The following is a 72,089-nucleotide window of genomic DNA, read 5'->3' as shown; positions in this document are numbered from 1 at the left end:
TGACAGGGTATTTTCTTGAAATTATTAGATAGCAAAAGTACAACTGTTTTTTATCTTAGGAATTATTCCATTTCTTGCATTTTTATTGGACTCCTATAGTATTATTTGACTTTTTGTGTATGTGTCTTTTTAAATTTTTATCTTTTTTAATCACCTAGGTTTTCTCAATTTCTCTCTCTTGTCTGGTCTTAGACAGTCATTCCTTATAACAAAGCATAAAAAAGAGGGAAAAAACCAATCTAGCAAAATAACCAATGCATTTAAAAAGTCTAGCATTACATGATATGTTGTATACCAATAGTCCACTTCTGCAAAGAAGAGGAGAGGCATCTTCATATCTATTCTTTGGGATTAGTCATTATAATTTCATATCATTAAGGTTTGATTCTTTTACTGTTCTCTCCATTTATATTACTGTAGTCATTTTATATATTGCTTTTCTGGGTCTGATTACTTCATTTTGCATCAGTATATATGTCTTCCCATGCTTTTTTTGGTAGTCATCATATTCTTCATTTCTTGTAATGTAATTATATCCCACTACATTATTCATTCAATTTTAAGCTTCCTGAGAACAAAGACACGACTTTACTGTCATGTATCTCCCAAGGTTCCTAACATGATATCTTGGACATAGGTGGCACTTGATATATATATTTGTTGAATAAACAAATGAATGAATGATTATCCAAAAAGCATAATGAACTTCTTAACATAGATGCCATCTTAATTATAAAGCCAATGAATGATCCTATAGCAAAGAACTTGTGCCAATGATCTTTAACTGTTGACTCCCTACTTGCACCCTTCAATTTTAGAGTAGCCCTGTGCTCTTACAGGTGGCTTTGGAGTACAGGTTCAGCTAGAGACTGAGGAGGACCTAATCCAATCTTTAGCTAAAACAAGGAGTCGTCTCTGAGCCTGTGCTAGCCTCGAAGGTCCACCAGGCCCCCAATTAAAAAGATTAGTCTAGGGATCCCTCTAGATGTTCTGACCTGTCAATTAAAAAGATTAGTCTAGGGATCCCTCTAGATGTTCTGACCTATCAGTGAAGAATTTTGGGAGCCCAGATGGAATTGGAATCCCTAAGGATGTTACCAGAACACAGAAGGATGATGTAAGGAGAAGCAATAGAACTTCCCATTTATCCATGGAGTCCCTGGACTGGGAGAGTGTTATTCAGAGTGCCCCCACAATTATCCCAAGGTACCTACAGGACTTTCAAATACAACCTGATCCAAATTCCCAAACCCAGTTGGTTTCTGAGGCTCCAAAACCAACCTAAGATCTAAAGATATAGGGTCAATATACTCCCTGCAGTCTGATGGCATCAAAACAATGCCTAATTTAGCTATAGAGTCTCCAGGGTCAGTCACCATTTCCCTGGGAACACACTGTAATGATAAAGCCTCATATATCATGGAAGCGCAAACATATTGAAAGCTTCATTCAATCAGCACTAGGGATCATTATGTAAGCTTGTCCTTAAAAGACCTCCTATGATGCCCTCCCTCTCCATTATGCTTTGTTGTTAATTCATCCTTTGGAATATGATTGGTTTTCCTGCTCTAATTCTGGATCTTCAAAATATCAGTCCCTTTTTATTTCCTACTCACAAACTCCTCTCCCCTCCCCTAATCCCTTACTCTTTTCTCTTCCCCCCATCATAATAAATAAATAAACATCGATCAGTCATTTCAGGGATGTCTGACTCTTCTTGACCCCATTTGGGATTCCCTTGGCAAAGATACTAGAGTGGTTTACCATTTCCTTCTCCAGCTCATTTTACAGATGAGGAAACTGAGGCAAACAGGGTTAAGTGACTTGTCCAGGGTCCCATAGCTAGTAAGTGTCTGAGGCAAGATTTGAACTCAGGAAGATGCTGCATCTCTCTTTTTCTCTGTATGTATCTCATGTATCTCTCCTGATGTCTCTGTCTCTGTCTATATGCATGTGTATATATGTATATATATGTGTGTGTGTGTGTGTGTGTGTGTGTATACATATACACACACACACACAGAGACATGCATAAACACATATATACAGGTTGTTGTTGTTTGTCCTTCATTCTCAAAGAGGACCATGGCATTAGGAAGGTGATGCCATGACTTGAAAATGAAGGGAAGGCTGTGCAAAGTCACCAGACTCTCTTTCTCCTCTGGAGCCATCTGGGTCCAGTGGCAAAATATAAATCAGGATGACTGGAGGTGGCCCTGGACACACACACACACACACACACACACACACACACACACACACACACTAGGTGGATTTCAGAAAAACCTGGAAAGACTTACATAAACTGATACAAAGTGAAGTGTGCAGAACCAGGAGAAAATTGTAATAGCAACATTGTGCAATGATCAACTATGATTGACTTAGTTCTTCTCAGTAATACAATGATCCAAGACAGTTCCAAAAGACTCATGATGGAAAATGGTATCCACATCCAAAGAAAGAACTGATGGAGTCTGAATGGAATTGAAGCATACTATTTTCACTTTATTTTTTCCACATTTTTTTCTTTTGTTTTGTTTCTTCTTTCACATGACTAATATGGAAATATTGTACATATATAACCTATATCAAATTGCTTACAGTCTTAAGGAGGGAAGAGGGGAGGGAGGGAGGGAAAAATCTGAAATTCAAAATTTTATAAAAAAGCGAATGTTAAAAATTGTCTGTACATGTAATTGGGAAAAACAAAATACTATCATAGATGACAATCATGGGGTTGGTAGTTCTTGAAACTGACTGTCTTTGAGAACAAATATTCCATCTTTGATCTTGGGCATTGAGCTGCTGGTACATGAGGCAAACACAAGAGACACCTCAAGGACATGGAGAAGCACAGCTTGAGATGATGAAATACTGATGTTCCCAATAAAGTGATGACCACAGTGGCAGGCAGTACCAGTGGAAAACAGCCCTGAGGAAAGAGTGCCTTCATTTAAGACAGATTATAGCCCTGCTTTCCCAGGAAATAAGATATAGGGGCCACAAACAGGTAGGAGAACTCGTATAGACCTTCTGGGGTGTTTCTCTAGCTGGAGTAGTTATCAAAAACATATCTGTGAGACCAGCATGATAGCAGCAAGCATTGGGAATCGTGCCATTAACATGATTACTACTCCTCTGGTGTGCTGAAAGAACACTAGACTAGAAAGAAGTCGAGAGACGTAGGATTGAATTCTAATTCTGACCCTTACTAACTGTGTGGCACCTACATGTCATAGTGGATAGGGAGCTGGGCCTGGAATCAGCAAGAACTGAGTTCAAATCCCACCTTTAACACTCTCTATGTGACCCTGGGAAAGTCACTTAATTTCTGTTTACCTCAGTTTCCTCAGCTATAAAATGGAGATAATAACAGCACCCATCTTGAACAGTTGTTTTAAGGATCAACATGAGATAACACTTGTAAAGTGCTGAGCACATTGCCTCCTACCTATGTTGCTTAATAAAGGCTTATTCCCTCTCTCCTTGTGTGTCCTTAGGCAAGCTGCTTAACCTCTTTAAGTCTCAGTGTCCGCCTCTTGTAAAATAGTAGTGATTGATATTTAGATAGCACAGAGCATTATGTATCATAGGATCCCAGATCTAAAGCTGGAACAGACCTCAGAGACTATTGTGTCCAACCCCTTCATTTTGCAGACAACGAAATTGAGGCCAGGGAGGTTGAGTAACTTTCTCAGGGTCACACAGATAGGAACCATCAGGGGTGGGATTTTAACCCAGGTCTCCCGACTTTGGGCAGCTAGGAGGTACAGTGGATAGAGCGTCAGGCCTGGAGTCAGAAACACCCCTCTTCTTGAGTTCAAATCTAGCCTCAGATACTTACTAGCTGTGTGACCCTGGGTAAGTCACTTAACCCTGTATGCCTCAATTTCCTCATCTGTGAAATGAGCTGGAGAAGGAAATGGCAAATCACTCCAGTATCTCTACCAAGAAAACCTCAAATGGGGTCAAAAAGAGTCAGACACAAGGGAAAACAAATGAATAGTAACAACTTCACAGAAGAGTCACAAGAAAGTATTTGATAGTAAAGGAGATTGACTCAGCACAGGAAACACTTATAAATGACCAGATGTGAAATAGTCTTTATTCCTATGATATTTTAAATATTACAAAGTTCTAGAGCAGTGGTGTCAAACTTAAATAGAAACTGGTCCCTCTGGTCAGCATATTGATGCTGAAAACCACAAGTTAACATTATCTGTATTGTATTGTATTTTTGCTCATTTTGTTAAACATTTCATTCAATATTTTCTTTTCTTTTCTTTTCTTTTTTTTTGGCTAGGCAATGGGGTTAAGTGACTTGCCCAGGGTCACACAGCTAGTGTTATGTGTCTGAGGCTGGATTTGAACTCAGGTCCTCTTGAAACCAGGGTCGGTGCTCTATCCACTGTGCCACCTAGCTGGCCCTTCATTCAATATTTTCATCTGGTTCAGGCCTCATTCCAGAGTTTTGAGGCTGCATGCCGGCTATCTATTGGCCTTGAGGTTGACACCTCTGTAGGGGTCCCTATAACAGTATCTACCAGGTGTACAATCTGGCTGTACATCTACCTATTTGAAGATTTTCTTATACTTAGGTTCAATATGGAAGAACATTTTTTTTTGCCTTTTCTCCCACTTGATAGTATTTTATTTTTTCCAATTACAGGTAAAGATAGTTTTCAACATTCACTTTTATAAGATTTTGAGTTTCGAATTTTTTTCTTTCTCCCTCCCCTTCCCCCTTCTCAAGACAGCAAGCAATCTGATATAGGCTATGCATGTACAATCATATTAAACAAATTTCCATATTAGTCATTTTGTGAAAGGAGAATCAGAACAAAAGGGAAAAACCTTGAGAAAGAAAACAAAAGAGAAAATAGTGTGCTTTGATCTGCATTCAGACTCCATAGTTCTTTCTCTGGATGCGGATAGTATTTTCCATCATGAGTCTTTTGGAATTGTGTTGAATCATTGTATTGTTGAGAAGAGCTAAGTCAATCATAGCTGATAATCATACAATGTTACTATTACTGCATACAATGTTCTCCTGGTTCTGCTCACTTCACTCAGCATCAGTTCATACAAGTCTTTCCAGGTTTTTCTGAAGTTGGCCTGCTCATCATTTTTTATAGCACAATAGTATTCCATTACATTCCTATACCACAACTGTTCAACCATTCCCCAACCAATGCCCCCAAGATGGGCATCCACTCAATTTCAAATCCTTTGCCACCACAAAAAGAGCTGCTATAAATATTTTTGTATATGTGGGTCCTTTTCTTTTTTTTAAATGATCTCTTTGGGATACAATTATGGTAGTAGTATTGCTGGATCAAAGGGAATGCACAGTTTTATAGCCCTTTGGGCATAGTGTGGAAGAACATTCTTAGCCATACAGAGTCTGGTCAAAACCCTACTGCTGTCCAGCAGGAATTGACAGAGTAACAGCCAGTAAGCCACAGAATTGTAGTGGAGAAAGAGATCTTTCAGGAGTTTATGGGAGTCTTGCTCTTAACAGGAGGTTTCAATGATCAAAGAGAGAAGAAGAAAATCCAGAGCTGGGGAATAGACAGAAAGTTGAAACTAAAATGATAGCCAAGCTGAGATAAGATGGTCTCTCAAGAAAGGCACCTTCTAATAATAATAACAATGTTAACAATAATAATTAGCATTTAAATAGTGATTTAAGGTTTGCAAAGCACCTTACAAATATTTCATTTAGTCCCAACAACCCTGGAAAGAATGTATTATTTCTCTCATTTTACAGATGCAGAAGCTGAGGCAGACAGAGGTTAAGCAACTTGTCTGGGGTCACACAGCTATTAAGTGACTGAGGCAGAATTTAAATTCAAATCTTCTTGACTCCAGGTCCAATCCTCTATCCACTGTGCTGCCTAACTCAGACAAAACAGTTGACAGAAGGGATGGAAAACCAGGAGTTGGGAGCTAGGAGACAGACAGGAGCAGGTGAAATTCGATGTCATAATGCATACCAGTTGTCTTGTGAAAAAGAATCCCAGTCTTATGAAGTGAACTGGAGGTGGTTGGTGATTGATGAGTCTTAAAGGAGACACTTCTCTGAGCTGCAAAAACGTTTTAAAAAGACAACTTATGTTTGTAGATTTATGAAGTACTTTTCTCATACAGTCCCCAAAGCCAGGTAGCACAAGTATCACCATTTTGTAGTGACTCCCTATTATCTCTAAAATAAAATGTAAACTCCTCTCTTTGGCATTTAAAACCCTCACAACCTGTCTCCAGCAAATGCTCTGTGGGGTTCAATCTCTTCCATATGAAGATTACACGCATACAGATTAGAGACAGAATCCAATTGTACACATCTTTCTCCATCTACCTTACAAAGGTTCCCTGATTGGGAATTAGTTCAATTTAATGCTTGGTGCAAAGCATTATAATGGGTGCTAGGGATAAAAAGACAAATTTTAAAAAGTGACAACAAATAATCTTTACCCTCATTGAGCTTACATTTTTAGATAGCCTAGTAGATAGAGAACTGTGCCTGGAGTCAAGAAGATCTGATTGTGAATATAGTCTCAGACACTAGCTGTGTAACCTTGGGCAAGCCAGTTAACTTCTGTTTGCCTCAGTTTCCTCAACTATAAAATGGGGATAATCATAGCACCTACTTCCCAAGGTTGTTGTGAGGATCAAATGAAATAATATTTGTAAAGTATTTAGCACAGTGCCTGGCACATAGTAGTAGCCGCTATTATTTATTATCATCATTATCCTGCCTTGAATCTAGCTCATTTGTGGTCCAAGATCCTTTTGTTTGGTTTGATCAGAAATGAAGAGTTTGTTCTTATTTCCAATTTACTCCCATTCCTGGTATATACTAATGTCTTCTCCCTGACAACCCAGTCATGATATTTCTTTTATTCAAGCCAATTCCCTAATTTCATTTCCCTAGTTAGTCTCCTGAAGCATACATGTCTTTTCTGGTCCCCAGTTTTGACTGAGTTTTGTCTCTCTTCCATTTCCCACATGAACCCCCAGTTTCTTCTTAAATCTATTGTTCTTTCTGGTCATAGAGTCATTTGGTCTTTTCTGTAGGAGCCAAAGAAACTGCTTGTTTCCCCAGTAACAAGCTATAATCCTTTAGCATATTTGTAAAAGACATCAGGATAAATATACTAGAGAGATCCTACATTAAGGGACTTGAGATCAGAGCTTGGCCAATTATATCTTCCCAAATCTGTTTAATTTTTTTCTTTTATGTTTCCAGACCTCTAATTTCATTTATGTGGGGAACTTCCAGTGTGGACACTTCCTCCACAGGTGTTGGTAATTTGAAGACCACTCAGGCAATTATAAACATCTATTAAGAGGCTTCTATGTGTCAGGCACTGTGCTAAGCAAATTGTCTCAAATATATATGAATTCCCCTGAAGGAATTAATTCACGCAGCTTTGGAACTCCCTTGTTCTGGAATAAACTGTCTTGGTTGATCAGTGAATGAATGCAAACTCATCTGGCTGACTATATTCTAGCACCTGGGAAAACCAATCTTTGAGAGGACAGGCACGTATTCAGTAAAGATTTAGTGCCTTGTGGAAATTAACCGTGGGTGTCTGACTGGTGACTAAGACAGACATGTTGTGGTACTGAATCCTGTTCATATTTAAAACAAAGCTGTGAATCATTATAGTTCATAACCCAGTTTTCTCTGGACCATACCTCTGGATATAGGGTAGTGTAATACCATTACAACTTACAACTCTGGATCCCATATGGTGGCAGATAATACCAAGCCCATTTCTATTGTCATAGGGTAGGAGGGAAGGAGACCTTTAGAGACAGCAGGCCACTCTACCACCAATGGCAGGCAGATGATACCAGAGAGTCCTATTGCTAGGGAACAAATATGAGGTCCAAAGACAATGGCTGCCGGAGGGCATGAGCGGGAATATTTAACACTTGTTAGTTTTCTCCTATTCTCCACCTTTTAATTCTCAGAACAAGTTATCCTAACCAAAGGAAAAATGGTTTAACTGTTGTGCTTAGGGCACCCTCTCCCTCTCACATTTAGATTTTCAGGACAGTCACTTGAGGTTTGAGGCTCTCTTGGGTCAGTGCCCATTCAAAACTCTAACCCTTGGAATATTTTTACATTACTTCACACTCCTTTTAGGATATCCTCCATATTCCAGAGAGGTTGCAAAGGTGAAATTGTTGGGCCTTGGCAACAGATTGGATATAGGGGGTGCGAGGTAGTGAGGAGTCAAAGATGAATCCTAGGTCATGAGCCTAAGGGACTGAGAGGATGGTGTTGCCCTCATAAGTAATAAAGAGGCAGTTGGAGGTGTGAGATTGGAAGTCAGCAGAATTTGGGGCAGGATAGGTACATTTGAGAATTGTTAGCATATTGCTAGGGCACATGTGTGCCTAGGACAACCCACACCTCTGATGCTACAGGGCTGCCACTGTCCTTTGGTGATGTCCTCATGCTGCTTTTTGCTATGAATTGCATTTTCATGCTCTAGTGGGCTTCAGCTCTTCTGAGCCATTTGCTGGCTCTTTACTACCACATACCAGGGTGTGGTGGCTAGAAACTCTTTCCATGACTAGGACAGGCTGCGTTTTTTAAGTGCATAGCTATAGCAGCTATGAGTTACCATATATAGCTAAGGTAGCTAGAGTGTCCCTAAGTCTAGCTTTTGTCTTGTGCTAATTTGAAGTTCTTTGTCCCCGACAACTATTTGACTTATGGTTAAATATTCCTTGAAACTAACACTAACCCCCTTTGAATATGCTGAGCCTTGAAATACCTATTTCAGAAACTCTGGCAAAAATCCTTCAAAAGTTCTAGGTTGAAGTTGGGGCTGCCTAACTCACTGCCAGGATCTTCCTTGGATTGGCATGAGAATTAATATGAACAAGAAAAAAGCTTAGAGGACAATGTTAAGGACCTTGCCCCTATCCTGGCATGGATTCTTGCCTTTATTATGTATATGTGCCAGTAACAAAAGCAAAGAAAATGCAGAAAACCACCTGATTTTGGATAGTACAAAATCTTTCTTTACCTTTGTAATATTTACAGTCGTAATCTGCTACCTACAATACAACCTCTTCAGTCTTTTAGGTTATCTTAATCCTAAAAGTAATTTTATTTGAGTATTTTCCATTCTATGATGTAAGTTTTTTGAAGGCTATGTGGTACATGGAAAGCCCCATGTCCTCAAGTCCACTCTCAGACTTTCTTAATGACAAAGTAGGATCTCTTTTAGAAGTTATAGGCATATTGGTACCACCAAGGTTCTATCTTTGTCACCTGTGTGCCACCAGGTGCCACTAAGGTGCCATCTATGTGCCACTGGCCTCCCCTTGCCTTCCCTTCTCTGCCTCCTCTTGCCTCTTCTTTCCCCCATTGTGTCTCGGGTCAGATTTTAACTCACATCTTCTTGACTCCAAACCTGAATTTTTTTACCACTGTGACACGGGGCTGCTTCTCTGGCTTTTCTTGTAAATGAATCTGAATAGATCCTCAAATCTCAGGATAAAAGCTATAATTCTCTCTGGTTCACCTACCTACTTTTACTGGCATCTCATTTCCAAAGTTGCATTGGAGTTGATTTCCTTATGACATGTTTTGAAGAAGGGAAACAGAAATAAATAATACCTCTATATTTCAGGTCCTTTGTGAAGAATTTTTTTAAAAGGCTGGGAGGCAGAGTAGGGCAGGGTAAAGATTTGAACCCTAGCTCTGCTACTGACTTTCTATGCGATTTTGGTCAAGTCTCATAGCTCGACCAATTAATCAGTATTTGTTAGGTGGCTGCTATGTGTCAGGCACTCTGCTTGGAGATAAAGATACAAGTATAAAGAATGAAGCAATCCCTATTCACAATGAGTGTTTTTGTGATTTAAACTAACTCCTTTCACACAAAATGAGTGGTCTTTTAATTTGCTATTCACTCATTGTCCTCAAGTACACCATATCTCCTTGTTAATAATAAAGAAATATCCACAATTTTCCTGATGTGAGATACAACCCGGGCATGCTGTACTCAACTGGTACCTGTTCTTGAGAGCTAATTGTTAAATTTTCAGTGTGAGGATTTACACCTTGGAAACTGTCAAACACTGCACTATCAGGAAGGGTAGCTAGGTGGTATAGTGGATAAAGCATTGGGCCTGGAGTCAGGAAGACTCATTTTTGTGAGTTCAAATCTAGCCTCTGATACTTGTACTAGCTTTGTGAACCCTGGGCAAGTCACTTTACTCTGCCTCAGTTTTCTCAGCTGTAAAATGAGCTGGAGAAGGAAATGGCAAACCACTCCAGTATCTTTGCCAAGAAAACCCCAAATGTGGTTATGGAGGAGAGTCAGACATAACTGAAAAATGACTGAACATATCAGGACTTGATTTATTGTTATAACGACTGCCTAGACATAAGAAAATGGAGAAAATGTTAATAACTTAATAAACTTAAAAGTGTGTCATGCATACTCCTCTTCCCCCGCCCCCCTGAGCCAGTTGTTAAACATTTAGAAGTACATCCCAGACACACCTGTCCATTACTGCAGATCCCAACCCTTCTGTTAGTTGACATTCTTTGTGAAATCCTAGATCCAAAAAAATTTAACACCTTTTAGACAGCCTGACCCACAGGCCTCTCAGAACTTAACTGAACTCCTTTCTGGATGATCATTGAAGAGATCCTCACCAAAGCCCAGTCAGAGCTACTGTTCTATTTGTATAGTCTTTGAGTACTGCCTTCATTCTACAATGAGATATTGGAGGACTCCAATGCAGGAATACTGAGAGCATTAAAACATCCCTCACCCTGGCATAATCTTTTTTTTTTTAATTTTTCTATGTGTCTCCAACATATAGAGTTCCCCTTAAAGTAAAATGACTGCATTATTCCCATTTTAGAGATGACAGAATAGAGGCTCAGGAAGGTTGAGAATTATCCAAGTTCACATGGTCAGCTAACAGCAGAGTTAGGACCGGAATCTACATTTTAAGAGTGAACACCCATGGGCGCTATCTGTGCAATGCTTCCATGAAAAAAAGGAGTTTCAGTCTAACTCTAATGGGCAGCTGGGTGGCTAAGTAGATAGTGTACCAGTCCTGGAATGGAGAAAATGATAATAATATGGTTTAAACTTAAAAGTGTGTCATGCAAGGTTCTGATTGAATCTCCCCAATTTGGGGAGCGGGATAGGAATGGGGCTGTGGCTGAGAAATCATTGCTCAGTTGGGGGGTCAGATTTTCAGTGAGAACAAGCTAAGTCTAAGAGTCAGACAATAATGGAGCTAAAAGGATAGGACATGGTGGTGGTGGTGGTGGTGGGGATTGGGGTCTGAAGAAGTTAGCTCAAATCCAAAAATCAAAACAAAATTTAAGGGGGGAAAGACAGTGGTGGCAAAAGATTGTCTCTGAGCTTTGTGCTTCAGTAGTTCAGTACCTGTGGCTTCAAGAAGCTCTAGCATGTGCAGTAGCCATACTCCAATAAAACTGTCTTGGCAGATGGGCTAAACCAGGTTGAGGTAACCAACGAGTCCATAGGTGAGTTAGGGTGGGTGTCTACCTCAAGTATGTGAAGACTTCCCCCAGTGCAATGGGCAGATGAGAACAATTTATTCCAACAGCCATGAAGGAGGCTGAACCAGAGGTCTTAGAGCATTGAGAGCTTGGTCATTCACTACATCCTGGGCTATCACCGGTTGTCCTGACTTTTGTTTTGCCACTGGACTTCAGTGACTTTGAAAGAGAGAGTGGGTCTGATGACTCTGTGGAACTCGGCCTCACTTAAATCCAACTCACAAGGGAATCAAGTCCTCACTTCATGATGTCACTGGTCCTCTGAAAATGAAGACTAACAACTGGTACCAGGTAATTAACAGGGGGTTAAATTAGACAAAGAATTATCCCAATTCACCATGCTTGGTTGACTTTTGTGACTATGTTCTTGTGAGCAACTGGTGCATCCTTCGGGTTTTTTTTTTAATTTCCTTCAGTTGGATAATTCCTGCTACTTCTGCCCTCCTTGTGCTCCATGGCAAAGGCTAAGTCCATAATGGTGATTGATGTCTGACTTCTTCCATTAGAATGTGAGCTCCTTGAAAGCAGTGACCCTGTTTTTGCCTTTGATTCTTCATTACTAAGCACAGAGCATGACACATAGTAAGTGCTTAATAAATTGCCTATTGATCGACCCTGTGCACATTTGATATAATGCTACGAATTTAGAGTAGATGGAGAAAGAAATGACACATTTCTATCAGATTAACATCTTGTCCTTAAAGTATTTTTTTTTTCATGTTAGTACCCTGCGCATGAACTTTCTACAGGTCCCCAGTGTCAGAGAATATAATCTAAACCTGTTAGTCTGGAACTCAGGGTTCTAGAGATAATACCGAGTGGACATCGAAAGATTTAGATTTGAATCTTGACTCTGCCACTTATAAGATATATACACCTTGGCAATTCACATGACCTCTCTGTGCCTCAGTCTTCTCATCTGTAAAATTGGGGAAATGATACTTGTACTACCTCAAATAGGACCAAAAAACATTTTTACACTTCTAAGCACTATGTAAATTTAAGTTTTGGCTATTTATTACTACCCCACCTCAACTTACATGTCTAACTTTATTTTCTACTAATACAAAATCCAACTTCTCTTCTCTATAGATTATTCTCCTCGTTGTTCACAGCATATGGTATGCTCATTTATGCTTTGAAGCCTTTGTTTATACTGTTCTTCATTCTCTCCTCATCCTCCCCATCTCCTCTCTACTGATCCTTATCCTTCTTATCCTTCACATTTAACTCAAGCCCCATGTCCTCCATGAGGTTTTCTGGATTACTCCAGCCCATAATATTCTCTCCCCCTTCTCTAGCCATTGATGATATCTGCAACTCTGCTACCCTTTATTACTTAATGGCTTAATATGTATATGTCTTAGATCTTTAACTAGATTATAATTTTGGCAAGACAGTAGTCAGATCTTAAGTTTCTTTGATTGGTTCTGGGCATGGGACGGGGTGTGTGTGTGTGCGCTGAATTATTATTTGTTGAATGAATGAGTGAAGGAAGATTTTATAGTTTTGATAAGTACCGACACAGAGATCTCCAGGAAAGTAACAAAACTAGAAATGCCTCAGACTTTAATATAAGGTAAATTTTTTATACAATCCTATTGGGGGCCAAAAAGGATGGATTGGATTTTGTATTATTCCCATACAGATTGAGACAAAAGCCTAGGGAGCTGGAAGGAGAAAGATGGAGACTGTTATAGAAAGCCAAAATGGAATTCATTATCTTTGCAGGAATACCCTCAGTGGAGATGAAGGTAGAAACTGCTAGTGCTGGGGAAAAAAAGAAAGGAAGGAAGGAAGAAAGGAAAAAAAAGAAGGAAAGAAAGAAATCCCATTTGTCTCATGTCACAGAAGAAGAGAAGAGCATGCTTTTGCTCCACCTCTGATAATGTGGTCTGTGCCCTTAGAGGACCTCAGTGTTATTATCTGGAGTCCCTGTGTTGTGTTTATCTGGAGCTCAGAAAATTTGTGATGTCAGGAACATTTGAACCTTTTAAACAGACAAATAAGCCATTGCCAGGTTCACTTAACCCGAGATCTCTAAGCTCCTTTCTCTGTTTGGTGTCACAGGTAGCACTGGCAGTTTGGTGAAACAAAAAACATTGCAGACATTTGACCAGGTGCCATTATCAGCTAGGTGTTATAAGTGACAGGTGGTAAGGGGTATAGGTGGCTTTTACAGAGAGGTGACATGGTTGGCATTTGCTAGTATATTATATAGGTGGCATTTGGAGATTGGTGTCACAGGTGGCATTAAGAGATAGGTGAAAGAGGTAGCATTTGGCTATAGGTGAAATAAGTGACATTGGCACATTGGTGACATTGATAGATAGGTGACAAAAGTGATATGTGCATTTAAGTGACTTAGGTAATATTTAAACATAAGTGACATAGGTGGCATTGGCAGTTATATTACATAGGTGGCCTGTGGACATTGCTGTCTTACGTGGCAGTTGGTAGATGGGTGGCATAGGTGACATTGCCAGTGAGGTGGCAAGATTGGGTGAGGTTATGCTATGATATCTGATCCATGTAGATACAGAGGATACAAAGAAAAAACCTATTGTCCCTTCCCTTAAGGAGCTCATGTTCTTCTACTCTAGGTGGCAATGGCCCTGCTCTCAACAACCCTCTACAAGCTAGTAGGATGGAGGAGGCAGGGGTCAGGGAAGGGGGAAGGGGATGTATAGTCAATAGGTAAAAATATGGATTTGCAATTTATTAAAAACTTATTCCATTCTTTCAATTGCTGAGATGCTTATAATATTTAAACATTCAATTTGACCAATGGGGGGATTCCACCCAAGCTATTTCCCCTCCCTCTTCTTTCTGTTCCACAACGAAGTTGTTCAGTTGTTTTCAGTTGTGTCTTACTCTTTGTGACCCCATTTGGGGTTTTCTTGGCCAAGATACTGAAGTAGTTTGCCATTTCCTCCTCCAGATCATTTTACAGATGAAGAAACCAAGGCAAGTGACTTGCCCAGAATCATGCAGCCAGTGAGTGTCTGAGGCCAGATTTGAACTCAGGAAGAATGAGTATTCCTGACTCCAGGCCTAGCACTCTGTGCTCTATGGCGCCACCTAGCTGCCCTCCACACACAAGACACTCTATCAATTGACAGCAGGCATTTTCACTGACTATCCTCAACGCCTGGAATTCTCTCCCTCCTCATCTCTGTCTCCTGTCCTCACTGGTATCCTTCAAGTCCCAGCTAAAACCCCACCTTCAGAAAGCCTTTTCCTCTTAGTGTTAGTTATTTCCCTCTATTGATTATCCCCATTTTATCCCGTCTATATTTTGTTTGTGTGTAGTTATTTGCACGTTGTCTCCCCTATTGGACTGTGAGCTCCTGGAGAGCAGGAACTGATTTGGTTTGTTTTGGTTTCATATCCCCAGTGCTTAGTACAATGCCTGGCACATATTAGGTGCTTAATAAATGCTTCTTGTCTGGCTAACTACTATCCTACTCCTGCAGTCTGTGTCTGCCACCGTGATTCCACCCAACAGATGGGTGACACTCTACACGTAACGGGTGATCTGCACCAAACACAAACGGGTCAAGCATAGTGATTGAAAGAAGCTAATGCAAGAGGCTTCCCAAACTCCCTGACCCTTCTACAATGGAGCCATGAGCAAAGCACAGAGCTATCTACATGGATCAGATATCATAGGATAACCTAGCCAGTGCCTTATCTGTAGTAAATGCTTAATAAATTATTGTTAAATTGAATGAAATAGAATAGAATTTATAATTTAAACGCTTAACATGGTGTCTCGAATATGGTTGAAGAAAAATAAACATTTGTTGCATTAAGCTGAACTTAGGGCCATTTGACTTAGACATCTTTCAACAGATGGTGGAGAAATTAAATCAGTTTAAGGAATCATTTTCCAAATTCTATTCTCCAGAACCCTGGTGTTCCATGTGCCATGATTAAGCTAGGTGGCACAATAAATAGAGCACCAGGCTTGGAATCAGGAAGACTCATGTTCCTGAGTTCAAGTTCAGCCCTGGACACTTAATTATCTATGTGACCCTGGGCAAGACACTTAACCCTGTTTGCTTCAGTTGCTTATCTGTAAAATGACCTGAAGAAGGAAATGGCAAACCCCTCCAGTATCTTTGCCAAGAAAATCCAAAATGGGGTCACAGAGAGTCAGACATGACTGAAATGAGTGAACAACAAGAACATTTTAAAGTTCATGACAGTTTCCCCTCTAAAATATTAAAGGTGAAATGCTTTGAATATCTCTAATTTCACCACTCAGTACTCCTTACGTTGACATAGATCACAACTGCTATGTAACTTAATGGATAATAGATAACTTTCAAGAATCCCTATGGCTAAAAAAGGTGTCACCTTGCAGCCAACCTTGTAATGAGACTCTCTGGACTTAAGTAGGTTGGTCCTCAACATCCCCAGGCTCATGGATGGAGCTCTGGATCTTGATTCAGGAAGACCCAAGTTCAAACCCAGCCTGACACTTTCTGGTGAGTCACTTGACCTCTGTTTGCTTCAGTTTCCTCAATTGTAAAATGAGAATAATAATAATAGTAAAATGGGGATAATAATAATACCTACCTCCCAGAACTGATGTGGAGATCAAATGGGATAATATTTGTAAAATGCTTAGCACAGTGACAGTCACATAGTCTGCATTTAATAAGACTTGTTTTTTTCCTGTATATCTAGCAATTTTTCCACATGAAGATAGATTTAATTTCCTTCATTAGCTCCAAAATTTCCCTGACCCTCATTTATTCTGTGAGTATTTCAAATCTTGAAGTTATTCAGAGCAGAATATATGTCTAGCCCCAAAGCATTCAGTGAATTTTGGGATGAAAGTAGGAAATTTTGGTTTAAGGGACGTCTAGAAAGATAATTAGATTAGTCTGCTCATTTCAGGATATTGTATAAATTGGACTATTTAACTTCATTCATTCATTCATTCATTAATATTTATTAAGTACTTCCAGCTAGGTGGCATAGTGGGCCTGGGGTAAGGAAGACCCAAGTTCAAATTCAGCCTCAGACATTTAGTAGCTATGTGACCCTGGACAAGTTGCTGATTCCTGTCTGCCTCAGTTTTCACAGCTACAAAATGGGGATAATAATAGCACCTAGCTCCCAGGGTTGTTCTGAGGGTGAAATGAATTAATATTTCTAAAGTGCTTAGCACACTCGTTGGCACACAGTAGGCACTGCATAAATGCTTATTCCTTTTCCCTGTGTACAATATATTGTGCTTGGTGTTGAGGGAGGTACAAATGTAAAATAGACACAACCCCTATTCTGGGATAGTTTACAGTTTTATAGAGGTGACAAGGTATGCAGAGAGATAAAACTATACAAATTAGAAATCGACCAAATTAGAATATGTTAAGTGGATAGCACTTACATTGGGCAGCTAGGTGGGGCAGTGGATAGACCACCAGGCCTGGAGTCAGGAAAATCCGAGTTCAAATCCAACCTTAGACACTTAACTAGTTATGTTGCCTTGGGCAAATGGCTTATTCCCTATTTGCCTTGATTTCTCATTGTAAAATGGAGAAGAAAATGCAAACCTTTCCTGTATGTTTGCCAAGAAAACCTCTTCCATAGAGTCCATATGACTGAATGTTTATGTTGTGCATAAAAGTGCATAAAAGGAGCATAAATCAATTCAATCAAGGGAGGAGACTTTTAGCTGAAAAGGTTGGAGAAAGCACTCTGGAGACTGTAGCATCTATCTATATCTTGTTTGATATATGCTGGAAGAAGGTCTGATTTTAACAAGTATATTTTGTTTGGAAGAAAAAGAATTTCAAGGAATGTGGTACATGTTGAGAGAATAGGGAGTATTCCAGTTTGGCTATAATGTGAAGTACATAATGGTGGAAAGATTGGTTAGAGCCAGACTCTGGAGGTCAATTTCAGGTTAAAGTGGTTATTTCAGGTAAAAATGGAATTTATTTGGTAGGTAATAGGGAGCCATTGAAGATCTCTGAGCAACTCTCTTTCTTCCCAGTCATGGGGGATTGGCCAATGAGGGCCCAGTACTGGAAGCATGCTGGAGACTCACCTAGCATCCACATGAGCCTGCTTCTGGAAGGAGTGATTAGGTGAAATGGAGAAGTCCAGATCTCTGAGGATGCACTGATATTTTGGTGAGTATTTCCTGTCTACTGACTGCTTAGTGAAGAGCAGCTCTTCAATTGGCTGCTAAACTGGAACAAAGTATGCTTAGGAAAGGCCTTCCCATCTTGGTAGTTCTAGTGAAGAAGGTGAAATCATGTATGGCTCCAGGGAAGAAGTCACATTCTATCCAAGTTGACTCTGTTCCTATGGTATCCACTCTTACTTGCATTTAGGTGAAGGAATATTGGAGACAAAATGATCTTGTGAGATTCAAAAGGTCAGCGTGGGACACCAGAGGTCCAATGACAGGCGTCCATGGAAGACTGTTGTAGCTGCCACAGCCAAGCCACAGAAGGCACTAGTCAGTGCAGCCTTCAGGGTCAATCTGTGGTTTCTAGTATCATTAATTCAGTAGATGAAACATAGGTTGTGCCACAAGGGAATGACTTGTCCATCAGCTATGTCACATCTCAAAGTGAACTTGGTGGGGCAAATATTCAGAGTAGCCACTTTAAATTTGAGTTTACTCTCTCTTCCCAGGGACTGAGGTGTCAGTAGAGGGTAGAGTGTCCCCCAGTTTAGGGCGATGATTTTATACTTTGGTACTTTTTCTATTTTTTCCAACACATATCCTTTTTGTAAAAGGTAACATACATAATCTAGGTATAGACCAACATATCACACCATATACCAAGATAAAGTCAAAAGGGGTCCATGATTTAGACACAAAGGGTGACATCATAAGCAAACGAGAAGAGCGAGAGATAGTCTACCTGTCCAATCTATGGAGAAGGGAAGAATTCATGACCAAATAAGAGATAGAGAGCATTACAAAATATAAAATAGATAATTTTGATTATATTAAATGAAAATGCTTTTGCACAAACAAAACCAATGTAACCAAGATTAGAAGGAAAGCAGAAATCTGGGAAACAATCTTTACAGCAAGTATCTCTGATAAAGACCTCATTTCTCAAATATTTAGAGAACTAAATCAAATTTATAAGAATATAAGCCATTCTCCAATTGATAAATGGTCAAAGGATATGAACAGGCAGTTTTCAGATAAAGAAAACAAAGCTATCTGTTAGTATATGAAGAAGTGCTCTAGATCACTTTTGGATTAGAGAAATGCAAATTAAAACAACTCTGAGGGACCACCTCATACCTATCAGACTGGCTAATATGACAAAAAAGGAAAATGAAAAGTGTTGGAGAGGATGTGTGAAAATTGGGACACTAATGCTCTGTTGGTGGAGTTGTGAACTGATCCAACCATTCTGGAGAGTAATTTGGAACTATGCCCAAAGGGCAACCAAACTGTGCATATTCTTTGATCCAGCAATACCACTACTAGGTCTATATTCCAAAGAGATCATGAAAAAGGGAGAAGGACTTACATGTACAAAAATATTTATTGCAGCCCTTTTCATGGTGGCAAAATATTGGAAATTGAAAGGTTGCCCGTCAATTGGGGAATGGCTGAACAAACTGTGGTATATGAATGTAATTGAACACTTATGGTATAGGAAATGATGAACAGGCTGACTTCAAAAAAACACAGAAAGACTTGCAGAACTGATGCAAAGTGAAATGAGCAGAACCAGGAGAACATTGTACACAGTATGTACAACTGTGTACCATAGAACTTTGTGTGATGATCAACTATGAATGAATTAGCTCTTGTCAGCAACACAATGATCCAAGACAAGTATAAAGGACTCACAATGAAAAATGCCACCCACATCTTGATATAGAACTGATGGACTCTGAATGCAGACTGAAGCATACTTTTTCCACTTACTTTTTTTTCAAGTTTTTTTTTCCTTTTGATCTGTTTCTTTTTTCACATATGGAAATGTTTTATAATGTTGCACATATATAACCTATATCAAATTGCTTACTCTTTTAGGAAGAGAGGAGGTAAGGGAAAGAAGGAGAAAGATTTGGAACACAAAATCTTGTAAAAATGAATGCTAAAAATTACAGATGTATAATTGGGGAAAAATAAAATACTATTAAAAATGCAACATATTAATACGCATAAGATATTGAGGGTAATAATCAATGATGATTGATATTGGAGAAACAGACCAGAATGTTGGCTTAAGCTAATAACATGAGAAAAATATCCCAACCCTCATGGGCTCTAAAGAGGTGGTATAGCCTTGCTTTGCCACTAGAGTTGGGATTGGGATAAGAATCTTAAGGGCCTATGTCTTTGTTAAGAGTATATTCAACCAATTGCCAAGTCTTGACAATTTTATCTCCACAATATCTCTTACTTCTGTTTCCTTCTTTCTACTTTAGAGGCAGCTGGTATTGGCAGTGGATAGAGAAATGGGCCTGGAGTCAGGAAGACCCGAGTTCAAATCCCACCTCTGAAACTCACTAGCTCTGTGACCCTGGGCAAGTCACTTAACCCTGTTTGTCTCAGTTTCCTCATCTGTAAAATGATCTGGAGAAGGACATGGCAAACTACTCCAGTCAATATCTTTGCCAAGAATATCTCAGATGGAATCTGGAAGAGACAGACGTGACTGAAAGGACTGAACAACAACTCTCCCTCATCATAGACAAATTGAAATAGCAAGGTTGTGAAGATCAAATGAGGTATTTGTAAAAAGTGCTTAGCACAGTACCTGGCACATAGTAAGTATTTATTGCATTACCTTTGGACCCTCATCTCTAGATTCTCAGTGTAATCATGTCACTCTTCTGCTCAGGAAACATCAGTGGTTCCCTAGGTTGCTTTTAAGATGCAGTAAAAACTCCTCTGTTTGGAGTTCAAAGCCCTTCAACGGTCTGACTTTAGCCTAACTTTCCAGAGTAACTATATTATCTCCTCTCCCAGCCCTGAACTCTACATACCCTATTTACTGTTCCATGACATTACATCCATACTTTTGCACAGGCCTTGTGTGTACTCACTTGTTACCTCTTAGAACCTCTAGCTGCCTTTGAAGGTCAACCTATATAATATGGGAAGCCTTTCTTGATCGCCTCAGCTGTTAATACTCTCCAGTCCCTTTATTCTGAAATGATTCAATTCATTTTGTGTATGTTTTATATGAACTTATCTATGTAAAAAAAATTTACCCAGATAGGATGCGGACTTCTTGAGGTCAGGGACTAAGTTGTTTTTATCTTTGTATTCCCAACACCTACCACAGTGGCTAGCCTAAAGAAGGTATAAGATACATAAATATTTGCTGACTTGCTTTGAATTGCATCAAGGACATGCTAGGCATGTCTATTAGAAAGATTAATCTGGCAATGTTCTTCCTTTCCTGGCTCTGCTACTGACTTTGTACTTCTTTCTTCACAATTTCCCATCAGTCTTCTCACCTTGGAAGATCTCTCTGCCCCTTTGGCCCCTTCCTCTTTGTGGTCACTTCCTTTCAGATCTCCTTTCTTAAGGAAGTGCCCAGATTAGCCATACTTACTGTACTCCCTTCCAATAACAACCACCAATCTCCCCAACCCTCTCCAGCTTTTTAACTTCTTTTATTGTGTTGTCTTCCCTCTTTAGAATGGATGTTCTTTGAAGACATGGATTTTTTTTTTAATTGTATATGGCACACAGTAATTGCTTAACAAATGCTTGTTAACCAGAGCCGGAATTGAAAAGTAGGTGAGGCTGAAGGCCATCGAGGAAGTTATTGCAATCATTCAGGAGACAGGCAATACTGGGTGTCTTACAGTTTTTAGATAAAAAGGAAAGTGAGTCAAAGTGAAAATGGTGAGTCACAAAAATAGACTATTCATACTACTACAGGTGTCAGGGTTCTGCTCTCCAGCTCTGAATGTCTACTTTCAACATCTGGCAGTTTTTGACAGGGTGTGTCATTGGTGGAGTTGGAGTCAGCTGAGACTGATAGTTGCAGGTGCAGATTTTTTTTTTTTGCCCATCACAGATTTTCCAAGAAAACTCAGGTTAGCATATGAAGCCATTTTGTACTGATTATCTTGAGTCACTAATGATTTCAAATGATTTATTTATTTTGGAGAAGGTGAGTTACTCTTATATCATAAAAGAATTACACTTTTGTTCTGTAATCACTTTCTATGATGATAGTGAACATTAACTATTTTAAAAATTACCTTGAGTAAATTTGCCAATGCCTGTTATTTTAGGAGGAGAAGAACTCAGTATATAACTCAGGATACTGAGGGAGGCCACCTAATCTGACCCTACATGGCTGAGATTAAGTTTCCTAGCTCCAAGAAGCAGCTGTGATAAAGTTAAAAAAAAAAGACTTTTGTTGTTGTTCAGTGGTATCAAACTCCATTTAGAGGTTTTCCTGACATTTAGAGCCATTTCCTTCTCCAACTCATTTTACAGAGGAGGAACTGAGGCAGACAGGATCAAGTGACTTGCCCAGGGTCACACAGCTAGTAAGTATCTGAGTCTAGATTTGAATTTAGGAAGATGAGTCTTCCTGACTCCAGGCTTGGCACTCTATCCACTGTGCCACCTAGCTGCCCTAAAAAAAATATACTACAACAGCACAAATGAACGCTAAATGAAGCTCAATGCTGTGAACTTAGAATGACCACTCCTAGGTCTGGAGAATAGATAAAGAAATGAACCTTCTTCCTTTTTTTGGAAGAAGTGTGTGTGTGGGGAGCTATGGATGAAGAATGCTACATACACTGCTAGGCTAGGTCCCTGGGTTGGTTGGTTTTGCTTAGCTGTTTTTCTTGCATTTAAGGCACATTGGGTGAGTGGGTGGGTGGATGGTGGTATACCCAGAAATGACTGTGATGTAAAAACAAAAAGCATCTATAAAATGTTTTTAAAAGTAAGTCAATGGGGCAGCTAGGTGGTGCAATGGATAGAGAACTGGCCTTGGAGTCAGGAGGACCCGAGTTCAAATCCAACCTCAGACATATAACACTCACTGGCTGTGTGACTCTAGGGAAGTCATTTAACCCCATTGCCTAACTAAAAATAAACAAATAAATAAATAAACAAATAAATGAATGGAAGTAAGTCAAAATAGATGTTCAAATACAGATGTAAAAAGGCTTGGCTTGGGGCAAACAGTGTAGGGATTGGGGCAGGGCCATTCAGAGGGAAGGGAAAGCACACTTGACATCTCAGTGCTCCAAGTAGCTCTCTGAGAGGTGATGCCTGGTGACTGTAGGGTTGCACAGGGCTGAGAGATGGGCCCATTAGGCATATTTTACGCATACCCTTCCAGGACTACAGATGAGAATCAAAGACTTCATCTAATAAAATCACTTTTGAGATGTGTCATTTGCTTCTACCTTGCTCCTCTCTTAAACCATACTAGATTATTCTCCTTTATGATATGTCACATCTGTAGTCATGAATGGACATAGTAACAGCCCTGTCCCATTGTGTTGGAGATAGGTATGGAGGTGGAATTGTATCACTGAAGAGAGCTGGCTTCTCACTCAGTCAAAGGACTCCAGTTCAAATACCACCTCTGCTGCCTCATAGACTATATGACCTTGAGCAAACTGGGCCTCAGTTTCCTCATTTATAAAACGAAGGAGGGGAATAGGTGGGTTCTGAGGTTCTATCTGACTGACATTAGAGCTATAATGCTAGGATGTCTCATGTCCAATGTAATTCTAAAAACAGAGAAGATACCTGAGCTACTTTTTAAAACTATAGAATTCAGAGCTGTGAGGGACCCTAATCAGTCAATCAGTCAATCAATCAATCAATATTTATTAAGCATTTTCTATGGGCCAGGCATTAAGTTCAAACCCCCTCCTCACTACTTCCTCCCATTTTTTCCCAGGTGAAGAAACTTCCAGAGAAGTGAAGGGAATTGTCTAAGGCAGGGGTGGGGAACCTGTGGCCTTGAAGCCACCCGTGGCCCTCTAGGTCCTTGGTGCAGCCTTTTGACTGAGCCAAGTTTTACAGAACAAATCCTTTTGATAAGGGGATTTGTGAAGTTTGGATTCAGTCAAAGGGCCTTGATTGAGGACCTAGAAGGCCACATGTGGCCTTGAGATGGCAAGTTCCCCACCCCTGGTCTAAGGTCAGATGGTTAATATGTAGCAGAGACAAGAGTTGAACCCAGCTCTTTTGATAGCCAATCTAGTACTTTTTCCACTATACCACATAGTATTCTATTAGGAGGAAAAGAGGGAAAGATGTGTACTTAGGTCTTGCATTATGGTCTCTGGTTTGACCCTGAAATAAATGAATAAAAAAGGAAAGTGAAAATAAAAATTTGCATAAATGGGCAACAGGACTATTGTTAGAGAGCATTGATGGAAACCTGGGTCACAGAACCTCAAGTCTTATGCTCATAATGATGTGGTTCAATCCTGGCTTGTAATAGTCTTTGGCTTCTAATGACTCTAATCAGAGTTTAATCTGCAGAAATTCAGAATATAGCTCATGTCTAGGTTTCCATCAAGGTAGGTAAAAGTGGCCCCTAGCGCCAGAACAAACACTCAAAGTAGCAGCAGATGCATTTATTGGGCCTGACTCCTGCGCATATATATATATATATATATATATATATATATATATGTATATATATATGTATATATATGTATATATATGTGTGTGTATATATATGTATATGTATATACATACATATGTATATATACATATACATATATATACACACACATATATATACATATATACATATATATGTATATATATATATAGTGTATAGAATACAAAGGATTCACAGGAGCCCATAAAAGGACAGAAAACACACTAAGAGACTTAGAATAATCCATCAATAGTCAACACAATTTCCTTTCTTCCCATGAGTCCTACCTTCTCTTCCTCAGTAGCACCTTGTGGTTTGGGCTTTTCTTCAAGGAAAGCACACTTGAGGCTGCTATAGAGGACAGGTCCTTCTTATTGGGCCTACACTGTCTGGATAACTTGATGTGATATCGGATAGAAAAGTCAACATCTTTTGCTCAGTCCAGGCCATGCCTTGTTGCTTTTCTAGCTGCAGGGGCCGTGTGGGTGTTACTCTTCTCTTTCCAGGAGACAGCATTTTCTCTGAATCAAAGGTCAGATTCCCCAAGTTCTCAAACTTGTGATTACTTTCAAGGTAAACCTCAAAGGCTGGTATTGCCCAAGAAATCTTGTCTTCTTTGGCTAGAAGCTAGATTCTGGAATCACTTTGCTTAGGAATCTTCTCTTTTCTAAGGAGGAAGGGGATGAGGAATTAGATGCCTATGACATAGCTTATTGAAGAAATATCACAAAGATAAGATTGACCTAGATGTAAATAAGGAAATTTCACGTCTGAAAGAATGCTTTTATCAGAAGCTGCTATTGACACAAAGCATGGGGACTGTTCTTGCTTTTCTTTGCCTTCCTCAGGGCTTAGAACAGTGCCTGGCACATAGTAGGAATTTAATAAAGGCATGTTGTGTACTTGAATAAAGAATAGTTAAGGGAATAAAAAGGAGAATAACATAATTCCTGTCTTTGGGGAGTTTAAACCTACCTCTTCACTGCTTATAGGCACAATCTGGAAACTGAATAACAAATGCCAACTGAGTTCCCAAGTACTAAGGTCATCAGGGAATCTATTTTATCTGTTAATCAGGGAAGATCTCTTTACTAATGCAGAGGCAAGCCATTTCACATGGCTCTACGTCATTAGAACCTCACTGGAGCCTGAAGAGGAAGGGTTAGAGCCCGTGCTGTGTTGGTAAATGTTTAACAACCAGTTCTCCCGGGGAAAAAAGAGACCCTTGTAAATTCAATCTGAATTGAACTTTTCTCCATCACTTTTTAAAGTCTGGTGTCCCTGGAGTGAGGAACCCTCAGCCTTGAGGCCGCATGTGGCCCTTGGGGCTATAGGTTCCCCACCCCTGGTCTAGACAAACAACAAAACAATAAATCAATGTCTGATTTATAACATTTGCTGGTTTCCTGGGTGTAAACATTCACCCTGAAAATTGAACAAGTGTCTCTCCAGAGCCAGGTTAAGCAGATGCCAGAACATCCCTGATAAGGTCATGGCTATACTCATTTGTAAAGGGATGAAACTGAGGTCCAGAGAAGCTAAATATCTTGATAAAGGTCTCAGTGCCAAATCTAAATCTTAAAATCAGAATATGCTTTTTCTCACTGAATCACTTTTGCCTCTTCTTTCCAATTTAGTAATTTAGGTCGAATGGGAGAGTAAGGAGAAGCAGAGAACCTCAATCTGAGAGAGGGATTTTCTTTAGGACCATAAAGTAGGGGCAAAACCACTTAATATGAACTAATGAAGCTTATGTGCTTAACTTCACAACCAGGATCCTATTAGGGAAGGAAAGAAATACTTATTGCTAAATGGTCATTCATTAAATCCCAAATGCAGGCATTTGGAAAAAAGATTCCAAATCTGTAAAATGGGATTAGGCAGGGAGAGAAAGAAAGTATTTTTAGATGATACTTTGTTAAACTCCAAACTTAGTCATTTGGAAAAAAGGATTCCCAGTCTGTAAAATGGGATAGAGCCATTCCTTGGCCGATAAAAACCCCCAAACAAACCCAAGCATTGTTACTACCACTGTTTATCCCAAGAATGATCCCTCCCTCCTTAAGTGTCACGTAAGGCTTTGCCTAGAACTCTTTGTGCTTATCCCACTCTCCATTTATCACATTGGGACAAAAGGACACAAAACTATTCCTAGGCCCAGGTGGACTGGGACACTGGCTCTCTCCTCTTCCATTAAGGGGTCCCTAGCTTTGGACCCATTTGCAAAGACTTGTTTCAGTCCTAGGGGAGTCTATCCTCTGAAGAGGGGTTCCCCCATCAGGCTCTTTTTCTTTCCTCCCACTCTCTTTCTCTTTATGATTCCAACCCAGAGCCCTGGGGGAAAATCACTTAAAATTTAGATTTGATTCTCCCCAAAAGGGGAGAATAGAATGGTACTCAATGTCCAATTTAAATCAGGTATGAGATATTTATTTTCTCCATATAAAAGGAATGCTAAACACAAAAGATTCACAAATGTGCACTGACAAAGACTTAAATAAGCAGCTACTTCTATACTCTCCTGGAAAATTGATGCTTAAAATATTAAAATAAAAAATCTTGTGGGACTGCTGAATGGGCATATCACATTCACATCAGTACTACACTGTCTCCCCCAAGGTCCTTCTCTTCTAGTAAGTCAAGCCAGACAGTTGAGCTCCTCTTTCCTGTGGTCATCATCATCATCATCTTCTTTTTTAAATAATATTTTATTTTATTTATAGCAGCTCTTTTTGTGGTGGCAAAGAATTGGAAACTAAGGAGATGTCCATCGACTGGGGAATGGCTGAACAAGTTGCAGTATATGAATGTAATGGAATACTCTTGTACTATAAGAAATGATGAGCAGGCAGACTTCACAAAAACCTAGAAAGACTTATATGAACTGATGCTGAGTGGAGTGAGCAGACCCAGAAGAACATTGTACACAGCAACAGCGGCATTGTGTGACGACTGACTTTGATAGACTTAGCTCTTCTCAGCAATGCAAGGATCTAAGATAACTTCAAAAGATTCATGATGGAAAATGCTATCCAAATCCAGAGAGAAAACTGATGGAGTCTGAATACAGATTAAAGCATACTATTTTAACTTTATTTTTTCCCTGTGGTTTTTTCCTTTTGTTCTGTTTATTCTTTCACAATATGACTAATGTGGAAATATGTTTTACATGATTACACATGTATAACTTATGTCAGATTGCTTGCCATCTTAGGGAGGGGAAAGAGGAGGGAGAAAATTTTGGAACTCAAAATTTTATGAAAAATGAATGTTAAAAATTAATATTTTATTTCCCTCTAAATTACATGTTAAAATAATTTTTAAACATGTTAAAATAATTTTCTAAACATTTGATTTTTAAAGCTTTGAGTTCCAAATTCTACTCCTCCTTCCCTCCATTCTCCCCTCCCTGGTGGTAAGCAATCTGATATAGGTTATACATGCATAATCATGTAAAACATTTCCATGTTAGTCATTTTGTACAAGAAGACTCAAACAAAAAAAAAAGAAGGAAAGAAAAAAGAATACTATGCTTCCATCTGTACTCAGACAACATCAGTTTTTTATCTGGAGGAAGATAGCATGCTTTGTCATGAGTCCTTTGGGATTGTCTTAGATCATTGCATTGCTGAGAATAGCTAAGTCATTCACAGTTCTTCATAGTACATTATTGCTGTTACTGTGTACAGTGTTCTCCTGGTTCTGTTCACTTCACTTTGCATCAATTCATGCAAGTCTTTCCAGGTTTTTTGAAATCATCTTGCTTGTCATTTCTTGTAGCATAATAGCATTCCATCACAATCATATACCACAGTTTGTTCAACCATTCCCCAATTGATGGGTATCTTCTTGATCTCTAATTCTTAGCCATCACAAAAAGAGGTGCTAGCAATATTTTTTTTGTACAAATAGGTCTTCTTCTTCTTCTTCTTCTTCTTCTTCTTTTCTTCTTCTTCTTCTTCTTCTTCTCTCTTCTCTCTCTCTCTCTCTCTCTCTCTCTCTCTCTCTCTCTCTCTCTCTCTCTCTCTCTCTTTTATCTCTTTGGATATAGACCTAGCAGTGGTATTGCTGGATCAAAGGGCATGCACAATCTGGTTGTCTTTTGGGCACAGTTTCAAATTGTTCTCCAGAATGGTTGGATCAGTTCACAACTCCACTGACAGTGCATTAATGTCCTAGTTTTCCCAAATCCCCTCCAAAATTTATTATTTTCCTTTTTTTTTGTCATATTAGACAATCTGATAGTATCTCAAACTTGTTTTAATTTGCATTTCTCTAATCAATAGTGATTTAGAGCATTTTTTCACATGACTGTAGCTTTGATTTCTTCATCTGAAAACTGCCTGTTCATATCCTTTGACCCTTTATCAATTGGGAAATGGCTTGTATTCTTATGAATTTGACTCAGTTCTCTACATATTTGAGAAACAAGACCTTTATCAGAGATACTTGTTGCAAAATCCCCCCCCCCCGTTTTCTGCTTTCCTTCTAATTTTGGTTGCACTGGTTTCATTTGTGCAAAAACTTTTAAATTTTATATAATCCAAATTATCCATTTTATACTTTGCAATACTCTTTATATCTTGTTTGGCCCTAAATTCTACCCTTATCCATAGATCTGACAGATAAGCTAATTCATGCTCTCCTAATTTGCTTATGGTATCACTCTTTACATGTAAGTCATGTAGCCATTTTCATCCTATCTTGGTATATGGAGTGAGATGTTGGTACATACCTAGTTTCTGTCATACTGCTTTCTAGTTTTCCCAGCAGTTTTTGTCAAATAATGAGTTTTTATTCCAAAAACTTGGATCTTTGAGTTTAACACATACTAGATTACTATGATCATTTACTATAATGTATTATGTATCTAATCTATTCCACTGATCTACCACTCTATTTTTTAGCTAGTACCAGATTGTTTTGATAATTACCACTTTATAATACAGTTTGAGATCTGGTATGGCTAGACCTGGTGGTCAGCTTCTAACAAATATTGCAGTAGTTGGAGGGAACACCTTCTGTAGTGTAATGAACTAGGAGTTCCTGACCATTTAGACTCACAAGGTTGCCTCGAAGGCTGAAAACATCTATCTTGGGATTACCATTTGGTCACTATGCTCAGAAAAGAAATACAAAGCAGAAAAGATAGCTAGGGTTTTGAGATTCAGTCTTAAGCTCACACAGGCAAGCAGAAAAGTTACTGGCTACTATGTCCAATGAGTTTAACTTTTCTGCCAGGGTGAGGGATGGTGTTCCTTTCCCTCCCCTTGGAGGATGCTCAGGGGAGGCTGGAAAAGTCCTGACATGCTTAGAAGACAGGAAGAGAGAAAAGTCCAGTGGGCAGAGTCCCTCCCTTGAAAGTATAATGAATAGTTCTTGGTTTAGTGATCAGTCTTCTTTAATACACCTTTGATTTAGTGGAAAGAACATTGGCTCTTGAGTGAGAGGATCTAGGTTCAAATCCTAGTGGCTCCTGTAAAGAAATTTAGAATTATGCTAATGAAAATACTGAAATGTTCATTCCTACTGACCCATAGAGTACATAGCTAGACATATAACCCAAAGATGGTCTCATATACACCAAAGTATTATAGCAGCAGTTTTTCTAGTTATAAGAATAAGAAAATGAAGTGAAAGCTCACCAACTGGAGAATGGTTAAACAAATTGTGATACTGAGTGTGATGATTACATTAATAAAAAATATTTATTGAGTGGTTATTATGTACAAAGCACTGAGCTAAGTGTAAAGGATACAAACAGAAAAGTAAGGCGGTCCCTGTTCTCTAACAGCTTATATTCTAATAGAGGGAGACATGTGGGAAGTTTCTGCTACAATGGAATATTACTGTACTGAAAGGAATGATGAATATGAAGAATCACGGGCGAGCTAGGTGGAGCAGTGGATAGAGCACTGGCCCTGGATTCAGGAGGACCTGAGTTCAAATCCAGCCTCAGACACATAACACTTACTAGCTGTGTGACCCTCAGCAAGTCACTTAACCCCCATTGCCCAACCAAAAAAACCAAAACAAAACCCCCCCCAAAATATGAAGAATCAAGGGAAAATCAGAAGATACATATGAACTGATGCAAACTAAGTAAGCAGAGCCAGGAAAACAACGTATACAATTACTATAATGATGTAAATAAAAACAACTAAAAATATTAAAACTTGCCGCTATGCAATTACAGTGACCAAGTCTGGCCCAGAAAAAAAGGTAGGAAAATATACTTCCTTCTCTTCTTTGCTGAGGTAGGAGACTATGGTTGTGGAACATTGCATAAACTCTAAAGACTTGGTCATCATGTTGGTTGGTTTTGCTGATTTCCTTTTTTTTTCCCCCTCTTTCTTTTTCATTCTTTGTTACAGGGGATTTTGGGGGGGTAAAGGAAGGAAGGGGATATATTTAGAAATGAAAGCAATGTAAAAACAAAACATAGCTATAAAAATAATTTTAAAAAAAGCAAAAGCCAAAGTCCAAAGAACATGCCTTTTCTTTTCTTCCCTTGTTTCCAGACCTATTTCCTTTATGGTGTTAGGCAGTGTATTCTTATATGCTTGCCAACCCAGTGTCCACCAATTGTGGGGATTGAGGAAATAGGCAATATTATTCCCCTTCCCCAACGTATTCCTATAAAGGGATGCTGAAAGCTGATTTGTAATAGTCCATGGTTGATCTCCTGTAACAGTCTTCTGGGGGAAATGCTGCATAGGGAATTAATTTGTTAATTTCTGTATTCAGAGTCCTGTATCTGCCATGTACTAGCGGTGTGACCTTATGTAAGTCACTTAACTATAGTACTCTAGGAAATTCTCTGGGACTTTAAGTTTTAAAGAAGGTGCCAATCTGCTTTGGTAGAATGAGGTTCCTCAAAATGTAGTTACCTATATCAACGAAATTATAGGCCTACTCCTAAGCTAGTCTCTAACCCTTATTTTCACATTAGTTTGTTGTTGTTGTTTTTTCTTTTAACAGGAATTTCATATGATTCAGATTTAGTTTCTGAAATCATCGGGCCCACAAAAATTCATCCCCTTTAAATTTGAACTCACCTTATTGTCTTCTTCCCCATCCTTTAGCTAGTAATATCCTTTCCCTCCGAACTGTCTTACCAGGCTAATACACTTTGCAATAGCAATAGCAGGTAGCTAATACACTTCGTAGTTTCCTCCAAGACACATATTCTGAATGAAAATCAAACTAAGTGTGGAAAAGGGGGTGGGGAGGTCAAGCATACCACATTTCCTTTTGGCTCACTTCCTGCTGTCCTTAAAGCTGAGCATGATTTTCTTCAGGTCAGGCCCTGTGTTTATTTTCATGGCTGCTTCACGTTGTCTTCTGGTGATTAAGATTCTCAAAGTTAAGTATTACAACTACTAATCTGTTAAAAGAGTATAGAGGTTGGCTTACACTCCATGAAGTTGTCTGAAGAGGTAATTCCCACTGACCCTACAATACTGGAATTCCCTGCCTCTTTCTACGCTACCCTACGATCTTGTGGAAAAAGAGATCACTTAGATTCCCAAAATCCTCAGTGACTTTCCTGTCCCATTACAGAGCTGCTCTGCCTCTGTTAGGCCCACTGGGATTCTCACTGGGGTTCCAAGCATTTTGTCAATGGAGAAGAGAGACACAAAGACTTACAGAATCACGGTGACTATAATCATCTGGCTTAGGATGCTGTTGATAACCAGAAAAAGGCAGGTTTGAATAAAAGTCAGCTCACCTGGATGAGGGTATTAGGGAATAAATTGACTTCAGTGAATTCTTGACCAGACCAACAGGGAAAAGTCCAAAGGAATCAGTGTTAGGTGTGGAATTATTGCCTGGCAAGGTTTGTCTTAGACCTTGATCTTCTATGCTTTCCACACTAATTCTGGTCAAACCCATCATCTGCTTCCTCTGTCCCTATAATAGAGTTGCTAAGTGTTACTGGAAAATCCATGGAAACCTTTTGATTTAATCCACCACAAATTCATGCAGTCTGTCTTCAAATAAGCCTTCATTTGCTGCTTAGAATCCTTTTCTGATTCCCTGAAGTTCTCCCCACCGGAATCTATTCCAAAACTTTGTTACTTTCCTTAAGCACTTGATTTCATTCACTTTCTTTCCCTCCCTCTCTCTCCTATGAATCAAGCAATTAATTAACTCTAGAAACAGCACAGTGATCAGGTCAAACTTGGAACTGTTTATCATCACAATGACTGATTGGGTCAGAGCTGTTTTAAGTTAGAGCCACCCCCTTGGACCTGGCCAAACAAAAGTGAGCTGACAGAGCCAGACCCTCAGGTGAGAGTGTCCTCAGTTTTTACCTTTTCTTCTTCTAAATAACTATTTTGATATGATTCTTATCCTTCCCAGCAATTTCAGAGCAAGAGGTGTCCCTTCTGCTTTCAAACCTAATATAGGCAGCTTACATGATACAGTGGATAAAATGTTGGCGTGGGGATCAGGAAAACCTGAGTTCAAATTCTGCCTCAGATACTTATTAATTATGTAACCGGGGGCGAGTCACTTGGCTTCAATTTCCCCATTTTGCAAATGGGGATGATAATAACACCTACCCCCTAGGATTGTTGTGAGGACCTAATGAAATAATATTTATAAACCTGAAAGCACTATGTAAATACTAGCTATCATTATTACCTCAGAATTTCGTCTCCTCCAAAATCTTTTGAAACTTAACTTTTTCAATCATGTTCTCACCTAAGTATGTCCAATCTCTTTCTACATTGGCTCCTTTCTTTCTTTATTTAAACCTGCATAGCTGTCTCTGTGTCTATACATATAAAAACACAAACACACACACACTCACATATACACACATACATCTGAAAACACTTTACTAGACTTTGTTGTTCCTTCTAGTTATGGTTCTAGTTCACTCCCTTTCATTGCCAAAGTTCTTGAATGAGTTGCTTATCAGATTGTTGTGGTCTAGGGGTGGTGGGAACCCTGAAATTCAAAGGTAAAAGACTGTCCTGCTGTGAAAGAATTTGACTCAAGCCTTCATTCAGTCAGAGACAAGGTTTATTAAAACACTGGTTGGAGTGGGAGAGATTCCTAGTGAGGCTCTGCTATTTTAAGAATCTGAGCAATTTGGTAGAGAGACCGACTTTTTTATAGTGTGGCCAATAGCATGGGGTGACTGCGATATCATATAAGGAGACTGGATGGAATTAAGGAGTGGCAGGGTCAAAGCCACAATGCAAGGACAGGTTGAAAGGACTATATTGGGAAGGTCCGGTGCCATTATTAGCACCCCATCAAAACCAATCAATCAATCAAGTTTTTTATAAGTTCCTACTAACTGCAAGACACTGGACTCAGCCCTGATGAAAAAACCACGAAGAATAAAATAATCCCTACCCTCAAAGGAACTTACATTTTAATAGAAGAGACAAGTACATATATGTATATATATATATGTTATATATATGTATATATTGCATAAATATAAAGTTAATACACTCACACTACTTCAGTTTCCTCACAACCCATTAACTCCTGTTTAAGGTATCTGCTTCTGTACCTACCACTGTTCAGAAACTTCTCTCGAAGGCCACCAATAACATCTAATTTGCATATCCAATAACCTCTTTTCAGTTCTCATTCTTCTTGACCTCTCATCAGCATTTGACACAGCTGATTACATTCTCATTGCAACTCTCTTCTTTCCTAGCCTCCAAGACACCACAGTAGTGTGGTGGTTTGTTGAAGAATCCTCGTCTCCTTTTCATGGTTCCTCTCCCTATCCCTAAGTTGTAGCTATGATTCTGAAATTGGAAAGAAGGGGACAGCATTGGCAGTCAAGACCCAGTTTTACTGGAGGTTTTCTTTATTCATTTCTAATGAGGTATACCTTAAATCTATTGTGTGGTATTCTTCTTCTGCCCCCTCTCCCCACCTCCTTACCACTAATCCTTGCCTGACTGTTTCAGAAATCTCAGATTTACTTCTAGACTCTTTTTTATAGGTCGGGACACCATTTTACAAAGCTTGGATTTTCTTTTTTTCTTCTTTTTTTTTCTTTTTAGGCAATTGGGGCTAAGTGACTTACCCAGAGTCACACAGCTAGTAAGTGTCAAGTGTTTGGTCTGAGGCCAGATTTGAACTCAGGTTCTCCTGATTTCAGGGCCAGCGTTCTATCCACTGCGCCACCTAGCTGCCCCCAAAGCTTGGATTTTCAAAAAAGTACTTTACTACCAATTAAGGGAAAGGAGATAAATTCAAATAAACCTAGTAGTGACATAAGCATCACAGTTGATGACAAGACTTTTTTACCCTACTACCTAAAAATACCATGAATTAATTCATAGGCAATGTCTAGATCCATACAACATATAGTAAAAGTCATGCTCATAGGTAAAACCATCAGTTTGTACTCCTAACTTTTAATTTGATATAAACTCCATAAAGCAGTAGAAGAGGAGACCATGTGGACTTGAGAAGTCATTACATAAGCTAAAAGATTTGCTAAATGTTATAACAGGATGAAGCTGACTAAATCTCCAGAGACAAAAGGGAATAGAGAGACACATGTACTTCAGCCCATTGCTAAAAAAGCAGCCCCAATATTATGTCACCTGCAGCCCAGTGGGCCCTCCTTTCTCTCTCTCTTTTTTTGGCTAGGCAATGGGGTTAAATGATTTGCCCAAGGTCACATAGCTAGCAAGTGTTATGTGTCTGAGGTCACATTTGAACTCAGGTTCTCCTGAATCCAGGACCGATGCTCTATCCACTGCACCACCTAGCTGCCCCTGGGTACCCCTATCTCATAAGGAGCTTTTGCTTTATAACTTATTCAATTAGGATTCAGTATTAGGGAGTATAACTCAAAGAGAGGGAGGCAGGCTTTTCTCCATTTTTTCTGACTCATTATGCTTCCCCTTGAGTTATTCCACTCACAGTGGTCCATTCCCCTCATTATACTCATTACAATTGCTATTCAAATTTTACCCATCTTTTAATGCATAGCTTTAGGCCCACCTTTTCCATGATGCCTTTTCAGAACATCCTAGACCATAATAAGCTCTCTTTTCTCCCAACTTTAATAGAATTTATAATCTGTGTTTTTCGATATCTCTTGTATTCTTCCACTAAAAAAATCATATGGGAGCACAGATTCATTTAAAAATATTGATCTGGGCACGGAGGAAGTTCTAGCATGGATTGGTAGTTGAGAAGCTTATGAAGAGGCACTGTGGCATGATATCAGGTACCTGTCAGACTCCCAGGGTTTGCATGGCCCAGTTACATACTGGTGGGGGAGGTGCTTCCCTGGCTACCCTGCAGCACTTGGCATCCTTCAGATCAGTGGGGGGGATTGTTCCAAAGGAAGCAGAAACACCTTTGGAACTACAGCCTGTAGACATGCAGCTTGCTCAATCAGGAAAGAGGATGGAGGAAAAGGGCCTTGGGAAGGAATCCTTATTCTGGGACATATTCCTGGGAGTTCCCATGTTTCCTAACAAAATTACTGGCACTAATCCTGACATTTACATGGCCCTTTATGGCTTTTGGAGTTCTTTCAAACATCATCTCCTTGGAATTTATGAATTCTTTTGGTTAACAAAGGTGTTGTATGGTACTGTTACTTAACTCTCCCACAATTATTTACCTTCATATGCGGGCATGTTTTGTTTGCCCAGCTAGATTAAACTGCTTGAGGGTAGGGACAGCACATTACAGCTCTTTTGGAACAATAATGACAGCATGAGAAGTAGGAGAGGAGGCACGGTGCAGTCCAACCATCCTGTAGGGGACAAAGGGCCAACCCTGAAACCTGTCCCACTTCTAAAACTTACTGTTTATGTGACCCTGAGTCATTTAGTATCTCGGCGCTCTTGCATCTGAGGCTTTAAGTTACAATGCCAATTTGCAGTGGGACGAATTTCTTCACCTGGGAGTTTCTATACCAATGAAATCATAGGTTTCGTCTCTATTGAACAATGCTATCCACTTTTATAGTCCCTTATGGCTTAAAATCAGTTTTGGATAGTGTCACACAGAATCAGAGATTCACAGCTGGAAGTCAAGTCAACAAGAACTTACTAATGGAAGGGAACTTAGAGGCCATCCTGTCCAAATCTCTCCTTTTATGTAAGAAATTGACAGCAAGGCGGTTAAGGGAATTCCTGGAGCTCACACACAGGTAAAGGAGCAGAGCTGGGATTCCAACACAGGTGCTCTAATGTCACTTTTGGCGCTCTGTTCACTCTTCCAAGCTCTCTTTTTCTACGGTAGGTTCTTAATAAATATTAATTGAAAGAAAGAGTTTTTCTGCTTTCATATTTTCACTCCGTCAGCTTTGGGATCAACACAGTCCTGCTTTGCAAGAAGCCTGGTCAGGGGTGGGGATGGTAGGATAACGCTCCACTCCCTTGTCCTTCTGGGGGTAAAACTATTCATCCTTCTTTTCATACATCCTGCCTTTTTTCCTGCCTTCCCTTCCTTTACGTCTTCCTCTTCCAAGGACGCGGTCCCTTTAAACACCTGGAACAGGGCCTCGGGTTGGCTCGAAAGGACACGCCCCCATACCGAACACCTCCCTCTCTCCGCCCTCAGGGGAGGAGGGGCGGGACAACTCTTTCCTTTCGTCATTTCCGGCTCTCTGTCACTCCCGAGCTCTCAGCGGAGTGTGCGGCCGCAGGAACGGAGCGTGAGTCATCGAGGCCGGCGCCTCCTGCCCTCCCCTCCCTCCCTCCTTCCTCTTCCCTTCTCTTCTGTCGGCCGATCGCGCCGCGCCGGGGCCCCATCCAAGGCAGGGGGACCTAGGCACCGCCGGAGCTCGTGCTCGCTGTGGGCCGAGCGGCCGCTTCGGGCCCCGGGGCGGGAAATGGCGGAGTCCCTGACCTTCTCGCGGCTCCCACCCTCGGAGGCGGACCCCGCGCCCTGCACCCCCGGGCCGGCCGAGGAGAGGGCGGCGGCGGCGGGCGCCTCCGGGGGCGGGCCCCGCTGTCGAACCCTCGGCTCTTCGAAAGAAGCCTGGGCCCCGGAGGGTGGCGGCAGAGGGGGCGGGGGCCGGGGCTGCAGCTCGCTCCGCCCGGGGCAGGGAGCATGCGGCGGCCGGGCCTCTGCCTCCCTCTGCCCTCGGCTCGCGCCGCCGTCTCCGGCTGGGCTGCAGCGGGAAGGGGGGGGAGATCCGAGAGATTGGGGAGGGTGGGCTCGGCCTTGGGCGGGGGGCAGGGAAAGGAATCGCATTGAAAGGAGAGAAGGAGAAAATGGCGCTTGGAGCAAGTCCCTCCCCTTACCACACACGGAGTCTCCTCGGCTCCTCTCCAGCCTCCCACCCTGGTGGGCCGCCCCCTCCTCCTCCTTCTCCTCCTCCTTCCCCTCCATGGTCACCCCCTCCCCCGGGCCCCCAGATACAAGCCCCTTCCCGGCCCCGGCTGCTTGGTGCACCGCGCATCTCCACCCCAAGTCGTCCTTCCTAACCTTCCATCTTCTGCAGTTTCTCTTCTCCTTTTCATGTATGATTCCTGGCTCTCTGGTGCTGATTCTCCTTATTTATCACCCTCCTCCTCCTCCTCCTTCCCAGTTTCCTTCTTTCTTCACTCCCTCTCCCCCGCCCCCATCCATCCATCCTGAAAGACAAGACACCTTTCTTCACATTGCATGCATTGTATAACCTATCCAGGACAACCTTCCTCTCCTGCTTAAATTAGGTAGGATTAATGTTGGGCAGATACTGTTAAGGAAAAAATTTTTTTAAAAGAGCTTAGTTTCTTTCTTTGAGAAATGCTGTCTTTTCAGAATGAATGTGAATTGCAGCTGGTTTTGTGTTAAGGCGTTGGTTATTTTGAGTTTGGTTTCTTTACCGTTTAGTTCTTAATCTAGATGAAATCTGTACTGCTGTCTTGAGATACTACTTGTGGTGATGATTATTAAATATCTTCCAGGGAAGTGTTTACTAAAGAAGTTGGGTGAGATTATGCTTTGGTAGTTAAGTGAATGGAAATGGCTTATATTTAATTCATGATTTTTCATCCTTTCAGAGTACTGGCTTCTAGGGCAGAAAATTGAAGTCACTCTATTGACAGCTGATTTAGGGCGGTGGTAAATAGTGTGTTTTAAGAATTTGACCATTTAAAGTAGGTGAATATGAACAATTGTGGTATCCTGTCTTTTTACTCCTCATCTTCAAGATTTTAACAATCAAAACTGACAGAACTATTTTGAGGGTATGATAGATACTTTTGGAGTAAGCTTCCAGTGGAAGATGTCCCACTTTTTTATTTTTACCTTGACCTAATAAGGAACGTGTTGAAGCTTATTTAGCATGTATTTTCGGCTATACACAGCTGATTACTAATGATTGACTTGAGGAAAAAATTGATATTCTCATTACTTTGATTTTCTAGAAAGGAAGAAGGGGTAGAATCCCGGAATACCCAGTTTAGTTTGTACCAATAAGCCTATCCTGAATTAACTTGGAAGTGTCAGGGCAAGATAAAGTGTTTTCAAAGTGTAGGGATATTTTGAAGTGAGTGTAATGTAGTTGGTAATTGTTCTGGTTTATTATAGTCTTAGGAACCAACTGATTACTTATAACTTTGTGAATTGTGAAAACCCGTAATTAGTACTGGGTTAGCGCTAAGTGTGAAAAGAAAAGTGAGGGGTTACATTGATTACTAGGTAATGCTTTGTCTTAGTGCTGTGTGAAAATTAAGAACGTATTAATAAAACTAATGTGAAATGTTATGACATATATCTGCATATAAAAGTTAGTAGAGTCTTACTACTCTCTTGCTCAGAATCCTTTAATGGTTCACCATTGCCTTCAGATTGGCATTCTAGGACCTCCATGCTCTGGGTGGGGTCAGCCTATTACTGCCTTACATTGAAAGGAAGCTCAATTCAAATCAAATTACCTGCTTTTTCCTGAATGCACACCTTGCACATTTCAGAGTGCTAGGCCTGGAATCAGGAATACCTGAGTTCAAATCCAGTCTTAACACATTAGCTTTGTGACCCTGGTTAAATCACTTAACCTCTGTCTGCCTCAGTTTCCTCAGCTGTAAAATGGGGGATAATATTAGCACCTACCTCCCAGGGTGGTTGTGAGGATTAAATGAGATAATACTTGTAAAGTGCTAAGCACAGTGCCTGGCACATGGCAGGAGCTTACTAAATGCTTTTCTGTTCTCTTTCTTTGAGCTTAGTGGTCCCTTTACTGTACCTGTGCTGACTCTGTTTTATCCATTCAGACCCCTTAGTGCTACCTACCTCATGAGGTTTTCCAAGATTTCCAATTGTATATAATCTCTTCTTGCTGTATTCCTATAGCACTCTGAGTTAAAATGTTAGAACTAGAAAGGACCTTAGGTATCATCCCTCAATCAAAAAGGATTTATCAAGTGCTAATTTTGTATTCAGCCCCACAGATATATGAAATGACTTGCCTAAGGTCACATAATAGGTTAGTTTCAAAGTTTGGATTACTTAAAACAAACAAACAAAACCAACTAGCATTTATATAGCACTTTAGAGGTTTGCAAAGTTCTTTACAGACAACCTAATTTTATTCTCACAACAAGGCTGGGAGATAGGTGTTATTATCCCCATTTTACAGATAAGGAAAAAAGGCAAATGCAGATTAAGTGACTTACCTAGAGAGTCACACCACTAGTTAAGTTTCTGAGGTGGAATTTTGAAACCACATCTTCCTCATTCCTGGGCTAGTGCTGCTCTATGCACCTCGACATTGAGCTTTACACTGTAACCATCTCTGAATTCTGTGGTACCTCTCATGTTCTCCTTTTATTGTAGTTATTTGTGTATTTACCATCTCTCCCTACCATATTCTGTCTTCCCCCTTTATCCTCTCCTGATAATTTCCTTGAAAGTAGCAATCATAATCATGCCAGTCTTTACATCACAACAATATTTTGCACATAGTAGGCACTCAATGTTTGTTGATTGAAATAATGTAATCCTATACAGTGAATAATCCTGAATTTTAAATGCTATCTCTGAACTTATATCTCTCCTTAACAAATATCTTATTGTGTCTGCTCTTTGCTTTCCTAGTGGGAAGTAGGACAGCAGAGCCCAGCTGAGTAACCCACAGTTTTTGTTCCAGCTTCATACAATTTACTACCAATTCTCTTCTTTCATGCTGTCCTCAAATACCTCACTCCTTTCCCCCCTTATCTCTCTCTCCACTACCACCATCCTAGTACAAAGCTCTTATTTACACCCATCTGGACTATTGCAGAAATCTGCAGTTTTTCTGCCTTCGTTATCTTTTATCTAATCCATCTTCTAAACTTTGTTACTCCTAGGCTGAGTGGTTCTGTTGAATTTAGACATCTTTGGCATTCAAGGCGTTCTTCAATTTGATGTCCAATCTATTTTTCAACGTTATTTTATACTGTTTTCTCTATTTTAAATGTTCCAAATGCTGCTTCCTTCATGAAGTTTTCCCTGATATTAATTAAGAATCTTCCCTTTTGTATCTTATCATAGCATTTTGTTTTGTACCTCTCTAATGTAATGTAATAGGATAATAGATTTAGAGCTGAGAGGGTCCTTTTACAGTTGAGGATCCCAGATAGTAAACTTGCCAAGGTGGTAAGTGACAAAGCCAATATTTGAACCTAGCTCCTTTGATTCCAAATTCAGCTCTCTCCATGGAACCACACTACAGAATTTTATGTGTGTATGGTATCCCCTTTCCCCTCATCTTCCAATAGAGTAGGGGCCTTGTTTTTAAATTTGTTTTAATCTCACCATAAATGTTTAACATTTGTTAAATTAAGTTGAATAATAAGCTCAAAAAAATCCAGGAGCATGGAGGAAAATTTTGGTGTTTGTATTTCACTTCCATCTTTGCTCCCTCTGGGTTCAGGATACTTTTTTTCCAATTGGTAATTTGCTGCTATACTCTGTTTTGTTTAGATCACTCAGTCTGGAAGTGTGATTTCTAGCAATGTACTTATTATAGCACTCCTACTATGGTAGAGGTTGACTATAAAATAATAGTTATTTGTAGTAGAATTTGACCTGTGACTCTCCTATAGCATGAAATTAAGTTAAAATGATTAGAAGACATTTAAAATTAACTTAAGACATTATTACAATGTATTTTCTTTCTAGAATGCCCAAATCAAAGGAACTTGTTTCTTCAAGCTCATCTGGGAGTGATTCTGACAGTGAAATTGACAAAAAGGTAATCATTTGAAACAGTTTATTTGCATAATGTCTGTGGTGGTTTATCTGTCCAGAACTGGTGTGCTGTGCTTCCTCTTTTGCACGAAGAATTATAGGATTTCAGAATTAGAAGTGATCTTAAAGATTATGTAGTCCTCTACTTTACAGATGAGCAAGTGACATATTAAAAGACCCACAAAAAGTAAGATGTGGGAGAGCTGAGATTTGAACCAAGGTCTTCTGACTGCAAATCTACAACACTCAAGTATATCTCTGTAGGACAGTGGAAGGAGGGTGGGGTCAAAGCCACTATTTGCTCTGGTTCTGAGTCTTAGGATATCATTTTCCTTTGCTTTAGAGAATGTTGGGATATATCTGTATATATGTCAAAGGTCTGTGATTTTATTGGTGTGGGAACAGATCACTGCTTTTATTTCCATAACTTACTAGAATTCTTAGAAAATTGCCTGAGGCTTAGAGAGATTGTTAAGTCATTTATCCATGGTCACACAGCTGGTAAATGTCAGAAGTTGATTAGAACCCAGCTCTTCCTTCCTTTTTAAGTTTAGCATCCTTCTGTCTTTTCTTCCATGATGATAGTCTTAACCACCACCTCCAAGCTATTGTTTAACATTGTCATATAAATTTTGCCTATAACATTTGATTGAATTTTATATTTGGTACACTTTACATTGTGTGTAGTTTGAATGGAACTGTTTATTTGTAAGTAAATATGATGAAATAGGTCAAGTTTTCCAGTAACCATGCTCCTTATTTGTTGAGATAGCTACCAGATACCTCAAGGAACACAATAACCTTTCTATTCCTGTCAAAATAATAAGTTTTTTTGAAATTTGTGTTAGATATCTGATTAGAATCTTTTTAGCTGCCAATTTCTTCTGAAAGCATTTTATTTCCAGCAAAGGTAACCTGACTGAACTTGTTTGTGGTAATTGTGTAAGCACATGCAATATGTAGACTTAAGTCTTTTTGGCTTCCAGTTTTTTGATCTGTTGCATCTATGTTTGTTAAATGAAAATGAAAGAATTTTGGAAAAGTTACATTTAGTTATTTAGAGCCTCAAAAAGATATTAGAGATCTTTTACCCTTAATACTTAAACAAAGCTTTGATATTCAAGAAGATGGAATAAAGAGAAGACTCTCGATTTGACTAAAGTGCTTTTAATTTACCCATTAATAGGCTTCTGTATGATGAGCTAATTTTAACTACTTAGATCTAAATGATACTACAGATCCTGACTATGCTTCACTTTAATTCATTGAAGCTTTTTACTTTTCTTTCATCATACCCAGTAAAATGCTGAATATAATAATTTTATTCATATATTGAGAGTATGGTTTAGTGGACACAGGTCAAGAAAACACAGTTTTATGTACTTAAGTCTTACATGTCTAACATTGTGGCAATGTAACATTTCAGTGCTTTATACTCTAAGACTAAGTTATAGAACAATTTCATTCCTGTTGGTAGAAGTTGTTCCCTGGCTAGGAATTCCCAGTACCAGTGAAATCTCACTGGTGTCTCCTGCACTCCCCCATAAAAAAGGTAATTTTTCCCCCCCAGTTAAGGATCATGACTGCCCTCTACTGATTTGGGGAAGGATTTCAGTTAAATACTATTAGGGCTTTTTGGCTAATTTTCAGTGACTGTTTAGAAAGCTTTTAATATAACACTGAAAAAATCATCATTGTTTTGACGGTTTCTAAAGATCAAGATGTTAACTTTATGGGCCCAGCACAAAATATCTTTTTATTTTGTTCTATTCAGTATATGGTAGGAGTGTTCTAAATTGCCCTCCTCATTAGTTTACTATATACCTGTGTGATTTGCTCTAAATAAATAACAAACAATTTAATAACTAATATAACTTAATGGTCACAAATTTCAGCCATGGTTTTAGTCTTTATTCAAACTGTATTGCCAATAGTGACTTCTGAGGGCTATTTATTAAGAATGTCTCTTACCTCTCAGTGGAGATGTAGAACTGTCAGAATTGGCCAGTTCACCAATGTGCTGATTGCTTTGGCTTGACTGTACTTATTTGTGGTAAAGGAAGGGTTTTATTCTCACAGGAAGTCATTGGAAAATTACAGTGATCTTAAAGAAAAAAGTATAAGTAATACATTTAAATAGGAAAGAAAGCCTGCTACTCATTTTTACCATATGTATGGATTGAAGACTGTTCCTAATGAATAAATGAGGTTACTCCTTTTAAAAGTGCCCCAGTTGGGATTTTTTTTTGTAGTTGAATCATCTGTGGAATCATGTTGAACTTAAAAATATGTTTTCTGTTTGCATACTTTGACCATATTTAAAATTTGTATTTTAAGGCAAAGAGGAAAAAGCAAGCTCTTCCAGAAAAACCCATAAAGAAGCAGAAGACAGGAGAAAGTTCTAAAGCACCAGCTTCGTCCAAGCAGAGCAGCAGTCGAGATGATCATATGTTCCAGGTAAAATTTGACAGTTATGTATTATTAGAATCAGAGCAGTTCCCATATATTTTGTTGCTAAAGATCGTTAATAAAAGGGAAACAAAGGATATTTGATTTAGAATGACAAGGCTGGGTTTTGTCTGTCCTATGAAATAAAGAGTTTGGTTCTGATGACTTCCTTACCCAGTCTAAATCTGATCCTATATAATTGTATGACTTTCTTGTACAGTCATCATCATTTTAGTTGAAAAGGATGCAACACTTCAATGTTCTTTCAAGTGAAATGGTTGTTTGGGCAACATTGAGAATTAGCATAAGATAGCTGAAATTTTACGGCTGAAATTGTATGCCTATTGCCTGATTTTAAAAAATACTTTGTGAAACAGCTAGATGGCAATTCCCACAAAAAAATGTTACAGAAATTAAAAGTGATAAATTGTGGGTGAGTCTTCAGCTGAGCTTTAAAGGATGGATAGACTATTAATTAGCATTTAGCTGGGGTAATTGAATAATCAAAGACAGAAGTAGGAATGAATTTGTTATGAAGGAGATGATAAGGAGACCTGCCTGATTCTAATCAGGAAGAATTAGGGTGAGAAATATGGCTAGGCAAAGTTGTACCCTCATGAGTAGGCCTTGAATGCCTCCTTGAAGGATTTCTGATCTTGTTTTGATAAGTAATAGGGAGTTGTTGTTTGTTTGTTTTTTTTTATAGGGCCTGTAGGGTCTTAGAGGGAAATGGTTTGGTGAAAGCATTATTTTAGGAAGGGTAATCTAGCATTAGTGTATAGGATGGTTTGTTCCTTGGGGTTGGGAGACAAGATGACAACTGGATACAAAAACCACATAGAATACCTTATCCTTCTGCCTTTTATGTATCTTATATCTACATGTTTATTTATATATTGTGTTTCCCATCACTGTGCCCTTAAGTACTTATCTAATTGTGTTATTCCATGCTCACCAATCTCCAGGGGCTATCTATTGCCTCTGAGATAAATTTCTTAAAGGCAGTGGATCCGAGTTCTCATTTTTTTTAGCGTTGTTTTCTTTTACATTATTATGATCATTGTGGTATGACTTGTTTTGGTTCTGCTTTCTTTTCTCTGTATCAGTTCCTCAGTGTTCCCAGGTTCCTTTGAATTCTTTATAGTCTTCGTTACTTATAGTGTACAACAGGACATTCTGTACTAGAATAAATGAGAACTCGTGGCTGGAAATGTAGATTTTGGGAATCATGGGTGAAAGTGGGAGCCTTAAGATTGGATGAGCTCTCTGAAGAAAGTGAGTATAGAAGGAGAAGTGTAAGAGGGTATGTATTGAGGCATCTATGAAAACTCATATCCAGTAGGTAGAAGAGCAAAGAAGTTGTAGGTTAAGAGAGAAGAAGAAAATATGGAGGGTAAAGTAGCACAGGACTAGAAGAATGTGAGTTTCAAGAGGGAGATATTAGGTATATCAGAAATAATAATGGCTGACCTTTATGTAGTGCTGTGAAGTTTTCAAAGCACTTTACATAATTCCCATTGCCATTTTACACATGAGACAATGTGGCTTCAGAGACGTTAAATGATTTATGTATTTAAAGTGAGATTTTTTTTTTCTTTTTGGTGAGGCAGTTGGAGTTAATTGACTTGCCCAGGGTTACACAGCTAGTAAGTGTCAAGTGTCTGAGGGCAGATTTGAACTCAGGTCCTCCTAACTCCAAGGCCAAAGCCCTATCCACTGCGCCACCTAGCTGCCCCTAAAGTGAGATTTTTAACCCAGGTGTCTCCAGACTCTCAAGTGTCAAGGCTACCTATCCAAAGAGAAATAAGGATTCATAAAAGATGATAGTATTTTGCAAAATACTGAGTTCATTAGAGCAGTTTTTCTTGTCCTGGAAGACAATTTAAGGACCAGGAGAAAAATTGCCACTCTTACTTCCTCAAACCTTGCAAAAATTCTGTCCTGGAGGAATAAAATAAGTGATAGCAATCTTAAATTATAGCGAGGGAGATTTTCTCTTAGGAGCAAATGAGGACTTTATGACTGTAAAGTTTTTTAAAGTACAGTTTTGTTAGGCAAAGGTTATTATAGGATTTAATTCACTGAAGCAGTATGGTTAAAAAAAATCCCTCTAATGACTTAGAATCCTGAATCTAGGACAAGTAAATAGATTTGATGAATACTTAGGGTCTCTTTGTGAAGCTGAATACAGTTATTAGTGATGACTTTATGAGCCAGGGCCTGTTTCTGAAGAGCTGATCAACGTTGTTTAGAGATAATAAGTAACCGGTTTGCCCTTTTTGTATGTTAGGAGGACTGGGGAAGGAGAAGGTGTTTCATATTTTCCCCATCTTTTCAGTCTATGAGCAAAGCAAAGGGTAAAATAATATAACCAAGGTTACCTGGTAGGCCTGAAATATAGGAATATGCTTTGTGAGATTATATAATGTTTATATGTAATTTATAATAAAAGTAATTCTTCTTGTTGCTAATCTGATCTATGCATAGAGGAGATATTTGCCAGAGTGGGAGTGTGGAGTAAAGGCATCTTGAAAGATGGGGCTGGGAATACATTCACCCAGTGTCTGACACTTGAAATACATGATGTTAGTAAGATTTTTTTCCATTCTGATGTTGAAATGGTAGTATCAGATCTCTTATGCTTGACATTTATTTAGTTAAATGTAAAAAAGTACTCTTAACACACTTACCAATCAATTTCAAATATCTGTTTAGTACCTACTGTAACCCAGGCGCTGTTAGGTGCTGGGAATACAAGTACAAAGAATGAAACAGTACCTACTTTGCAGTGAGCTTATATTCTGATGGAGAATATAAGTAGTACATATAAAATATATTCACCATAAATATAAAGTTAGTAAATACAAATATATGCAAAGTGGTTAAATACGAGGTGGTTTTGGAAAGAGGGCTCCCTCTGGCAGTTGGGAGTATCAGGAAAAGCTTCGTGTAAAAGATGGTGCCTCAGTGGCATTTTCCAAGAAAGATAGGGGCACTGAGGCAGAGGTAAGGAAGGAGTGCATTCCAGACATGAGGGAATGGCCAGTGAGAAAGTATGGAGGTGGAGGATGAAGTGTTGTTTATGAGGCACAGAAAGAAGACCAGTTTGGATTGGTCGTAGAGTACAGAAGGACGAGAAATGTCCAATGAGTCTGAAAAGATCAAGCTGGTTTTTGAAGAGGCAGAGGCACTAGACACCAAATTGGCAATATTTGCTGGATTATGGAGAAAGCAAGGGAGTTCTGGAAAAACATCTGTTCTGCTTCATTGATTACACTAAAGCCTTTGACTGGATCACAAGAAGTCCTCAAAGAGGTAGGAGTACCAGATCATCTTACTTGTCTCTGAGAAACCTGTATTTGGGCCAAGAAGCAACAGTCAGAATCAAATGTGAAACATTATGAAAGGAATATGACAAGGCTGTGTGTTGTCACCTGATTTATCTAACTTATATGCAGAGTACAACTTGTGAAATGCCATTCTGGATGAATCCAATACTGGTTGCCGTGAGAGACACCAACAATCTCAGAAATGCAGCAGATACCATTCTGTTGTCAGAAAGTGAAGAATGAGAAGCCTCTTGATGAGGGTGAAAGAGGAGAGTATAAAAGCTGGCTTGAAGTTTAATATTAAAAAAAAAACAAAACCAAAAACTAAGATCTTGGCAACTGGTCCCATCCTTTCCTGGTGAATAGAAGGAGAAGAAATGGAAGCAGTATGAGATTTTATATTCTTGGGCCCAAAGGTCACTGCAGATGGCAACTGCAACCATGAAATTAAAAGATGCTTGCTCCTTGGAAGGAAAGCTATGGTCAATCTGGATAACATCCTAAAAAGCAGAGACATCACCTTGGCAACAAAAGTCCATATAGTCAAAGCAAGTGAGAGTTGAACTATAAGGAAAGCTGAGCATCACAGAATCAATGCTTTTGAATTGTGCTGAAAAAGACTTCTGAGAGCCCTTTGAGAGGTCAAATCAGTCAATACTTAAAAGAAATTAATTCAGACTTTTCACTAGAAGGTCAAATACTGAAGCTGAAGTTTAAATACTTTGCCCACATAATGACAAGATAGGACTCACTGGAAAAGACCCTGATGTTGGGAAAGATTGAAGGCAAAAGGAAAAGGGGATGGCAGAGGATGAGAGGGGTAGATAGTTTCATGGAAGCAATAACATGAACTTGGACAGACTTAAAGAGAAACTGGAGGGCAGAAGGGCCTGTTGTGCTGTATTCCATGGGGTCACAAAGAATTGGATACAACTGAACAACAACAAGAATCTGTTATGTAAAATTTTTGGTTTAAAAGGATTTTTAAAATTCATCTCAGGAAAGCAGTTTTAGGATTATTGACCAGGCCATAGAAATAGTTTAGTTTTCTCTAGCACTCAAACAACTTGACATAGTAGGCACTTAATTAATGTTTATTTTTCTAACAGGTCACTTGCTAGATACCTTCTTCAATCAAGAAGCATTTATTAAGGGCCTTTTATGTGTCAAGCACTGGGGATACAAAGACAAGTAGGAAACAATCCCTGGTTTTAAGAAGCTTATATTCTATACTAGGAGAGGTGTATGTGCATAAGAATGCACAGAACATTGTATAATACACACACACACACACACACACACACACACACATAATATGTATACTATAGAATAAAGAATAATGTAAAAGAATATAAAAATATACAAAATACGTAATTTGGTGGATCAGAAAAAGCCAAAGTTATCTTTTTAAAAATTATCAATTAGTAAAATGTAAGCTGGTCAGCTTATTTTATGAGTCATTACTTTAGTCCATGTTTAAAGCATTTATTACTTCTTTATATGCCACGTTCTTCCATTTTGCAAGAAATGGTATCTCTAATTTTCTATCTTGTATCTTGATCACTTTAGTAATCCATTTAAATTTGTATTTCCCCCAAATAAGTGGTAAACAAAACTTTTGAAAAAAAAAGTAAAAGGAAAATCTTTCTTTAGCTCTCACAGCCCCAATCCATTAGAAACTTTTTATAACCTCTGTGTGGGCTCTGGTCCAGCTATACTAATTTTTTTTGTTCCTCACACATGACACTCCCATTTCCTGTCTAACTGCATTCACAGGGGCTTTAGTCCCCCCATGCCTGGAATGCATTCTCTCCTCACCTCTGCCTCTCAGAATCCCTAGTTGCCTTCAGAACTCAGCAGAAGCAGTCTTTCTTATGAGAGGCCTTTTCTGATTCTCCTACCTCTAGCTGTGAATGCTCTCCCCATGCCAGTTTCTGAAAATACAATTACTTTGTATGTAATTTTTAAATACTTACATTTTACAAGTTGGATATATGGTCTTTTCCTATAGGGAGTAATTTGTTGAGGGTAAGACTTATTTCTGTCTTGGTATCCCTAGTCACTAGCATGGTGCCTGTCACATAATAGGCACCTAACAAATGCTTTTTGATTGCTGTCTTTCTCCTCTGGAACTAGCATTACAGAGTGTAAAGAGAAAACTTAGAAAAGTTGTTTTCATTTCTCTTGTAATTTAGAGTATTCTTTCATGTGGTTTTGAATACTTTGCAGTTTTTTGGAAAACTGTTCATGTTCTTTGACCACTTGTCTACGGGAAATGGCTACGTGTGTGTGTGTGTATACAATGTTTGTATTAGTTATATATACATATTTATCAACTGTTTATAAACAAAAAGCATTAAATTTATGCATTTTATCACTTAGTATTTGTTGTGAATATGTATCCTTGTAGTTTATACTCTAAAGAGTTTTCTTTCAAAGATGATAGTTTCCTACACTAATCAAATTTTCAAGGGGATATTTTATGGAACCTGATAAAATACTAACAGTTCATTAACAAAAGATCTAGGATGTTGAAAAAAATGATGAAAAGTAATCAAATGAAGGAAGAATAGCATTTCTAGACATCAAACTATTCTAAAGCATCAGTCATCAAAATCATCTGGTATTGATTAAAATATTTGATCATTAGAACATACTAGAAAAGGGAGAATCAGAAACAGTGGAACTCAATAACCCAGTGTTTGATAAAGTGGAAAACATAAATTACTTAGAAAAAAACTCAAATTGATAAAAACTGATGGGAAAACTGTTAAAATCAGTCAGGCAGAAATTAGGTTTAGACCAATACCTTACACTGTACTTCATGATAACATTTTAATGGATATGTGACCGTAATATTAAAGGTCATATGATTAAAATTAGAAGAGAAACAAATCATATACCTCTCAAAGCTATAAGTAGAAGTATTCTTAGCCAAATAAGAGAAAGCAGCAGTTACAAAATATAAAGTAGATTACTTTGATTATATGAAAGTGAAAAGATCCTTCACAGATAAAATTAATGCACCTAAGAAAGAAAGTGATTGAATGAGAAAAAAATCTTTGTGTAGTCTCTTTGATAAAATTAAACATTGATGATATTAAACATATATAAACAGTTGATGAATGTGAACTGATGCAGAGTGAAATAAGCAAAGCCAATTAAACAATATATATATATATATATATATATAATAATTACAATTCCAAAATGGAAAGAACCATCCCCCACCCCCAATCTGAAGTGAATGTAACAAAATAATAAAGATCAATTATGACTCAAATGAAGATATATGAGGGGAAACCCATAGCCTACTCCTTTGTAGAAGTGACAGGTGTTAACATTGTACATGTTTTTCATATGTTAATCAATTGTGTTGATTTTTAAAAAAAAAATACTAGTTGAAGGGGGTAGCTGGGTGGTACAGTGGATAGCGCTTCAGCCTTAGAATCAGAACCTGAGTTCAAATCCTGCTTTAGATACATGATACTCACTAGCTGTGTGACCCTGGGCAAGCCACTTAACCCCAGTTGCCTCACCAAAAAGCAAAAAAAATAAAATACTACTTGATAGGTGGGATGGTTTTCTGAAAGGGAGTCAGAGGGGACACTGGGGGCATAATTATGATGATGTAAGAAAAAGAAGACACCAATAGAAATTTATTTAAAAAAAAAACAAAGACAATAGTTTCCTTTCCAAATTTATTAATGCAGTTTTGTAAATGTTTTCCTTTGTTCCTAGCTGTTTTTTAAAAAATTAAATTATATTTAGTTTTTAACATTCCTAGCTGTTTTTGAAAATATTTGGAAGATTTTTAAGAGAAATTTTACTGAATTTTATTATGGAGATACTTTGACTTTATTGAGAACAGTAGTCAAATAGTAGTCATGAGATTTTTCATAACCAAATAATAGAATCAGATAGTTTTAGGCAAAATATTCAATGATTAATGTGCTTTAAGTCTGTACACAATTTATTTCGCAAATAAATATCTATAGGAATCTTTCATGGGCTTATTTTATTTGCAGATTGGAAAAATGAGATATGTCAGTGTTCGGGACTTTAAAGGAAAAGTCCTAATTGATATTAGAGAATACTGGATGGATCAGGAAGGTGAAATGAAACCTGGTAGAAAAGGTAAGTTATTTTTTTTTCCCCGTTTGAAAGATAACTGTCTGTGGGGATTGTTACCATGGAACCATACTTATATGTCTCTAAAGAATACATATAGTATAGAATATAAAGGGTCTTGTCTACATGATTTGCCTAAAACCTAATTACTTTGATTTCTTATTAGGTAATTTTATCATTAATGTGTAAGTTAAATAAATCTCCTCTTTATGTACTTATTAGTGTCAGATTTAAAAAAAAATCCCATTCTGAAGCTTCCTTTTGGCCTGTAGGTGGTGACCTTAACTTCTTTTAGACTATTTGGCTATACCAGTGGGGTCTGTTGTGTCATGGCAGGTACTACCATACAGGAAAGACTTCAGCTATGGTCATCAAGCCTGTCACCAGAAAGTTGGTTACAAAGTGATTGAACTTTTTGGCCACAGAAACTCATGAAACTATCTACTAAGGCAAGGAGGAATTATCAGTGGAGAGTACTTTCACTTGTGAAATCCTAAGAATGTTGAGATTAACTTTATTCAATTACTGCTAAGACACCCTTCTGGATATGTTCTACTTAGAAATTTAAACATGATCTGTTACTGCACAGATTTAAAAATTTTATATATATATGTGTGTACGTACACACACACACACACACACACACACAAAACGCACACACATATAAAGTTTAATGTAACATTTTTTGATTGTTTGTAGTACAGAGAACTTCCAAAATGTCCCTTTATAGCCCATCAAGTTGAGATTTTAATTATTTTTGGTTGAAATTATTTTGTTTTAACAGCATTTCTTGGATAATTGGAGGCCAGCTAGGCTGTCAAAAAATTAGTTGGGAATACTATTTCTTTTTTAGGTTCCCTTCCCTAGGAGGGACATATTCTCTGTCTTTGATCTGTAAGAGAGATTGATCGTTGATATTTATCCTTATCCTTGACCTTTCCCTTCTTTATCTTGTCTCACATCTGTTTTATTTAAATCTTTGTTTATTCAAGAAGCATTTGTTGAGCACCTGCTTTATTGAGTCCCATATTCGGTGCCACAAAGGAAAAAGAAGACTTAATTTTTGCTCTTGAATTAAGGAAATAGCTTAATTCATTTTTCAATTCAACAAACATTTATTTAAGGGCCATTTGTGTACAGAACATTGTGTTAGGTTCTTGAGGGATGTAGAACAATGATAAAAATTCATATGCTTCTTACAGTGCTTTTAAAGTTTACAAAGCACTTTCTTTGAAATATGCCTTTGGGGTAGTGTATGTTATAGATGAAGAAACAGCCTCAGAGAAGTGACCCACTTGGGGGATCAAATCCCTATTAAGTTTCAGGAGTTGAGACTCAAACCCCCAGCTCACCTGACTCTTAGACTTATGGCATACTGCATTATTGAGTTTATTCTAGTGGTGGTGTAAGACAGAAACACAAATTACTATAACATGCATAATTAAGTTCATTAAGGTGCAGAACCAAGTGTTTTGTGTGGCTTAAAGGTGGGGAGCCATCATTGCTAGTTGGTGGAAATTAGGGAAGGTTCCGTGGAAGAAGTAGCATGTTATTTGGTCTTTCGTGGACGATAGATAGGAATGAAATAGGTTAAATTGAAGAGAGAGGACATTGAAGGCATAGGGAAAAGTAATCAGTGTTTATATAGTATTTTAAAGTTTGTGTAGTCTCATTTGGTTTTCCACAGTGACCCTGGGAGGTAGGTGTTATTACTTCCATTTTACTGTTGGGGAAACTGAGGCTGAAAGAAGTTAAATGCTTTGCCCAGGGTCATATAGGTAGTAAGTATCTGAGGCAGTATTTGAACTCAGGTCTTCCTGACTCCCAAGTCTAGCGTGTTCTATTCATTATACTACAGCAGGATTACAGTCATAAAACTGGCAAAGTTCAGAGTGTATTAGGGGGAGAGAGAATAGTTTAGTTTGGTTGGCACATAGAGTATGGATGGAGGGGAGAATAGTAAGAGATAAGGCTGGAGAGGTAAGATGGTTCCAGATTGTGGAAAGCCTTGAATGTCAGAGGAGTTGTTGTAATGGAAAACAAAACAAAACAAAACACTGACTATAGAGTCTAATAGCCTGTGTTCATATCCCATTTCTAACATGCATGACCTTGGGTAAATCTCTTTAACTTACCTGTGTTTTAGTGTCTTCATCTATAAGATGAGGATGTAGGAGCAGATACTCCCTAAGGAATTCTATGCGTTTTACTTTGTTAGGCAGTGGGGAGCTACTGAACTTAGGAATGATATCACCTTCTCTTCCCATAAGAATCAGTCTGGCCTTTGTAAGAAGGATAATTAGAAGGGGGAAGGATTGAAGCCGTAAAATCTATTAGGGGGCCATTACAATGGCCTAAGTGGTTTGTATTGAAGAATGGTATAGTGGCAATGGAAATTAAAAAGGAGGGGATAGTTATGAGACTTACAGAGATAGAATTGAAATGACTCACAATTGGTTATGAGAGATGAGGAAGAGTCAAGAATGCCTCCATGGTTTCAGATTTGTGAGGGTGTGAGTGGTGGTGCTAGAGAGAGAAGTGTTTAGTGATGAAGATAATGAGCTCAGTTTTGCACATATTGATTTAGAAGTACTGGTGGATTGTGAAATAGGCAGACAGAGAGGTAGTACTGGAGATTAGAAGAGAGATTCAGGCTGGAGATTCAAATTGGAGATTTACCTGCATAGAAGGGATTCTTGAAGTTTTGTAAGTCCATGAATTTGCATAGGGAAGAGAATGCTGAGAGAAGAGGGCCAAGGATGGGACTTGGAGAGAACTTAACACTAACATGTTGGGAAGGAGATTGAGGTCTTGTTAAGGAGTGATTAGAGAGAGGTTATAAGACCAATAGTGGTTGGTGAGCCACTGAAGCCAAAGTAAGAGTTATTCTGTAATAGAAGTAGTGCACACATCAAATAGTGAGTGAATCTTGACACAGCAGCCACATGAACATATGGACAGCCATTTGGACTGCCTCAAAGTGTTAGCTTGAGACAAAATGCTGCTTATTTTCTCTATTCTTTACCCCACTTCCCTGTCATTTGGAGTGTTCCATTTGCTGTCCTTCCTCTTTATATACAATTTCATTATCTCACATATGGTATTGTTAAATTTTATTGCTTTTTCTATAGTATCTATCACCTTCTTTAATTTTTGTTCAGATCATCTTGAATATTGGTGTCTCACTTGCCTTCTGTCCCTTTCTGCTTTCAGCAGTAATCAGTCCAGCATGTTAGAGAGATTTTTTTTGTTGCTGCAAATGTTAAACTATTTGAATAGTTTAAATAGTCTTTTCCTAGTTCCCTAATAACATTTCACAGTTTTGTTATTACCCCTGTACATACAGGAATCTCCAAAATTAATTTTTTTCCACTTATTTATTCATAGGATTAATGCCTTAAATGTTGGAGGTTTGGAGAATAAGATAGACAAAGATATAATACTTGGCCTTGATGAGCGTACATCCAGATTACACCCATAGTGATAACTTTGTGTAAAATATGATAGTTTGCTAATGTACTATATATTTTTATTGGCCTATGCTAACTTCTAGAGATGTGATAGTAAAAAAGAAGTTTACTTTCTTTACTATCTCTCTAGGGTGATTACTGTCCCTTCATTTGTATTGTTAGGTTTTGTAACCTCCAGAACTTAGTGAAATGTGACTATTTAGTGTGTTTTCAGAAATACTGCTTAATGTATCCTGCACTTTGTGGTCTCCCTGTCCCAAGTTAGCTTCATCAGAGATGTCTTAAGGGGGCAGCTGGGTGGTGCAGTGGATAGAGCACCGGCCCTGGATTCAGGAAGACCTGAGTTCAAATCTGGCCTGACATATAACACAAGCTGTGTGACCCTGGGCAAGTCACTTAACCCCAACCCCATTGCCTAGCCAAAAAAAAAAAAAAAGAGATGTCCTAAGAGTCTTGGCCTGGGGCCTGTACCCTAAGACCTGCTTAACACTCTAGAACTAAGTGAATTTCCTGGGTTCCTGTGGATCTTTGGAGAAAACCTTGCTCGGTACTGGATTTAGTGGTTATTCAGCAAATTTGTACGTGTCTGCTTGGTTTGCTACTTTCCTGGTGACTGTGCTATAGCTGTATATTATCATTTGCTCTGATTACTTATCAGTACTGCACAGGAATATATTTAAAAATTGAAAGATATGCTAGTCAGTCAAAGTGGAGATGGTATATAAGCAATAATGATCTTATGTGGCCTGGCCAGAGAAGGCTTTGTAGAGAAATTACTACATAGCAGTAATAATTTTTTTTAAAACTCTTAATGATATTCAAGATTGATTAATTAAAAATTTAAATTGTGATGTTTCAGTTGTAAAGTTTCATTTGTAAAGCTCTGCACTAAAAATAAATTGTAACTCTGTTTTCAAAAAAATGTGTTTTAGGTATTTCTTTAAATCCAGAGCAATGGAGCCAGCTGAAGGAACAGATTTCTGATATTGATGATGCAGTAAGAAAACTGTAAAATCAGAGCCATATGAAACCTGTACTGTTTTAGTTGTTTTAATCAGTCTTTTTACATTGGCTTTTGTTTTCTAAACTATTTGTTTTCCAAGCTATTGTATATTTGGATTGCAAAACAATTTGTAAGATGAATCCTTTTTTTTTAAATGTGCATTAAAAGTGTATTCTGAGTGAAGCTAATTGTCTATACTTTATTAAAAAAGGAATGCTTTGCATCCACCACCTAGTGTAAAATAAAATCAAGTAATAAAATCTAACTGTTGTGGCCTTTTTTGATCAGAAGCATTGGTTACTGGTAAGGCCAATATTAACAATTTGTAGATCTTTAGTTTCAGCTCAACTAATGTTAAGAAGGCATTGAATAGCATTGAATTTAACAATAAACATTTGATTTGTGAAAGCTAGAGCTTATCTTTTCTCTTCAAAATATCCAAATATCCAAAACTGATTTGACTTTAACTTTTTCCACTGTCATAATTTTACTTCTTTCCCTCTTTATTTCTTTTGTTTTTCCCTAGGGTGGCTTGTCTTTTTGAAACTTAATTTTACTTCTTTCCCTTAAATAATATAATGTTAGTATTTAGAGACTTCAGTGGTATTGAAATATTAAGGTATCACTTATTTAGGTACCAATTGTCAATTTAAACACTGTATATAGAAGCCTTAGAATTAATTCTACTGTAATAAATATTACTTTACACTTAAAATGAACTTTGCTTGTATTTACTCCAAGCAAATGTATGTTAATTACCCCAGAGTTTTGTGTAGTTACCAAGCCACCTTGTTTAGTCTGCAGAAAATCATGATATGAAAGTCTTAATTTGCCTTTACTTTTGAAAGATGTTTACAGATTTTTAGGATGATGTCTGTAAAATCAGATATTGTTGTTAAATTACCTCAGATTAGGATTTAATAAAAATCCAGAAAGTTTACTGGTCCTAACATTTTATTTTAGATACAGAGAGTATGGATAGTATATAGACTTTGCCATCTGAGAGTATGATAGTATATAAACTTTGTCATCAGAGAAATAATTGCGTTTAACCATGTTGCTATATTATTATAGTAAACTTTTATAAGAATAGACTGATACTTGTTTTCTATGGTTTCTCCCACATTAGTCTGTTGGGAATGATATTGTTTTGGCCATGCACTTAGTGCCAATATGTACCTAAGTGGATTTGATTGACCTACACTTAGTTAGCTTTTAGCTCCTTTCCCCTATTGTGTCTGAAGAGGGAGGCACAGGAATGATGAAATAGAAAATTTGATAATGAACATAATAGCTATAAGATCTGAAGAGGGCATTGATAGTGATGTGTGTGTGTGAAACCATGCAATACTTGTGAAAATCTTGTGTGTGTTAAAGGGAAATGTAACTGAGTAGTTAGAAAAGATGGGGAGAACTTTAGACTGAAGGCAAGTAGGGATAAAAATATTTATATTTTGAATGATCCAAAATTGATCACAGTTTTAGAATAGAATATACATTCAGGTAGGACTATGAAAATTGAGATTCTTTTACTGTAGTGGCACTTTAAGATCAATTCATATAACTATGCGACTATGATTTACTCATATATTGTTTCTTAAAGGTTTTTTAAGAATAAATTCTTGTTGACAGAGTGGATTTGGATTTGGTAGCAAACCCCTAGTGACTACTACCATCAGTCAGCTTAGCTATTTGACAGTGTTTCATTGGTTCTCAGTGAATGCCTAGGAACTCCAACCTTCCTATTAAGTGTATTCGTTGGATTTGCAGTCTAGAAAACATTTTATAATAGAGTAGTCAAGAGCTTAATTTTAAGACTATTTGGCCAATGAATATAGTTGCTGATTCTTAACTAAAAGTTACTCTTTTTAAGTGAGATTTTGTACTTTTTAGATGAATTCTTATAGTATCTTGCATTACATTTTGATTAAGTATATACTTTGGGGGAATAAGGAAATTCTTGATATATAAAATTACCTATGATATAGACCAAAAGATTCAAATTGTATTTCTGTAGACTGAAATTTTGCCCAATTTTTGAGGGAAGCATTTAACCCTATTATGATTTAAAAGTATCGTTCCTTTCTGACTAACAAGGTGTATTTCAAAGCTTTAAATGAATTTGTAAGCTAACACATTAATAATATACTTTGCTATTGTGAAGATGGTGCTGAAATCCATCAATCTAGGTGTTGAGCAGCTTGTTAAAATACTTATACATAGAGGTAGTTGCATTGATATTAGTAATAACTTGTTATCTGTTAAAACTACACATCAAATACACCCACTGAGTATTCAATACATGGTTAATTTTATTATCGTTTGTGTGGGTTAAAGGGAAGCATTATCTTATTCATCATTCTTTAAAGTAAAATCTCTTGACAAGTAAAATTTGGCCCTGGAAGTATGATACTTAAAGAACTGATGTATTGATATTTAGGCCTCAGTAAATTGTACTATTACTCCAGCGTGTGAACCTATTATTAATGCAACAACAACAAAAAAACTCCTGATGCATTTTCCTCTTATGCTTTATAAGTACAAAATGCCTTTTATAGAAAACCACCTACTTTGTCAGCTCTTAAAGATGTTTTGATGATGTTCAGCCTTTTTTTTTAAATAGAAGAAGCAGTGGTATGTAATGGAAAAAGTGCTCAATGTGGAGTTAGTTTTCTCCTCTAAAATGAGAGGGTTGGATTAGATGATGACCTATGAAATCCTTCTAAATCTAGGATCCTATGATCTGGGTTCAGTTTTGGGCTCTGACATTGACCATGGACAAGTCACGTCTTTGTATATCAGTTTTCTAGTCTGTAACATGGAGATGATAATAGTTCGCTTCTGGTTCTGAGGAAAATGCTCTGTAAGCCTTAAAGGAATATTTATATAAAAGCTCTGAGGATATTTAGAAAAATTAGAAGAATTTTTTTGATGATGAGGAAAGACAGAAATATCTTTGTAACCTTATTCCAAAATGTAAGAGGTTATATGGAATTGTAAGCAAATTTCTGAAGTGTCACAGTCTGGAAGAAGTGTTTGAATAGCTCCAAAAAACTAATGACAAACATGTTGCAGGTGACTAATGCACATTGTCTGTTTTCCTGGGTTTTTAGGCAACATTGTTCCTTGGTAGCTGTGCATTGTGCTGTGGTGTTTTAAGATTTGGTATATACCCCATAAAAATTAAAGCTGTCCAATATTAGTAAAATTCAGTGTTCAAAAGAATCAAGAGTTGAGTAGATCAGTGTGGTAGATTGACAACTCAGAAAGCATATTTGGAATTGGGTGATACAGAATAAAGTCTTTGAATAAAATATTAGAGTCCATTGACTGGTTGAATATATACTACATGGTTCACACTGGTCTAATAGTTTATCATTGATGTATACAGTATGATTTATACCTGATAAATGCCAGTAGGGTGAAAAATCATCAGTGGAAAATGTAAATGCAATTTGAGTATGCCTGTACTATGTACTCCTTTTTAGGTATTTCTTCTAATGGAAGCGAGGCCAGCAAAATACTCAAAACTAAAAAATTGTTTGGATATAACATGATGAGAATGCTATCTCTAGGGGATAAAAATTCAAAAATTACAAATGTATAATTCAGTTTGTTAACCATTGTGGAATGTCTGTATGCTTTGGTACTGTCTGCCATGGAGAATATAATGCTCCATCTGTGACTATCCTAAATGTTGAAATAAAAATGAGAAATGTGCTGTTTATGTGATCCCAGTTTGACAATTTGAAAATGAATGGATGAGACATCTGTCTTGTGATTTTTTTTTTTAATGGAACCTTGTTCTGTAGAAGTCCTGTGGAATTTGTGGGCTGGTTTCCCATTCATCATCTCCCAAACCATGTAAATACTTAGCTGTATGGAGCACTCGAACCCCTTAAGACTCCTTAGATAAGTCTTAGGATCCCTTGGCATATGCTTTTCATTGCATATGACCTTTTTATTAATATTTTAAACTTATGCATCCTTTTACAAGTTTCCCTATTTTGTCCTCACCTTTGTTTAGAAATTTCCCATTTAACTTCTTGGTTCTGGGAACAAGGGAAGTGGCATAAATTACTGGAAAGATTATTGGACTGGGAGCCACAATGTGGTGCAAATTATCTTTGCTGGTGGATGCCTAATATTGGTTACTTAACCGTTCAATGCCACACTTATCCATCAGTAATGAGTGCTTTTTGGCTAGGGGAAAATGGCACAGCTATCTACCCTGACGGGTCTAAATGCAAAAATACAAGAAAAAGTTCTTGTGTCCTTTGGGTGAGGTAATGTGTGTGTGTGGAAAAAACTTCACATGAAGCATTTCGAACCCTTTGAAACAAAGTACCAAATAATGTTTATGAGTTTGTACTTTTCAAAACACATGTCCATTATCTGCTTTGAGTCTTTACGATAATGCTGTGAAATAGAAGAATGCAGACTTAGACCTGTATTCAAAACATGGCTTAGATACCAGCTCCACGACTGCAACTCGTGACTCAGCCTCACTTTACTTGTGTAAGATAGGGATGCTATTTCCAATATGTACTGGACAGGTAGGAAAAATCAGAAAAGAGCCCTATGAGCCTTAAAATCCCTCTGCAAATTGTAAATTCAACATCTCAGTTTATGCTTATTTTTCAACAATATCCATGGTTTGTCAATAGCAAACTTGAAGCTGTTTATAGATTGCAGTCAATTGTGTTTTCTTAAACACTTTATTTTCCTCATTAAAAAATAACAGATGGCAAGATAGCTGTCTGACATGTATTTCCAAGGCATGAATTTGGCCATCAAGTGTTTTTACTTTACATTTGTTTACACGTTCCCTTTGTCTCCCCCCCACCCCTTAATTCTTTGAATCACAGACTGGGAGGATCTGAGGTGATCTAATCTAGCCCCCCCTATGCCTAGGTAGGACTGCCTCCCACCAAAAAAAAATTGTTCTCTTTCTCTGACATGTCCAGAGACTCTTCATTAATTCTGCCTTATGATCCTTAGAATTGAGTGTCACTAATTGAGCATCAAACTTAAATGTTACTTTTAAAACAACTGTAGGGAAAGCAGAAGTTGCCGATTACTATTTGAATATTAATATTTAGTTTTCTCTTTGCCTTCTCTGTTGAAATAAACCCAGTTCCTTTAATTTAATCAGAATGGGAGTAGATCTGGAAATGAAATTACACATACGGTCTATTTCTCAAATCTAGTTATTTCAGTTTTTCTTTTTGATGTTTTGTAGTTCATGGGCATTTCAGTGTACAAGCTCTCCTTGTCATACATTCTAACAGCCTATTACACACTTCTTTCTCCACTGAGGCTACTGCAGGTGGACAGTAACCGAGCTGACCTGGGTTAACAGGGTCGGCTGGTAGTTAAAATAAGGAATTAACCAATCTAATGTTTCTTCCCTACCTACAATATTGCTTTTCTTTTCTCATATAGCACCTTCCAGAGCTATTTTTCCACTGTTTTTTTTTTTTATCATTTAGAGAGCATATTCTACCTGTGTTCAGTGTATTCTACCATGGCGTCTCAAATCCTGTAGGGACCTCACTTTCCCAGTTCAGCAAAGGCTCTCTTCTCATTCTCCTGTATTCATTTAGACTATTTTCCAAGTTGGGAGCTCAGAGACTTTTAGTCTGACCCCTCCTGGAACAAGGATCCCATCCACAACATACTAGACAAGTGGTCATCAGACCTTTGCATACGGACCTCCATTGCATTTTTACCATTTTCCTTGCCATCTTCTGAATTCTGAACCTGCTCAGGTATTTCACTGACCTACCAAAAATGGGGCACCCAGGTCTAAATACAGGACTCTAGATGTGGTCTGACTAGAGCAAAATAAGGTGTTACTTTCACAGGTCTGGACAGTGCTGCTCAGTGCTACCTAAAATCAGTTCTTTTGACTGCTATATTATACTGTTTGTTTATTAAGCTTGCAGTCTACTAAAGCTCCTAGATCTTCAGACAAACTTCATCTAGCCTAGCCTCTCCATCTTGTGCTTGTGAAATTGATTTTTAAAAAATATATTTTCTTTTTTCTTTTTAACTTTTTAAATTTATTTTGAATTATCAACCATCACTTCCATAAGCTTTTTGAATTATAAATTTTTGTCTCCTTCTCTCTCTTCCTCCTTCCCCAAGACAGTGAACAATCTGATATAGGCTATACATATACATTCCTATTAAACCTATTTTCACATTAGTGATGTTATAAGTAAGAATTAGAACTAATAGGAGGAACTGCCAGAAAGGAAACAAAACACAACAGAAGAAAAAAAAAAGAGCAAATAGTATGCTTCGATCTGCATTCAAACTCTATAGTTCTTCGTATGTGGATAGCATTTTCCATTATGAGACTTTTGGAGATGTCTTAGATCCTTGTATTTCTGAGAAGGGCTAAGTTTATCAATATTAGTCATTGCACAACGTGGCTGTTAACTGTGTGCAATGTTCTCCTGGTTCCACTCGCTTCACTCGGCATCAGTCCATACAAGTCTTTGCAGGTTTTTCTGAAGTCCTCCTGCTCATCATTTCTTAGAGCACAATAGTATTCCATTACATTCATATACTACAGCTTGTTCAGCCATTCCCCAATTGATGGTCATCCTCTCAATTTTCAATTCTTTGCCACCACAAAAAGAGCTGCTATAAATATTTTTGTACAGATAGGTCTTTTTCCCATTTGTATGATCTCTGGGATATAGCCCTAGAAGTGCTATTGCTGGGTCAAAGGGTATGCACATTTTTATAGCCCTTTGGGCATAGTTCCAATTTGCTCTCAAATGGTTGGATCATTTCACAACTCCGCCAACAATGCATTAATGTTCCAATTATCCCACATCTTCTCCAACATTTATCATTTTCCTGTTTTGTCATGTTGGCTAATCTGATAGGTGTGATGTGGTACCTCAGAGTTGTTTTGATTTGCATTTCTCTAATCAATAGTGATTTAGAGCATTTTTTTCATATGACTATAGATGGCTTTAATTTCTTCATCTGAGAGCTGTTCATATCTTTTGACTATTTGTCAGTTGGGGAATGACTTGTATTCTTATAAATTTAACCTAATTCTCTATATATTTTAGAAATGAGGTCCTTATCAGAGAGACTGGTTGTAAAAATTCTTTCCCAATTTTCTACTTTCCTTCTGATCTTGGTTGCATTGGCTTTGTGCAAAAACTTTTCAATTTAAAGTAATCAAAGTTATCCATTTTGCTTTTTGTAATGTTCTTTATCTCCTGTTTGGTCATAAATTCCTCTGTTCTCCATAAATCTGATAGGTAAACTATTCCTTGCTCTCCCAGTTTGCTTATAGTATCAGCCTTTATATCTAAATCATGAACTCATTTTTACTTTATTTTGGTATGTGATGTGAGATTTTGATCAGTACCTAGTTTCTGCCGTACACTTTTCCAGTTTTCCAAGCAGTTTTTTTCAAAGTGTGAGTTCTTATCCCAGAAGCTGGGGTCTTTGGGCTTATCAAATAATAGATACTATAGTCATTGACTACTGTGTCTTGCATACTTAACCTATTCCACTGATCCACCACTCTATTTCTTAGCCAGTACCAAGCAGTTTTGATGATTGCTGCTTTATAATACAATTTAAGATCTGGAATGGCTAGGCCACCTTCCCCTACATTTCTTCTCATTAGTCCCTTGATATTCTGGACCTTTTGTTATTCCAAATGAATCTTGTTATTATTTTTACTAACTCTACAAAATAATTTTTTGGTAGTTTGATTGCTTTGGCACTGAATAAGTAAATTAGCTTAGGTAGAATTGTCATTTTAATTATATTAGCTTGACCTACCCATGAGCAACTGATGTTTTTCCAGTTATTTAGATCTGACTTTATTTGTGTGAAAAGCATTTTGTAATTGTGTTCATATAATTCCTGGGTTTGTTTCTGTAGGTAGACGCCTAAATATTTTATAATGTCTACAGTAACTTTAAATGGAATTTCTCTTTCTATTTCTTGCTGTTGGGCTTTGTTGGTAATATATAGAAATGCCAATGATTTGTGTGGGTTTATTTTATAGCCTGCAACTTTGCTAAAGTTGTTTATTATTTCAAGTAGTTTTTTACTTGTTTCTCTAGGATTCTCTAAGTATTTCATCATATCATCTGCAAAGAGTGATAGCTTTGTTTCTTCTTTGCCTATTCTAATACCTTCAATTTCTTTTTCTTCTCTTATTGCTAAAGCTAACATTTCCAGTACAATATTGAACTACAGGGGTGACAATGGACATCCTTTTTTCACTCCTGATCTTATTGGAAATGCTTCTAGTTTGTCCCCATTGCATATGATGCTTGATGAAGGTTTTAGGTAGATGCTACTTATCATTTTAAGAATGAAAAATTGATTTTTAAAAAAATGCATATTTTATTTTCCCTCTAGTTACATGTTAAAATAATTTTAACATTTTAAAAAGAAGTTTTGAGTGCCAAATTCTATCTTTCCTTCTTCTCTCCCCTCCCCCCCAGATGGTAAGCAGTCAGATATAGGTTATACATGTGTAATTATGTAAAACATTTCCATATTAGTCATTTTGTATAAGAAGACTCAAAAAAATGAAAGAAAAAAATTACATGCTTCAGTCTATTCAGACAATATCAGTTCTTTCTCTGGAGCTGGGTAGTATGCTTCCTCATTAGTCCTTTGGAATTGTCGTGATCATTGTATTGCTGAGAATAGCTAAGTCCTTCGCAGTTCTTCATTTTATGATATTGCTTTTACTGTGTACAACGTTCTCACTTTACTTTGTATCAGTTCATGTAAGTCTGGGTTTTTCTAAAATCCTGCTTGTCATGTCTTATGGCACAATACTATTCCATCACAATCATATTCCACAGTTTGTTTAGTCATTCTCCAGTTGATGGGCATCCCTTTGATTTCCAATTCTTAGCCACCACAAAAAGAGCTGCTATAAATATATATATATATATATATATGTAGAAATAGGTCCTCTTCGCTTCTTTTTTTCTTTTTTATGTCTTTGGGATAAGGACCTAGAAGTGGTATCACTGGATCAAAGGGTATGCACAGTTTTATAGCCCTTTGGGCATAGTTCCAAATTGCTGTCCAGAATGGTGGGATCAATTCACATGAAGCTGATTTTTTTGAATCCAAGGCTAAGACTTTTAGATTTGCTGTCATTGAATTCATTATTACATTCAGCTCAATGTTCTTGTCTGAGACTTTTTGGATCCTAACTCTGTCATCCATATGTCAGCCCTCCCTCCTTCTAGCTTAGTGTCATCGGCTGATTTGATAATTAATCATGGCCTCTATGCCTTTATTCAAGTCATTGATAAAATGCTAAACAGCATGGGGCCAAGCACAGACTCTTTTAAGACCATTAATGACTGAATCCTCTTTACTAGCCCATGTTTTTCCATCTTGTCGACAAGGATGACATGAGACCATTAGTCAAACCCCCAAACAGAAACTATATGGGTTGGGATCCTGTATTTGACAAGAACTGCTGGGAAAACTTTGGCAGTTTGGCAGAAAGTAGACATATCGTATATCATAATAAAGTTCAAATGGATATACAACCTAAATTTAAAAGGTTACATAAATAAACGAGAAAGAAGGTAGCTCAATGGGTAGAATGTTTGGCCTGGAGTCAGGAAGACATTCAAATGTGGCCTCAGACACTTGACTAGCTGTGTGACCCTGAGCAAGTCACAACCTCTGCCTTGGTTTCCTCATCTGTAAAAAATAATAGCACCTACTTCCTAGGGTTGTTGTGAGGACCAAATGAGATAATAATTGTGAAGCACTTAGCACAGTGCCAGGCACATAGTAAGCAATAAATAAATGTTAGCTATCACAATTATTAACTAGAGAGAGACATCAAGAAACATTTATTAAGCACCTGTGTTTTGTCAGATGCTAGGGATACAAAGACAAAAATGAAATAATCCTTGCCCTCATGGAGTTCTGTAAGTGGAAATATGTGCATATAAGCTTATACAAAAAAAAAATACAATGTAATTTGGGAAGGAATGACTAACCAGGGGTAGGGATAAAGAAAGAAAGGCCTTGTGTTGAAGGTGGCCCTTGGTCCAAGATTCAAAGGAAGCTGGAGTTTCTAGAAGAGGCAGAGGTGAGGCTGAGGATGCATTCTGATTGTGCAAAGTCATGGAGACATTTAGAGTTGGATTGTTGTGCTGAAGAACAGAAAGAAGGATGATGTAGTGGCACTATAGAAGTGTGTGAAAGGCTGGAGAGAGAGTTGAGACCCAGGTTGTGAAAGGCTTGAAATCCCACAGGGGGTTTTATTATCTGCTAAACAGAATAGGGAACCATTGGTGCTTAATGAGCAACCAGATTTGACTTTTGTTTTGGTTATATGGCTTTGACATCTCTGGGAAGATTAGAACAGAAAGAGAGAAAGGCTTGAAGCAGGGAAACCAAATTAGAAGGTTATTTTAAGTGTAAGTCAGTGATGAGGAAGGGCTAAACCAGGCTGTTGGGCTGTGGACAGTGTTGGGATAGGAGTTAGAAAGATCTCAGTTGAATTCCAGCCTCAGGCACTTATTGTATGACCCTGTTCAAGTCACTTAACCTTACTCATCCTCAGTTTCGTTGTCTGAAAAATGGGGAGAATAATAGCACCTACCTCCCAGGATTGTTGAGATGATAAAAGAAGAATATTTGTAAGGTAAAGAGAATATTTGTAAATCTATATGTCTATGTAAATGCTAGCTATTGTTATCATTATTATAGCCCAGGCAAGGAGTGATAAAGGACTGAGCTGATGGTGAGTAGGTGTGAGTAGAAAGAAGATATTGTATGAGAAAAATGTAGAGGTAGAAAGAAATCAAGTTGAAGAAAAAGAGACAGATGTAAGGGATGCTTAGAGGTTGAACCTCTTCTTTCTTTAGGCTCTTTTGGTGACCTCTTCTACTCCTATAACTTTAATTGTCATCCCTCTAAAGATGACTCCTAATCAATCAATAAACATTTATTTTAAAATTTTTATTGTGCTTCACTTTATTTTTGCACACACTTTGCAGACACTGCATTTTTTATAAATTGAAGGTTTGTGGCAACCCTGTGTTGAGCAAGTCTATCGGTGCCATTTTTCCAATGCTCACTTTGTGTCTCTGTGTCACATTTTGGTAATTCTCATGATATTTCAAACCTTTTCATTATTATTATTATATCTGTAATGGTGATCTGCGATCTTTGATGTTACTATTGTAATTGCAATAAACATTTATCAAGTGCCTACTATGTGCCAGGCACTGTGCTAAGCACTGATGATACCAAAAAAGAGGCAAAAAACAGTCTCTGCCTTCGAGGCAGCTCACAGTCTAATGGGACAGATAACAATGCAAACAAATGTATACAAAGCAAGACACACACAGGATAAACAGAAAATAATTCAAAGAGGGAAAGCACTGGAATTAAGAGGGGTGCTAAGAAGCTTCCTATAGAAGGTGGGATTTTAGTTGGGACTTAAAGGAAGCTGGGGAGGAGGGAATGAGGAACAGCAAGAGGAAATGCTCTGAGCTAAGAGATGGAATGTCTTGTATGTGAAGCAGCCAGGAGTCAAGAGGATATGAGCTCACATATGACCTCAGATGCTTAGAGCTTCATGGCTGAAGCATTTTGACTTTCCAGTAGTTTTTACTCTCTATCATGCTCATACTTTCCCTTATCTTCAGTCTCACCCTATTTACTGGCTTCTCTGCTCCCTACAAACACTTTCAAATTTCCCCATCCTTAAAAAACCCTTACTTGATTCTGTTATCCATATAACCTTCCTTCTTTTCTCAGCTTAAGTCTTTGGAAAAAAAAAACCTTTGAAACTCATTACCTCCACTTCTTCACCACTCACTTTCTTCTAAACCTTCTGTAATCTGGGCTTCTGGCTCTTTCATTCAACTGAAACCCTTCTTGTCAAAGTTAACAATTTAATTGCCAAATTAATGGCCTTTTCTCAGTCCTCATCTTCTTGTCCTCTTTGTTGATCATCTCTTCATGGACATTTCTCTCTCTCTCTCTCTCTCTCTCTCTCTCTCTCTCTCTCTCTCTCTCTCTCTCTTTTAAGTGAGTCAGTTGGGGTTAAGTGACTTGCCCAGGGTCACACTGCTAGGAAGTATTTATTATGTGTCTGAGGCCGGATTTGAACTCATGTCCTCCTGACTCCAGGGCCAGTGCTCTATCCACTGCGCCACCTAGCTGCCCCATGGACATTTTTCTTCTACGGGTTTTTGTGGCTGCTGTATTTGGTTCTCTTTTTTCTCGTCTTTCCATTTCTTCTCAGTCTCCTTTGATGGCCCTCCATCCATGTCATGCCCATTGACAGGGTATGTGCCCCAAAGCTCTGATCTGGGCCTTTTTTTTTCTTTCTCTACTATCTCATCAATTTCATGGGTTTAATTATTATGTCTACACAGATGATTCCTAGATCTGTATATATCTAGCTCTTGGCTGTCTCCTGAGCTACAGTCCTTTATCACCAACTGCTTCTTGGCCATTTCAAACTTAACATGTTCAAAACAACTCATCAATGTTTTTTTTCAAAACTTCTAAACTTCTGTATTTTTGTCAAGGACACCACCATTTTCCAAGTCATCTAGGTTTGCAACCTTAGTGTCATTCTCACCTCCGCACTCTCATTCCATATGTATGATCTGTTGTGAAAGCTTGTTGTTTCCACCTTCACAACTTCTCCTGTATAGGTCTATTTCTCTCTACTCACATAGCCACCAGCCTAGGTTAGGTCCTTATCACCTATTGCTTAGGCTACTACAGTAGCCTTCTAACTGGTGTCTTTGCCTTAAGTCCTTATTTCATTCCATCATTCACACAGCTGCCAAAATGGTTTTCCTATGAAGGTCTGACCACATCACTATTCTATTCAGTAAACTCCAGTGACTCCTTATTACCTCCATACATACATTAAAGTCCTAGCTTTGTGATTTAGCGATATGTGTGGAGAACTTTTCACAATTTGGACCCTTCCAACCTTTCTAGTCTTTTTACACCTTACTCCCCTCTACACACTCTATCTTCTACTAATCTGGCCTCTCTTACACATGACACTCTATCTCTGCTCTCTGTGCCTTGTCATTGGTTTCTCGTTTTTGGAATATACTCTTTTCTCTTCTTTTCCTCTTGGAATCCCTGGCTTTGCTCTGGGCTTGGTTGGAATGCTACCTTCTATAGGAGACTTTTTCCTGTCTCCTTAATTGCTAGTGCTTTCATTTCTGAGATTACCTGTTACTTGGGATCACCACCTCCCAGTTGCCTGTTTCCACCAGGGAGATGGGTAAATGGGAAAAAATTCTTTGCAGTAAGTTTTTTTCTGATAAAGGTATCATTTCCAAAGTATATAAGGAAATATGTCAGGAACTGATTTAAATTTATGATACTAAAAACCATTCCCCAGTAGGTAAATAAGTAAAAGGATATGCACAGACTGTTTTTAAAGAAAGAAATCTAAGCTGTCAACAATGATATGAAAAAAATGTTCCCAGTCACCAATACCAGGAAGCAGCTGTGAGGTTCCACTTCACACCTACAAGATTGGCAAAGATGACAAAATAGGAAAATAACAAGTGTTCGAGGGGAAACTGGAAAACAGGCAAATTTGTGCTCTATTGGTGGAGGTGTGCATTGGCCCAACTACTCTGAAAAGCAATTTGGAACTAAACTATGCATATTCTTTGACCAGATTATACCATTACTAGATCTATACCCCAAAGAATTTTTTTTAAAAGGAAAAGGATCTATATGAACAAAACTATTTATAGCAGCTCTTTATAGTAGAGAAATCCCAAGGAAACTAAGGGTTACCTGCCTAATGAGGAATGGATAAAAAAAAAACAATTATAGGAATGTAATGGAATATTATTGTGCCACTACAAATGAAGAAATGGACAATTTCAGAGGCATCTTAGAAGACCTCTGTAAACTCATGTAGAATGAAATAAGCAGAATTAGGAGACCCATTGGTACAATGACAACAACATTATGAAGAAAAACACCTTTAAAAGACTTGTAAAGTCTGATTAATGAATGATAAACCTTGAGTTTCTAGGCCTGAAGATGAATCACTCCACCTATCTCCTCCCAGAGGGATGATGGACTTAAAATGCAGAATGAGACATATGTGACCATTGTATGAATTTGTTTTGCTACAATCAATATTATGAAGGTTTAAATGTTTTTTTTTTGTACAGTTGGAGGAAGAGACAATAAATACTTCTAAAAATAAATAAATATATTTTTAAAATAATTTATAAAACAGGAAAAAATGTATTTCAGGAAAAAAGTTATTACTTTCCATCTACTCTATATATATCTTCTATGTACCTTGTCAGTTACATGTTGTCCCCCATTAAAATATACTCTCCTTGAGGGTAGAGCCTGATTTGATTTTCTTGGCCTTGAAGTTTGGCACAGGGCCCGACACATAATAAGATGACAATAAATGGGAATATTTCTTGTTGACTGATTTTGTAGTTTAAGTTAAGGTACATAAAAATAAAGGTATATTGCTTTTAGAATCACTGATCATTTTGCTACTTGGAAACCGCTAAGTTTCTCCCCCTCCTTACTCATACCTCTCAAGTAATTGCAATAGAGCAGGATGAAGGTAGAATGTGATAATACCATAGGAAACAGGATCTTCCAAAGTATCAAAGCTTCCATCAAGAGGGCGGTGATTAGCAAATTGTTTTGTGAGCATAGAGAGGGAGAGCAATCTTTTCTAGCTGTGAGGATCAGGCAGGTTTTGTGAAGAAGGCATCCTTCAACCTGAGTCTGGAGTAATGGGTGAGAATTCAGCAGAGCTGGGTTGAGAAAGTTCTCCAGGTAGATGGAGTATTTTTTTTCCCCCTCCAGCTCTGAGTCTTTGTTTTAAGATTTTTTTTTTTAAATTCAATTTTATTCTATTTTTAGGTCCAAGTTTTCTCCCTTCTGCCTGCCATTACCCTCTGCCTCCATCAAGAAAAAAGCAAGGAAAACAAAGTGTTACAATCATATATAGTTAAGTAAAACAAATTTCTAGATTAGCTATGTCCAACCCCTCCCAAAACAAAACAAAACAATAACAAAAAAAGCAAGTCCCTAAACCCAGCAAAACAAACCCATAAAACCTCAATTTGTATTGAATCTATCATTTCTCTCTCTCTCTCTTATTTTTTTTTGGTGAGACAGTTGGGGTTAAGTGACTTGCCTAGGGTCACACCAGCTAGTGAGTGTTATGTGTCTGAGGCCAGATTTGAACTCAGTTCCTCATGACTCCAGGGCCAGTGCTCTATCCACTGGGCCACCTAGCTGCCCCCCCATCATCTCTCTATTTAGAGGTAGGCAGCTTGTTTTATCATGAGTCATCTGGAACTGTGGTTGGTCGCTGTGTTGATCAGACTTCCTAAGTCTTGCAAAGTTATTTGTCTGTATAGTATTGTTATTACATGACCTGTTCTAGTTAAGCTCATTTCATTTTTTATCAATTTAGGCAAGTCATCCCAGGTTTCTCTGAACCCATCCCCTTTATCATATTTTATAGCACAATGGTATTCCATCCCATCTCATATATATATATATATATATATATATATATATATATATATATATATATACACACACACACACATATATATGTATATATGTATATGTATATATATGTACACCCCCCCCACCATAACTTGTTCAGCCATTCCCCTAATTGATGAGCACCCGCTCTGTTTCTAAGTCTTTGCCACCACGAAAAGAGCTGCTATAAATATTTTTCTACATATGGGTGTTTTTCCTCTTTCTTTGATATTTCCTCTTTCTATTTTCTTTCTATTTTCTATTTTCCTTTTTCTGTGATGCCACTAATGGTATCAGTGGGTTAAAAGGTATCCACTGTCTAAAACCTTTTTGGGCATAGTTCTAAGCCGCTTTCTACGATGATTAGAACAGTCCATAGTTCCCCCGGCATTGCATTAGTGTACCTGTTTTTCCACAGTCCCTCCAGCATTTGTTATTTTACTTTTTTGTGGTCTTTGCCAATCTGATGGGTGTGAGGTGGTTGGTACTTAAGAATTGTTTTAATTTGGATTCCTTTAATTATTAGTGATTTAGAGCATTTTTTCATATAGCTATTGATAGCGTGGTTTTCTTTCTCTGAAAACTGTCTATTCATATCCTTGACCATTTATCAATTAAGGAATGGCTGGATGGAACATTCCAAACAAAGACATGGAGGTAGAAATGCAGTGTTTGAAATACGGCACTTAGTTCATTTCAGTTGGAATGTTTGAAGGGAATGCTTAAAGTCAATTCTCCAATAAGAGAAATACAGATTAAAACAACTCTGAAGTTTTT

At 38.1% G+C, this 72,089-nt stretch overlaps 1 protein-coding gene across 3 annotated transcripts; it reads left to right on the top strand.

Annotated features, from left to right (window-relative positions):
* Positions 1–36,749: 36,749 nt before the first annotated feature.
* Positions 36,750–59,474, top strand: SUB1 (SUB1 regulator of transcription). 3 transcript variants are annotated; one of them, XM_020995284.1, is made up of 5 exons: positions 36,750–36,853; positions 41,293–41,365; positions 43,699–43,818; positions 51,167–51,275; positions 55,672–59,474. In XM_020995284.1, the coding sequence occupies exons 2-5, from the start codon at positions 41,294–41,296 to the stop codon at positions 55,749–55,751; spliced, it is 381 nt and encodes a 126-aa protein (XP_020850943.1). In that variant the 5' UTR covers positions 36,750–36,853; position 41,293; the 3' UTR covers positions 55,752–59,474. The 3 variants fall into 3 exon arrangements, with proteins under 3 accessions (XP_020850943.1, XP_020850961.1, XP_020850953.1); XM_020995302.1 differs by lacking the exon at positions 36,750–36,853 and adding an exon at positions 36,937–36,955; XM_020995294.2 differs by lacking the exon at positions 36,750–36,853 and adding an exon at positions 37,758–37,859.
* Positions 59,475–72,089: the final 12,615 nt, after the last annotated feature.

Source organism: Phascolarctos cinereus, unplaced genomic scaffold, assembly GCF_003287225.1.
Source record: "Phascolarctos cinereus isolate Bilbo 61053 unplaced genomic scaffold, phaCin_HiC Scaffold_4;HRSCAF=312, whole genome shotgun sequence".
NCBI classification, from domain to species: domain Eukaryota; kingdom Metazoa; phylum Chordata; class Mammalia; order Diprotodontia; family Phascolarctidae; genus Phascolarctos; species Phascolarctos cinereus.
Note: the sequence above shows the minus strand (reverse complement) of the source record. Positions and strands in the feature narration are given on the sequence as shown.

Bases quoted from the DNA above. Each gene is read 5' to 3' on its own strand.
- SUB1 (XM_020995284.1), top strand. From the start codon at position 41,294: ATGCCCAAATCAAAGGAACTTGTTTCTTCAAGCTCATCTGGGAGTGAT. The intron at 41,366-43,698 runs GTAATCATTTGA...TTGTATTTTAAG, and splicing joins ACAGTGAAATTGACAAAAAG to GCAAAGAGGAAAAAGCAAGC. The intron at 51,276-55,671 runs GTAAGTTATTTT...AATGTGTTTTAG, and splicing joins AATGAAACCTGGTAGAAAAG to GTATTTCTTTAAATCCAGAG.